Below are 72,089 nucleotides of genomic sequence, written 5' to 3' on the forward strand. Positions count from 1 at the left end.
TGTACACCGATGGAGATCCTAAACCCCCATTGACGGAGCCAACTGAGAAGCTAACATCATTTGCAAGCACAATTGTGTCTTTCCTGTTCCCTCATCACCACGTATCTCAGTGATGTGACCTGAACAAAACCCTCCATTCAACATATTGTCTATTGTAGAGCACCTAGTACAAGTAGTGTTCATTTTCGGGAGATGAAACTACTCACTACCCTCTTATTAAGATTTTTACATATTTTTCATCTTATCACCCCCTTGACACACTTGTATATGATTGTTAGTTTGAATAAATAGGATGTGAACTAGTGACAAATCAACTCACATCCCCATTGCTAACAAGCATGTGAATCTATTATGTCGTATTCATGTATTGTATTTTTCTTTGCAAAATCAATCTTTTTTTAATGAATTCCTACTAAATATACACTAATAATAATAATAATAATAATAATAATAATAATAATAATAATAATAATAATAATAATAATAATAATAATAATAATAATAATAATAATAATAATAATAATAATAATAATAATAATACACTTGCACTACTTTTAAACATTAACAAAATAGTTCAATCTACTTTTTTTTCTAAATCGGGATAAATTCATCAAAAACTTATGCATACTACTATTTTCTTGCAATTTTTAAAACCAAATAATAGCACATACTTTATAGAAAGCAAACAACAAAAGTATGTCGTACTCCAACCTTCTACATCTTACACTAACAACTAAAACAACACTTTTTAAACTACAATACTAATATTCATACTAATAATAATATAATCAACTACTATTATGTTCATCATACATATAATACTCACCTGGCATATCACAGGAACTTATCCATTTCATTAACATGAAAAAGCATTCAACTCACCTGTCAGCTGTCAAGGTTGATATGTCAAAAGCATATGATCGGGTTGATTGGATTTTTTTATTTAAAATCCTTAAAACCTATGGTTTCTCTTCCCGGTGGATTCAGTGGATTTCTCAATGTGTCTCAGCGGTCAGTTTCAAGGCCATTGTGAATGGGAAAACGACAAAGAGCTTCAAATCACATTGCGGTCTACGACAAGGTGATCCTCTATCCCCATAATTATTCCTTTTTTGTATGGATGTTTAGTCTAGAATGCTGCTCTTAGCTGAAGAAATAAAGCTTTTTAGTGGAATTAAAATTGCTAGAAGGGCTCCCAAAATTTCTCATTTATTTTTTGCGGATGATGCCATGTTTTTCTTCAAAATCGATCGCACTTCTTGTGAAAACATCCGGGATATTTTAACAAGGTTTGGGGCAGTATCAAGGCAAAGGATAAATTTCCAAATGTCTTACATAAAATTCAGTCCTTCTGTCCCTCAAAGCCTTGTTACCGATTTTAAAGAGATTCTAGGATCCCTAGTGTTCAGATTATGGGAACACACTTAGGGAATCCGATTGATATTGTGGGGAAAAAAATCAGACAGCTTCAACTTCTTGGTGGAGAAAGTAAAAACAAAAATCCTTGCTTGGTCTACTTGTAGATTATCACAATCTGCAAAATTGGTACTTATTAATTCGGTTTTAATGGGAATCACTTCACATGTCATGAAGTCCCTTAAATTACCGTTATCAATAGCCAACAAATTAGATTCAATTATAACAAGATTCTGGTGGGCCACTAGTGGGGAAAAGGGTATTCATTGGATGAAGCGGGAAAATTATTCAGTTACCGAAAGGTATGGGCGGTTTGGGAATTAGAGCTACTAGTTTGATGAATGATACCCTTCTGTTCAAGAATGTTCTTAGGATGCACAAGAATCCACAACTTTTAGCGGCTAAGGTTTTCAATGCTAAATTAAAATGTGTTATGTGTCATGGTGCTCCAAGGAATCAGGTGCTAGGATCCCTTTCGTATGCCCGAAGAGGATTCCAGCAAGTGGCCAATCATTTCCGACCAGGTTTTGCTTGGAAGATTGGGAATGGTGATAATATTCCTGCTTGTAGTAGCAACTGGGTTCATGGGACAACTATAGTCGTCCGGTCAAATCAGACTTTGGGTGACAGTTTGAGGTGGAAGGTTAGAGATTTTATAAACCAGGATTCGTGCTCATGGAATGCTACTCTTATGAGTGAGAGAGATTTGAATGGCATAGTGCACAAAAAATTCTTGGTATTGAACTTCCTCTGGACAGGGCGGAGGACTTCATGTATTGGCCGAATCATTCCTCGGGAAAATTTACAGTTAAATCTGGGTATGCCTTCTTATCACAAAAGGATACCAACTAGGATCTGGTGCAAAGCACAGGTACGTTAAGCTTTTTCAAGATAATTTGGAGACTAAACATACAACCAAAATGGAGCATGTTCGTGTGGAAACTTTACTATGATGCCATCCCAACAAAAGAAAAATTAGCACAGCGTGGTATGCAAATGAATGTTTTGTGTGATTTTTGTGGAGTGGAGGTTGAAAACATACAACACATCTTTAGGTTATGTGATCTGGCTAAATTTGCATGGCAAAATGCAAACATAGCTGACACTTATACAACTACTAAGTCCAATACCGTCAATCTCCCGGATTGGATTCAAACCTATATCCTGCTTCTTTATAGTCAGGATGGAATTTAGAGCTCCGCAATAACTAGCTTTATTGCAATTTTATGGGGTCTGTGGATTACTAGAAATCAACGTGTTTTCAAAGGATATAGTGGTGGTACTACCACTTTGGAGAGAAACATAGCACAGGCTGTACAATCACTGCATGATTTCAACAAGCCAGATATACTTTTTTCAGGTGTGCAGCAACATCAGGATATGTAACCTAATGAACCGCCGGGATTCTCTCAGGTACATATAGGACGGGAAGGTTTTACATTTGGTCCAAATATAGCACAACCAGATTGTACGATTCAGATAGATGGCTCTTGGGAGAAAGGTAGTGGACGAAGTGGTTTTGATTGGGCTTTCAAGCTAAATGGAGAAGATTTCACGGATGCAGGAGCAGGTTTTGGTTTAGCAACTTTGGCTCTGCATTCGGAGGCGCAAGCTTGTCTTGAAGCTTTAAAATGGGGAACTACTCAGGGTTTCTCAAAAATTCTTCTTTACTCGGACTCAATAAATCTGATCTGTCTCTTACGAAAGACGGATATTAATAATATTAGTATCTTCTGGATCTTACAGGATTTTAAAAATTTGGGACTGAATTTTCGGTGCTGTAACATTTTGAAAGTTGATTGGGACATGGTTCAACGAGCACATTTTCTGGCCAACAACAGCAGGACTAGTTTAATTAGCTTTACTTTAGACTTGTAATTTAATTTGTGTTATGCTAATGTAAAAAAAAATACATATAATACTCTTCTATTATCTTGAAAATAGTCTTCTAATCCATCCTACTCACCCATTCATGAGCCATCTATTCACCCATGTCTAATTGTTGATGATGCCAAGTCTCTAATGATAAGTTGAGACCAATTAATTTGGACACCTCTGTTGTTGATCTTTTGTAATTCGATGTTCCTGGTACATTATCACCTTTCACCAATTTTGACATTGTGCTATCTCGTACCCTCATGGAAGCCATAGAGCCAAATGTGTCACTTATAATTTTCTGCACCATTTAAAATTACATACCATATTACACTCCTTTTATGACAAGAAAATGCAAAATACATGACTAAAATTCACTGACCTCATTTTTCTCGATTTCTTCAGGGGTAAGTTTTTGCTTCTTCTTTTGTTGCGCACCCTTTTAGATGGATTAGATTTCCTTCCTTTGTTTTCCCTCCCCGTATGGCGCTTGTCTATAGGACCTTTTGTACAATCCTCACCTGGTAGTTCCATAGTCCTAATAAGGTGCCTATGGTTTTTTTTCCTTAGGCCTCAACCTACGCCTCCCAAAAACCTTTCTTTCCTTAAAATCCCAACTACCATTATTATCGATGTTCGTCCTGTCAATACCTATAGCATCCTCTAACATACTTTGGATATTGAGTGTTGCTTCCTTATACATGTTGAAAGTGTCTTTATTGTGCATTGCAAGACTAGCTAGATAATTATTCCTTCAAGATAATTCACGAAATTTCTGAACACGAACTGACTCATCTGGATCATGGTATGACACTCGAACATCCTCATACTCTCGTACAACATCCTTCCTCCATCGACTCATGACGTACTTCTCTAGAATGAATTCAATATCCTCAACCTCAAGAACATGGATTATATGCCTGCATAGAATTCCCCTAAACTCAAATAACTTACATGAGCAACAAAAGTCTCCCTTCACTGCATCTATACTTAAGTTGAATGACTTCCATCTTTTCCTCTAGATTGGGATAGGAAATTTCTGATCGGCTTTGTAAAACGCCACCGATCCTAAGCAACCTGTCTTGTTAACATTCACATGTTTTAGACCATTACACTCCTCTTTAACCTCACTAAATTTTGCATTAGTATAGGCTTTGTGAAAGACGTACTCAACTATGATACTTTTGTCCACATCAAGGGGCTTAGTCACACAGTCAAAGTTCATAATCTTTTCCATTTCAACTTTTTCTTTCATTGCTGCCTCGTACTGTTTCACAAATTGAGTCAACCCTACATTCAAACACACGTATGTTTTAAAAACTCTATTCATTCCTTCACTTCGTTGTGCGGACGACATTCCAGCCCAAAATATGCCCCTTCAATGTCCAGGAACCCAATGATCTCTTATTGTATACACTTCATTCATCCAAGCATTTTGTTGCAACCCAAAATTTTGTATGAAAAGTTTCCAGGCCTCATCAAACTCGTCGGGATCAAGAAAGTCATGCACAGCTGCTCGTATGGCCACATCAATCTCCTTCCATTTAGCATGACTTCCAAGGCTTTTTGCAGCATTCTGTAGTAAATTCCATAAACAATGACTATGGGGAACCCTAGGAAATACAATTTGCACCTCCTTTCCAATTTCTCTACATTAATCTGTCAATATTCCAGTAGGTGGCTTGCCCATGCATTCTAGCCATTGCCTAAAAACCCACACAAATGTTTCGGAATCTTCGTATGAAATAAGGGAAGAAGCAAAAACTATTGAATTGCCATGGTGATTAACCCCAACAAACGAAGCAAATGGCATACGATACCTACAATAAATAATTACATATAAACAAGGTTACCATATGCTTTCAATAAGATGCAACAACATTATACAATCAAATCATTATAATTTGCACCACTTAACAGTTCTTATTTGAATCCATATTTATGTTATATAACCTTTAAACATTATAATTTCAACTAAAAAAATTCGAACAAATACCAAAACTTATTTCAAAGTAATAAAAGTAATATTTCACTAGCAAAGGTTATTTTTAAGTATCAAACTTTAAATTTTTAAATCATACCGATTTGTTGAAAATGTAGTATCAAAGGTCATTATATCACCATAATCTTTCCAAGACGCCCTACTTCTAGCATCTTACCAGAATGCATTCATTAATCTCCCCTCTTCATCTCTTTGTATGGCACTATATAATGTACTATCGACTTCCTTTTGCACACGAAAATATTCCTCCAATGCAACTGCATCCCCTTGAAACCTAGATCGAAGTCTTTCAAGGTTGACAATATTCTTAATTTCCCTCATGTTGTAAGATATATTCTTATGTCCACCGCTTTCAACTAGCAAGGCATTAAAAGATTTGCTAATACTTATCCCTGCCTTGTCTAAATTCATGACTCCTTCACAAGTAGTTTCATCTACACTTCTATAATTCACCATTAAACGGCTACATGATGGATCAATTGGATTATTGTGATCCAATTTACAACCACGCAGTACCTGCATCTTCCCATCTACTAAACGAGCATCAAAAGACACTTTGCACCCTATGACGTTTGACCCTTTGCTCTGTTTATACCCCCCATTTTACATTTAAATCTTATTCGTTGCATCATATGATAAATTTTCTCATACTTCCCTACCCCTGTTTGAGTAACACCTTCGTTCTTGTACTCATCCATTAGTTTGCTAGTTTAAGTGAAGAACATGAAACCTTTCTTGAAAGCATAGTCGTGGAAAAATGGGGCATACTCTTCTCCTGATACAAAGGTCTTTCCAAATTTTGGGTCATTTGCTATTCCCCGATCCCCTTCTTCACAGTCCTTAAGCACCTCGTTTAGATCAATGTTTCTTTCTGAATTGCTCTCCACATTTGCCATTACACTATAACCCAACCCTGCACAACACAATTACACTCATAAACAATTCCCCACTATAATTAAATAATATACATTTAATAATACATAACCATACCACTATAATTATATTCATACTAAAAAAATAAAATTTCACTAACATCGCTTAAAATTAATTTTATAAACTAACGAGAAAGGTACATTATACATTATTAACTACAAATCAATAACTTCTATATTTTTTCATAAATTGAACCATGGATTGTAATTAAATCGCAAAACTATAATCATATCTTCTTCAACCCAATTATATTTCCTTGTAAACAACTTTTTCATCAAATATAACATATTACCTTATTACTCGCTATAACTATGTCAAATCAAGAGAAAAACTTTCAATTAATAATATTTACTATCAATGTCGCCCAATAAAGTTTTGAGCTTCTTACTTCAGCTTCAATTCAACAAATGACTTGAACTTCATTCGCCAATACCGTAGAAATTGTTTCTAAAACTATAATAACATACCTTGGTCGACTACGTAATCGTACCCTGAGAAAGGAGAATACCTTCTTCTGGTCAAATAATCGAAATTTTTGAGTATTATTTTTTAGCAAAATGGCGCCATAATTTCGTCCTTACCGCTGCTCTCTTATTAGGCGGGAATCTTACTCCTTTTTACCGCTCAACTCTCATTCTTTTTTTTTTTACAAAATTGGCGTGTCGTCATTTCATTGGTTGTGTATGTGTGGCTTTTGTCTATGTGTATCACCCCCCTCTCTTTCATGATTTAGGCAAAATTGCTTTTGACCTTTCGCTTTAGTTTTTTACTCTTTTCTTCTCTTCTCTGAAGTGTATCTGTATTTTACCCACAAGATGATTGCAAGAACTACCAGCAACTCCATTTCATCCTACCATGCATTACCAACAATGGATATACGGTAAATTTATAAAAAAAAAAAAAAAAAAAAAAAAATCAATTTATGGTTTTACATGGCGATGGGGCAGCTTGTGAGCCTTTTTCTCCTCCGATGAAGCAGCTTCTGCCTTTCTCTCCTCATTGAAGCAGCATATGAGGTAAATATTTTTTTTATCGAAATAATTTGCACAACCCAATTTCTGTTTCAATTTATTTTGGTTTTAGTTTTATATTAGCTCATTGTTGTTATATGATTATTGCTAATTTCTCAATGGAAATCTGGTTCAATTCAAGTGTTTTTTGTTAATTTTGTTATTCACTATTTAAATTGAAAGGTTTGTATATAATTTGCTATTGAAATTTTGGGATTAAGTGTGTAAATTGGGGAATTTTTCATGAAATTCTAGGGTTGATGTCGGTATGGGTTCTATTACCAAATACTATACAATCCTGTTTGATTCAATTTCAAATTTGTGCTGCTCAATTTTGTTGTTCCTCTATTAAAAAAAAAAAAAAAAAACATATAATCAATGTTCAATATCTTTTGATGCTGATGTCGATGATGATGATTATTGAACATTGATTTATTTTGATAGAACTACTCTACTAAATGGCGCCACAGTCGCCGGCAGAGGCCAGCAAAAGAGCGGCTGGGCCGGTCTTCAGTTTCCAATGGGTCGCATTGTGAGATTCTTGAACAAGGGCCGAGATGCTCAGAGGGTCAGTTCTGGTTCTCCTGTCTACTTTTCTGATGTTCTAGAGTATCCGCTGCTAAGGTACCATTTCCTCACTCCTCTTCCAATTTTTTGTTATATTTTCTAAATTTTTATTGAGAATATATGTAGCTTTCTGGTGTTTTTTCTAAATTTATGTTTGAGTATCTAGAGCTTTGAATATTTTGATTTGAATTTGAAGTAAATTTCTGGTTCTAAGTATGATTTTTGGTTTTTAGGTATTTTTTCGTTGCTAATTTTATGGCTTCAACGATTTGGGTGTTCTGAAATAATCGGTCAAAGATTTTTATTTTATTGTTAGTTGTTACCTGTCAATTGCTAATTTTTATTAGGGGTTCGATTGATTGAGGGTTAAATGTTATGTTTGCCAATATGTGCTAAATTTGTTAACTTATTTTGATAGAATTAGTCTACTGAATTACTAATTGTCTAGAATAGAGGATTATATTATGTTATTTATGTATTGTGCTTTTAGATGATTTCAAAAAAAAATACCAGTAGTAGTTGATTTTTTTTTCTTTTCTTTATAACCTTAATTATCAAAGCATAAGCCCTAGTTAGTTTTTGTTTGGGCAGATTCTTGAGAAAGCTGAGTTCTTGAATCCTACAGGAAGTGTCAAGGACAGGATTGCTATTAAAATCATAGAAGAGGTAATTTAAACTGAGTTTTCATGCTGTTATGCTTAATTAATACGGTTCGTGTGGATTTGAGTCCTACATTTTGGTATTTTGAAAGTTCAAACATTGGAAAAATCCATGAGTCTCGTATATTATGTGTGTGTACTCCTATATGCTATTGTTGGTTTCTTAAGTATAATTGCCCCCCTATATCCTGCTTGGAGCAGAGCATTATTAAACATTAAAGTAATGATGTCATTGTTGTTATCATTGGGACGGATACTGGTATTTTGAAGTAATGTTGTGTGATTACATTTTGTTAAAATGAACATAACCAATAAGAATTTGTAGTATCATAAGGTTAGCTCACAAATTAATGAGGTTCATTACATTTGTATATTAAACTGATTTGTAGTATTGCAAATTTTTGATATAATAAGTGACAAAACATGGATTAAGAGAATTTAATCAAATCGTTAGCGGGCCACTATTTTAGAGTGGAGGAAATAGATTACCATTGACTTCATGTGGGAATACACTATACCCCTTGTTTTCATTAGGATATGATCTTTCTCTTTATCCTTATAGTTTTGGGTTGTTTTAAATGAAGCTTCCTACTGTTTCTCATGGCATAATTTGGCCACCATAAACATTGGGATGCTTGTCTTTGTTATTTTATTTATTACATTACATGGCATAAATTAATTTTACTACTTCTCTGGGATTTGTAAATGTATGATAGGCGGACGGTGAAGAAAATCCCAAAGTATGCTTCGGCCCAATTTATATTGATAATGTTCTTCCTCGAGTCAAGGAGAAAATAATAATGGCCTTGAAATCTTTTGTTGATAGACTCTGGTAAGTTGTAGCCGATGTTGATTAGTATCCTCCTTAAAAATGCAGGTTTCATTACTTATACGAGTTATACCCCTCTTTCAAGTACAATAATGTTTCCCCAAAAATCAACAGGCTGAGGTGTAGGGTGAACTATCACGCTATGAAATTTCTTCCTGTGATCAAGCAGATGGCTTATTCTCTGGCATCAAGAACGAGAAACTGCACAGCTAATTCAAACCTATAAATGTATGAATCGTAAGACGTGTGAGTCGTCAATGAAACATTTTATTCACTATTTCCTCTACTCTAATATTGGTGTTTCTTCTGAAAAGGGCTCTTCATCTGGGCAAGTTTATGGGGGGGCAAAATCGAATGGCACCACTCAGAACATGTTTCCTGATATGGTGATATTTTCTTACCTCTTTTTCGCACCCAGCCCCCATTTTAAAAAGGTTTTCATTTTTGTGCATAAATTGATAGCAATGACAAAGTGGAGCTATCAAATAAGTTCCATTGTTATATTAATGTTTTGTTCCTCCCTCAAGATATCACTATACTTGAGTAACTGCGTACTTGTTGTCTTCTTTCTTTCTTTTTTGGGCATTGTGGTCGTGGGATGGAAAATAGGGGAGGCTTAACTTTATTATTCACCTTTGTTATGTCAACCCTTCGTATTATCATATGTGCCTTTGTCAGATTTTAATACTCCTTCCAAAGTCATCAGCCTCAGAAGTTTGCATTTGAACTCTTTTTGTCATTAAGTGAAGCACTTGATCTTGGATTGCATAAAGATTGGTTTTTGAGAGCGAAAGATTTGATCTTGGTTGTTGTGTGACATTAGATTGATTTGTGATTAAATTATGTAAATGATAAAGAAATTAGGTAGATGTCTTGGTTTGGAGATGAAAAGAACAATTTTTTATTTTTTTAATTAGTGTGACATTATGTTTATTGCTTGGCTTCTGTTTATTGATTTGCTTAGAATGTCTAAAATCTATCTTAATTATGTAGCTACTTAGAATGCTTCTTGCAAGATGGTTCTGAAAGGAGAAAAAGAAATTATCTTCATTGGTTTGCTATCAGTTGTTGAAGAGAGTAGATTGTCTGAAATTAGTTGCAATAGGAAATATAACTTTTAAGTGCGAAGATTACTAGGATCACACAAGTTGATAGAAATGTTGGATTGCTGCTTGGATTTAATACTTGGGATTTTTCATTTTGGGGAATGAAGTGTTTGAGAAGTCGGGCAGATGGGACTAAGTTGTGTTCTATACTTCTATTCATTGTCGAATTTCAAAATCCGGCCAGGCCTTCGGCTTAAGGTAGGAATTTGACATAAGGATGATAACTCAAAATCTATATAATCACATCTCCCTCTCCCTATTATCATAAAAGGATATATTATGCATCAATATGACCATGTTATGAATCTTGTGCTTATAGGTCTGTTCTTCTCTTATAGAAACATGTGAGATGTATAAACTTATTGCATAAAATCCCTAAATTGATTTATCTGGTTTGAAAAATGTCATACTCACAAATATATACTCCTGATTCCTTTCTTGTGCTAAATGAAAACAAGTAAATAAATTAAATGTGACAAAATTTTGAGGATCATAAAGCTCCATTAAGGTTTCTGATTTCTTTGCTTTGTGGTTGGAAGTTTCTTTTGAATTTTCTATTCCTAATAATTTTATCCCTCTTTTCCACTAGGCACAAGTAATATAAGCAGGTCGATTATATTCCTTCTTGCTGCCAGGAGACTGGAGATGCTTAATTATTTAACGGCTGCAAGCTAAGTGATGTGATTTCTCTCCTTTATTCCTTAACAGACGAGACTGTCCAGATTATTAATGTTGAATTCTTGCAGCATATCAGGCATGGTAATACTTTTTTATTATTTATATGAACCATTTTCATCCTATTCTCCTTTTTAATGCTGGTAAACATTATATTCATGCTCATATTTGGTGAACACTGGAAGCAGTCAGCTTTTGGATCATTGTGATGTGAAGATGTTATTGATTTATGGAGTCCTTGCTAGCTGTGCACTGGATGGTGTTGAACCACAATGAATGGAAGCATGGGTATGCTCATTTTAAAACAGAAAATACACGCATCATATTCTATTTTATTCTTTTCTATCTTTCATGGTTTTGTGCATGCACACATGATTTAATAATGATTGCCTGTACATTACAATTGTGCTCGCATATGATGTTGTCTTTTACCTTATTCTGTAAAGAGTTTAATCTCTGAATATGGTTATACCTCTTTAGCATAGTTTTGGGATGTATTTTCTTATGTAGATGTTGATTGGGAGGCCTGCTCTGTGCTTCTTTGGATGATGTTGTTGTCCGGCTCAAGCAGAGTGGTATATTTGTTACAACTTCATAAGGACTGTCCAAATTTTAGGTGAGGATTGGCATTAGAAAGCTTTGCACAGCCTGGAGGAAGATTTGTTTAGGCTTGTCCTGCACCACCAAGTTCCGCCTTAAACTTTCAGTCTTAGAGATAATATTATTCATTTCACTGGGACATCATCCCTGAATTATTTGCTCTTAATTTTGTTATCTTCTGCGTGGTTACTTATTGTTGCCATTCTGCAAGTCAAAATAAATTAACTTCCCATTTCCTACAAAAGTCTACGGATGGGTGATAAATCAAATTATTTTTACAGAATAGCACATCAACCTTCTCAGAAAGTTCTTGATCTCTTAAATCTCCTTGAGTAAAATGCATTTGTCAGTGTTAATTCAATAAGAAAAATTTGTCAAAAATAACACCACCTTTGGGCGGTCTTCCCATAATAGCACCACCTTTTGATTATTCCAGAATAACACCACCTTTCACATGTATTTGCCAAAAATAAAACAAAAAACCGGTAACCTATTTTACAGGTAATTCTAGAACAAGTGTCCCAATATGAGTGGTTGGTTTATATTTTTATATTTTTTATTTTAAAAAAAAAACCTAAAAAACCTAAATATTTAAAAAATATTAAAAATAAATAAATAAATCCCCTCTTCCACATTCCCATCCTCCCTGCCCACCCCATTCACCGGCATCCACCAGACCACCACCCCCCCCCCCCCACCAAGACCACCCACCTGAAACCACCTTCTCCCCGACCATCTTCCCAATTTTCGGCACCCCTCCCCTTCTTGACCCCCTTTCCGACACCCTCCTCCCTTTCCCGACCCCCTTTCCGGCACCCTCCTCCCTTTCCCGACCCCTTTCTGGCACCTCCTTCAATCCCCTTTTCTGATTTTCGAATTCCAGAAAAAAGCAAAAAATGCCCTTAATTGTCAAATTGAAGCTTCAATTTGATGACTTGGTTGATGCGCCTACTTCAATGGAGAACATAACGCGAATAAGCTGCTTCAATGGAGAATTTAGAGTACGGCTTCAATCGGGTGAGGAAGGGAAGGGGAGGTTCGTGCGCCTACTTTAACTCTTGAGCGAAAATGGAGGAAATGGGGAGGGTCGTGGGAGGCCGCAGATGGGGGCTAGGTTGGGGGAGGCTGGTGTTTTCTGGTAGAGGGGGGCTGGGTTGGAAGGGTGGTGTTTTTTTAAAAATAAAAAAAAATTTAAGGTTTTTTTAAAATTATTTTTTTATGTTTTTCTTTTATTTTTAAAATCAAAATTAAAAATAAAAAGAATTAATCAATGAGATTGTGACACGTGTCATAGGTAACCTGTAAACCAGGTTATCAACCGGTTTTGTTTTATTTTTGGCAAATGCATGTGAAAGGTGGTGTTATTCTGGAATAATCAAAAGGTTGTGCTATTATGGGAAGACCGCCCAAAGGTGGTGTTATTTTTGACAAATTTTCCATTCAATAAAGTAGTTTAACAATATCAAGTGAAATGGGTGTTGCATTGTTAAGTTGTTTTGAAGTTATGTATGTGTGGCTCTGGTGGTGTTTGTCTGAATACTGAAATAAACAGCAAGTATGCTTATCGTTGGTGGTTGGTTGATTAGAAGACCCGTTATTTTATCCCTTACATCTATTTGTCATTGTTTTGCAGACCCTGAAGCTGCTCGACCTCCTTGAACAACGCGAACGTAATCTGCTTTCTGCAAATTATTTTCTGTAGATTGTGCTAGCATGATGTAGATTTCACGTTGTATATGTAATATGTATGGTGAGCCAATTTTTTTTGTAAAGCGTAAGCTTAGAAGATGTGTTCTGGCTTGGGTTTATTTTATCAAAAAGTAGGGAAGGTGTTTGAGTATAATAAATGTATTTTAAGAGTTAGTGATCATATTTTATGTTATAGCATAGGAGTGATTCTAGCTTGTATGATCTAATGGCATAATTTCAATGAAGATAAAAATGAGACGAGGACATCCATGTATTTATATTAAGGTTCTACCAAACTGTGTAAAGCTACCCTATATATATATATATATATATATATATATATATATATATATATATATATATATATATATATAATGTTAGAGTTTGCTTTGAGAATAATGAACCCTATATCTAGAATGTTCCAGAGAGTACAGGAATATACACATCCACAAATATTATTTCTTGGAACTATTGCTTGGAACAAATATTACTACCTCCGTTTCATAAAATCTGCAACAAAGAAGAAATCTCATTTCCCAAGGCAAAATTTGGTAATAGTGTTTAAGCAAAAGTAGGGTAGGGGTTTAATATATAATGAGAGAGAAAGTAGGGACCAAAAAATTAACCCACATGGTTCCTGCTAGTTTTTTAACAAAAAGTTGAGGGAGAATTTTCGTTGGAAAGTTGAAATTTGGCCTTCAAATTTCAAAATTTTCAACTTTCCCAAAATTCAAATTTGGCTCCACTGTTTTTTTGTTTGAACCTAAGTTATAAATACAGCAGTTCAACAATAAATACACCACCATTCTAGTTCAAAAAATTACATACAGCAATAAATACAGCCTTCAAAATGAGAGCACTAAATTCCTAATTGCTCTAAGTCAGCACTTCAAGCTTCCAAAAGTTAAGGCTTCAAGCTTCATCATGTACATCAGCTATTAGTGGTTGTCCTCTGTTACAGCAGATTCTGAAACAATAGAAGAAAAAAACAAACAAAAAAAAAAGAAAAAAAATGGAAGAAGGTTGGGGTGATTAGTACTTTAGCATAAGATATTAATGGAGGAAGATCTTCTACAACAAAATGAACATGCAAATCATAATGAAGGCAATGGTAACCAACAAGCTGACAGAACACAACTCACTCTTGCTGAGAAAAGAGGTATTGTATATGAAATTCTAACACAACTAAGGGAGGATGACACATTGCAAAGGGGAATGCAAAGCAAAATTGCAGCAAAATTTGGGGTCTACAGATCAACAATTTGTAGATTATTTACTGATGTCATGAAGCAAAAATGGAGTAGGGAGCTGATTGATGTCAAGAATATAAAAAAATTGGGCAAAGTTGGTCCCAAATACAAGCATTATTCTGAAGAATTCCTCCAGTCATGCCCACTTAGGTTGAGAACCACAGAAAGAAGTTATGTGGGATATTTAAAAATTTCTCATGTAACAATACACAGGATGAGAAAAAGGGGGTTGCTCAGAACTCATACAAGCTGTAACCATCCAAAGCTGACAAACAACCACAAGATAGAGAGACTCAGATTGGTGTTGGCACACCTCAGCACTGCCACACAAACAGAGGACCCAACTTATAATGACATGGACAATGTCATTCACATAGATGAAAAGTGGTTCTATTTTAAGCTAGAGACAAGAAATTTTTATCTACTGCCTAATGAAGAAAATCCCTATAGGTGTGAGCAGTCCAGAAGGTTTAAGGTTAAAGCCATGTTCATGGCCATGATAGGAAAGCCGCAGCATAACAGAAATGAGGAAATGATTCATGATGGGAAGTATGGCATATTTAGGTTTGTTTATGAGCAAAGGGCAAAAAAATCCAACAAAAACTGGGCAGCAGGAACAATGGAGTTGAAAGCATTGCAGTCAGTTACTAAAGATGTGATCAGAGACATGTCGGTCAATAAGTTAATTCCAACCATTATACAGAATTGGCCAGCACACTTGTCTAAGGATATTGTCATTCAATGGGATAATGCAACTTCCCATAAAATTCCAGCAGATCTAGAGTTTGTGGCAACTTGTACACAAAATGGATTCAACATCAAGATGGTGTACCAGCCCCCACAATCTCCAAATCTCAATGTCCTAGACTTAGGGTTGTTCACAGTTATGCAATCAATTCATTATAAATCATTCCCCAAAATGTTGAGGAATTAGTTAAAGCTGTGGAAGATGTATACAACACATTTGAACCAATATCAAAAAAATTCACATGGATCACATTACAGTCATGTATGACTAAAATTCTAAAAGGAAGGGAGGCAACAACTTCACTCCACCCCATATGAAAAAGAGAAGACTGGAACAACTAGGAATTCTGCCAGAGAGGCTCACTGTCAGCCCTAATTTGGTGGCACAAGCTGTAAACCACATTAATGACAGGTTTAGACCAGTTAACCAGGCACAAGCAAAAGAAGATCATGAAATGGAAGTAGATGCTGATTGAGAAGATCTTAGCATAAATATTTTGTGCAGGTAGGGACTTAAAAATATATTATGTGGTGTTTTGATTTTTTTTTTTTTTTTTTTTTTGCTTATGGGTGTAAGTTAGTTTTTGGTCAGTCCTTAGGACCTACATATAAGGGTGGACTGCCACACATAACCATATTCTAATGTATGGGACTCAATATCTGTGGTTATGTGTAACTTTTGGGGGACTCTATGCAGTATGTAAACATGCTATGACATGCTTTTGTTAAACATGAAATGGAAGTATGATTATTGTAGTAGTATGTATCCAAAACAAATTCACTTCTTTTAGGTTCTCAAAAGGAAAAAAAAATAAAGGAAAATTCCATCAGAAGTTTGAATTCTAAGCATAACAAAATTGAGTTGTTTGTTACCTCAACACTATTTCAATCTAAAAATGATAGATAAAAAAGTGGGGCAAAGAAAACAACTTTTTGTTTATGATATGAGTCCCTTCATCATATGGAATTTAGGGTGGTTGATGATCTTTCTCATAGGTCATTGAGATTAATTAGGGACTCAATTTAGCACATCTAGCAACAACAACAAATGATCTCTCTACATAGGTCATTAAGATCAAGGGGGACTCAATTAAGGCCATACACCAAAACAAAAACAGTTCAAAGACCCATCATCATCCATCAACCAGCATCCCCAATATCCAAAATATCCAACAACGTAGGAACAACAAAGTACAAAGGAAAAAGATCAACATTAGCTAACAAAGAAACAAGATAAAAGCCAACCTAGCCTCAGTTTTATCTAACAAAAGGACAGTACCAAAGTACCCAACATTAGATTCAACAAATCAATATATCCAAGCAAAATTCCAAAATTATCAACCTATTATCCAAAATAACCAACACCATATCCAAACAATCTAACAAATGGTCAGCATGAACAAAGGGGGACTCAATTTAGATCAGATGAACATGAACATATAGGTAATCAATTTAGTTCAGATGAACATGAACTTATAGGTAATCAATTTAGATCAGATGAACATGAACAAAGGGAGAATCAATTTAGATCAGATGGTCAGCAATGAATAAAGTGGGACTCATTTTAGGTAATCAAACAACAAGAATATAGTATCAACAGCATATAGCCAACATGAATAGGCAACAGCATATATGCAACTTAGATCAAGGGGGACTCACAATAGTATTAACATAGCATCAACATATAGCAAACAGAGCATCAACAACACCCAACAGAGCATCAACACACCATCAACAGTAGCCAATAGAGCATCAACATATAGCCAATAGACCAACAACATATAGGCAACTTAGAACAAGGGGGACTCAATATAGCCAACAGAACATCAATATATAGAAAACAAAGCATCAACAATACCGAACAGAGCATCAATAATACCCAGCAGACCAATAACATATAGCCAACAACATATAGGCAACTTAAACAAGGGGGACTCAATATAGCCTACGGAACATCAACATATAGCAAACAGAGCATTACCAATACCCAACAGAGCATCAACAATACCCAGCAGACCAATAACATATAGCCAACAGAAGAACAACATGATAGGACAGAGCAACAACAACATATAGCCAGAACAACATCAACATGATAACCAACGTATGACCAATAGCCAACAGATAAACAATAGCCAACAGATGATCAACATAATAGGCAAGAGATGAACAATAGCCAATGGATGAACATAAACAATAATCCAGCCAATAGATTAACAACAACTTATACCCAATAGATGAACAACAACATATAACCAACAGAGCAACAACATGATAGGCAATAGTAGTCACTCGGATAATCATAAAAAGTAGGCATAAACAAGAAAATTCGAGCTAATTACAAGGGCCAATGCAACAATAGGGACACATAAAACATCATAAATGCTAATAAAGATAAAGGATAGAGAATGTTACGCATCTGAGTCATTCAAATGGGTGGAATTTACCATCCACAAACTTGAGGAAGTCCAGACACGTTGGGTCAATATGCTCTTCATTAACCTCGATGCCAGATATCACCCTTTTGTTCCCAACCTTTGCATCTTTTGAGGGGAAATACATTTTGGGTGGAGGACATGGTATAACCCCAAAATTCCTCTTCCTTGTCAACTTTGCCTTCCACCTTCTCCTTCCCTTTCCCCCCCTCGTTTTTTTCACCTTCAACCACCTTCGGCTTTTCATCTTCCTCTATTTGGTCACTAATCTTCACCCCCTCCCACCAATCTTCCTCATAGTTTCACATCTACCAATTTTCCGAGGTCTGTATGTAGGGTTTTTTGGTTTGACGGTGCTAGGGTCTACCTCCGGCAAAGCGACGAAGTTTACCCCCCCTTTGCTTCCTCCGGCGAATTCAAGACCTTTCCCAAAGCTAGCAACCCAACGTCGGACAAAACCTTGCGAGCGTCACCGGAATTGAAAAACCGGCAAGGCCACTCATCATCCGTGTCAAGAGAAATGATCAGATCAAACAGAACACTAGCCTCCTTGTCGTCGGTGGTTACATAGAAAACCTTCTCTAAGGGACTCAAATCAACGATTTTTCGCTTATCCATCGACAGATCTTGTAGATCAAGGAATAAATGAAGGGAATTATGGTAGATCTGAAGGAGCAGACAGAGAAAATGAGAAGAAATGGAGGATTTGATGAAGGGGATGGACAGAAGAGAGATAAAGTGAGGCGTGAATTGGGGAAGTACAAGGGTTAGGGTTCTTAAATTTTTTGACTAATGTTGAATGTGGGCGTTGATTTAAGTTAGGGTGGAAGAAATAAATGAGAGTAGTTGGGAGTTGATTTAATTTTGGTGGGAGAGATTAACAAAAATCAATTTACTTAGGGCTTGTTTGGCATCAGTTTTGGTTTTCCGTTTCCTGTTTTTTTGAAAACCAAAAACAGGAAACAAGAAAAAGGTGTTTCCACTTTTTAGTTGTTACTTTTCAAAATTATCATGATTTTAATAAGTTCAAATAATTTTTGATTCATTATGGGACATATATCATATACTTTAAAAAACCAAAAAAAACAGAAAACCACAGTAATGCCAAACGAACCCTTAGTAATTTAAGCAGAACAGATTACCAATTGTAAGTATAGATTAAAAAAATAAGTAAGGGCATAACTGTAATTTCACACAAAACAAGTTAGTAAAATAGGAAAGTTTGAACTTTGTTGCACATAATGTGCAGTTTCCGTATAAGGAAATTGTTGCAGATTTTATGAAACGGAGGTAGTATTTCATAACAAGGAAAAATAAAAAGAAATAAAATAAAGGGAAAAGAAATAAAGATTGACCTTTTGTGTTTATAGGAGAGAGTTGTAGGGTAAGTAGGAAGATTGAGCCTCATAAATATAATGGACCAATTAGGGAATAAAAATGGAATAGGCTTTGTTTTACGATCATGAGTTGTAGGATGAAGGTTCATAAAATAGTTTATGCTATAATAATTTTTTAATCCAAATTAATAATTTAAAAATTTTTGAATTAAATTCCAGAAAAATTCAAATAAATATTATAAATAAAAAAAAAATTCATTTATAAAATATTTAAAAATACGGGGGATTACTTCATCATTCTGACCACTTTCCCTTCTTGATTCAGCATGAGCATGTGAACCACAAAATCTAGAACATGAAGCATTGATCATTCTCCAGAGTAAGTATTACCCACTACCTGGTATTGGATATGTCAAGTCCATACCAGAATAAAAAATAATATTTACAATTTTTTTAAAGTTAAAAAAAATAAGAGTAGGTAAAAGTGATGGAAGGGGGGTAAAAAATCATAACCTGTGAAAAAACACAAAAATCACGAGAATGGTTTTGTTTTGGTCGGAAAACCACTAAACCGTAAAGCTCCATAGAAGAGATCCATAGCTCCGACTACCTCTGAACTTTGAAAAGATGAAGCTCCGTGAAGATCTGTAGCTCTTCGTAGAGCTAAATTCCTCTTTATCTGGTAAATTGTTGTTTTGTTTTAGAGTTTAATTTTTAATTGGAACAACTTTGAGAGAATTGGAAGGTTTTTGGAAGGTCGTATCAGTGGGTCTTGCATCAAAGTCATAAGAATCTGCTTGCTTAATTTTCCCTTTGAATATGGTGTTGGTTTAATCTACTCAGTAATTTTATCTTGTTCGACCACCTTAATTTGGGAAAAAAGTTTCATCCGGGAAGAATGTGATAGAGCCAATGATGTGGATCAACCCAATTCTTGCAGGGGAGGTACTGCTCCACTTGCAATACTACTATAATTTTTGTGTTCTATTTCTACTATGGGTTTTTTAAATCATTTTTTTTTTCTTGTCTTCTGAAGTAAAGAATTGAACTAAAGTGAATGTTCTGTTTTGCAGAAATGGAAGAAGCTTATACAAAAATGGTTGCATTGGATTTTTTTTATTTTTTAATATCTGATGCTGTAATTTTGTTTGCATATACTGTTATATGCAGCTTAATTAACTGTTATATATTGTTGCATACTATTGTGTGATGATATTGAATTATGATTTCTGATGAATTTAAATTTACTCTACATTATATTTAGAAACTTTTATAGGAACTAAAGTATAATTATAAGGTTAACATAGGGAGTGATAGTAAGATTACTAGATTACAGTAGTAACTAACATAATCATAGTTATCATACCATTACACGAGTACTTAATATGAAGTTATATCATTATCCTAGAAATTTGACTATATTGTTTACATTAAACATACATTGGACACATGTACCAAACATAGTGACACGTGTCCCTCAAAACCATAGTTCAGACTTAGGGCCTGTTCTCATTGACTGAATTAAACTGAAATGAATATTTTATAAGAGAAGGAAATTATGAGCTAAACTGAACTAAACTAAAAATAAACGTATGAGAACAAGCCCTTAAGCAGGTTATGACACGTGTCACATGCTCATAGTAGGGTGAAAAAGGCCTAAGGCACAATTCCCGAGAGCCGTAAAAACCCCAAAAACAACTAAAATAAGTCTTGTATAAGGCAATAAAGTCATGCCTAGTTGTTAATTTATTTTCTAATCACTAAAGTTGTTATAATGTAGTAATGTGTTGATAAACGATAAATTACTTATTATCAATGTAGTAATGTTTTGTTAATTTCACATTACTAAAGTTGAAAATTTGTAATAATTAAAGTTGTTAATTTCAAATTTAATTGTAAGTTTGTAACCGATAAACAGTTATGAACTATTAAGAAAACTGTTATTTATAAAGACAAACTATTATATTTGTTTAGATACTGTTATTTGTAAATAAATAATGTTATGTATAAATATATGCGACCTATTGACTAGATTGGTAAAAAAAAAATTAAAAAAATAAATAAAAAAAAAACTAGCGAATGGTAAAAATTTTTAAAAAAAAAAACAGTAATTCCAAACGACATTTTAGTAAAAAAAAATAATCTCAAGCGACCAAAATATCTAATATTTTATGACAAAGTCTTCAAAATTCCTAAATGAATTCAAAATTGTGTTTTTAATATCACAATTTCTTATATGTGGCTAGCCACATGGTATGACCAATTGACATAATCACATATAAATCAATTAATAAGGGTCACAGTAATGAGCATATAGAGTTACTTTAAAGTATGTAGATTGCTTAAATGAGGAAAAAAAAAAGGTTATTCAGTTAAATAAGTGGAATCATACTTAAATTTTAAAACAAAATAATAGAAGTTAATAAGTTATCATTTATAAATAGATCAGCTTTCTCAATTTTTATTAATTTTGCATAACATTGTTTCTTATAATAGAAACTGGTGTATAGAAAGATATACCGTCATTTACAAAACGATACAGTTATATAGAAATATATACTGCCATTTTTAACATTAACTCTTAAATACATCGGGTTCACATTTCTTCTAAAAAAAATAGGAAAATTTAACGGGAATAATCCAACCTTTTGTCCGTTCTCCCATATTAATCCCACCTTTTGTTTATTCCTAATTGATGTGTCCATTTTATATAGTATTTTACCCCCGTCCCTTGGTCATAATTAGTAGTGTTTTTGGCTCTTTAGAGCCACTTTTATTACTAACTGGTGCTTTCTAGTGTTTTCGTAGTTTTGGTTGACTTTTGCAGGGATTTATGCTTTTGGAGTATTTTCCCGAGATATTTGGGAGCAATCACGAGCATTGGAAAAGCATGACCAGAGTTTATAGCCCAGGGCCGGTTAGAGACATCGAACCGGTGATTAAGGGCTCGGTAGAGGTGATACCGGGGCATTTGGACCGAGTATTCAAGACCCAAAGAGGAAACCCAGATTGGCCCGAAGAATTGGAGCCCAATCGTAGTCCAAATAGTGGCCCAAGAGAGCCGCCCGGCCAAAAAGGCTGGCGCCCGGAGGCGCGCCCGGCCGGGCGGGAGAAGCGCCCGGTGACGCGCCCGGCCGGGCGCGAGATTGCTATTAGAGGTGAAAAAAGGCGCGCCCGATCGGGCGCGTGTATATTTAGGAGACGATTAGCGTCGTTTTAATTTGTTTTAGCTTAGGATTTTTGTACGGAGTATAAATACTCCTCCGTAATACGTTTTTAGGATCTTTTTCTTTTTCTCTTCCTCTTCTCTTTACTCTTTCTCTACTCTCTTAATTATTCTCTTAGATTTCTTTCTCCTAAACTTTTGTCCTTAATTCTTCCATTAATTCCAGATTACTTTTTGGTAACAATTTCTTCCCCTTTTATTTCAGTTATTTTATTTACTCCCTTGATTATGCTTTTATTTATTTATTTGATTAGTTTAGTCATGATGATTTGTGAGTAGTTTAATTTCTAGGGTTTATGGGGATCTAATAAATAATATGAAGGGGTAAATTATTGTTGTTGATTATCAATGCTAGATTAATTTCCTATTGATTGATTTAATGCTCTGTGACTAGATTAGGCCTATCTTTTATGCATGAGTTTGACAATATTGATTCAAGAATCGAGAGATGAGAATTAATGTTTAGGTCTAGTTTCAATAGGCAAGTTAATTTATAAAAGGTTAAGTCAAGATTCGAGAGATGAGATTTAATACCGGTAAATTAATTGTGTGATTGTAATAAGTAGCGAGAGCCCTTTACAATCTGGTTAATTGATGCATTGATGATTGACTATTATTGATTGTTGGTATTGCATGATAATTTCTTATTGGATTGTTTTAATGTTTTACAATTGCGGCTTGTAAAAGTATAGCAATATTAAATTGATGAATCGAGCAGATGTTAATTTGATATTAAAGGCTATTTTCAATAAGAACTTAGATCTAGTAAATTGCGAGAGCATGTTAGATCTATGTTGGTTAATAAATTGCGGGAGCCTGTTAATCATGTTATTTATGCAATGTCAATGATTGATTACCCTATTTTACCCCGGAGTATTATTTATTGGTGAACCTATGCCCTAGATCCTTTTATATATTATTTTCTCCCTATTCCTACTCTTTTTAGTTTAGTTTCTTATTCATTCATAAATATTGGTTACTTAAATAATTTAGATTATAATATTTAATTAGGAGTAAAAAGACTTGTTTCCCTGTGGAGATCGACCCTACTTCCCTATCTACTTTAGTTAGTGATTTAGGTAATTATTTTTTATTAGGGGATACGACTTTACCCTGTCACTAATTAATCCAACCTTTTACCCCCTTTTTCTCACATCAACCCTTGCTAACTGGCAACCGGCTACACAAGTGAGGGTGATTATTATGGACTTATTGACTTTTGGTTTTCTTCCCAAATGAATGAAACTCCATTACTACTCCAACCACAACTGTCACTATCACCATCACCATAAAAAATCGAGCACCACCTCCATTTACTCCTCTCTATCCGTACTCCAGTCACTATTGTCTTTCACTCCCGATTTACCTGGTGAAATCATCGAAGACTTTCGCGCAAAAGATTGTTGTGGGTTCTCGAATCGAAGCGCGTCAAATGGAGGTATGTGATCAATGAACCCTAAATTCCTTTCCTTTTTTGGGTAATTGTATGTGTGTTGTGGAAATTTCGAATTTTTTGGTTGGTGACGCTTTGTTCCTGTGACAGTTGTTTGGTTGTTTAGGGTAGTGTATTAAAAGTGCCCTGTTGTTGATAATTGATTGTTGAATTGCGAATTATATGATCTGTTTTGCTATATTAATTCTTAATTTGCGGTTTTGAACTTAGAATTGGTTTTAAATGCTGGATATTGTTGTGTATGTTGTGGTTTTTTGGTAGATGGATGATTCCTTCTCTACTGTCACACTAAAGTATTGGTATGGTGGTGTTTTTAAAACTATTTCAAATGGAGAGTTAGTATATAAAGGTGGAAAAGGGAATACTTTTACCATTGATATTGACAAGTTGTGTTGGTGGTGGCTGGAAGATTTTGCCAAAAATTGTGGGGATTATGAAAAAATAGACAACCTGTTTTATTTAGTTCCTGGTATGACCTTAGCTAATGGTTTGAGGAAGGTGTACTCAGACCATGAAGTGATGGAGTTGAGGAGTATAATTGAGAAAAGCAGATGTATTGAATTTTATGTGTTTGATGGAATTGTTTCCCCAAAGCTAAACCCCAGTGAGCCCCCACCTGTTGTAACAAATTTTCAACATTTACTAAAGCAAGATTCACAACACAAGATGCCAATAAGGAGAGCCCCACCCAAACATTTAATGTTAAAAGATGAGTCCAACAAGAAAGATGCTTGTACCTCAGATCTTATCTCACAGAAATCTAACCCACCCATCACTCAACCACTAATAATAAAAAAATGCAGACACACACCCACAACTCTCCCTTTATCAATCTTTAACCTTGAACACAGTCAAACAACATTTTCTTCTCCTCCCATAGATTCAAACCCAAAGGCACCAAAAATTTTCCTTGAGGATGATCCTTGGCTAGATAACAGACCAGAAAGCCCATTGACATGGACTCAGCTTTTAAACTATTCTGACCAGAGTGAGGATTCGGATCCACTCTATGATCCTATCAGTGATAAGGGCAAAGGGGTTGTTGTGGTAGAGGATGAGGAGGAATCAGATGCAAGTTTAGATCTAGGTGATGATTATGAAGAGTTTGATGAGCAGGAAGAGGGGTTCAATGAAAGCTTGCTTTGTGATGATGGAGGATATGAAACAGAAGTAGATGATGAAGAGTTCAAGACTGCAAAAGAGAGGGTGAGGACTTGTTCTGCTAAGCTTGTTGAAATAGCAGATAAACTTCAGAGGGAAGCTGCTCAAGGGAGGTTAGGCAGCCATGGTGAACAGACTGAAGTAGGAGGAGTGAAAGTAGGGACTGCTAATAAGGAAGGGTATGAGAGTGAATATGATAATAGTGATGATGATTTACTAACTCCAGGAAATAGTGATGAGGATGAAACTAAGGAAGAAAAAAAGAAGAGGTCAGGTACTCTGGTAAAAGCAGACACAGATTTTGCTGTCTTCATTTGGAAAGTTGGTCAACAGTTTGCATCAAGGGATGCTTTTAAAGATGCAGTTGCTAAGTATGTTATACTACAGGGAAGGGATCTAGTATTTAAGATAAGTGACAAAAAAAGACAGCAAAGACTTGGAGTTAGGTGTGTGGAAGGGTGTGGTTTTTACTTGTATAGTGCTTGGGATTCTAGAAGAGCAACATTTGTAGTTAAAAGGATTGATTCAAACCATATCTGTCATAGAAACATGAAAAGAAATAGATGGTTGGAGTTCACTTGGGTAGCTAGGCAGTTCTTAGAGGTGTTTAAAAGTAGACCCCATTGGCCAGCCAAAGAAATCATTGAGACAATTAGAAGGGCTTTTAAGGTGGTAGTTAGGAGGGGGTTTGCATATAAGGTGAAATATGCTTCTCACAAATTGCTTCATGGGTCAATGCATGAGCATTATCTAAAGGTTGGAGGGTATCTAGATGCTTTGAAGAGTAGTAGTCCATGAAGTTCATTTGAGGTGGTGACTGCAACAACACTTAAGAAACAGCCACAGACACCTGTGTTCCAGAGATTGTTTACTTGTTTTGAGGGTTTGCAAAATGGTTGGAAAGAGGGGTGTAGAAGGGTGATATGCGTTGATGGGTGTGTTTTGAAAACCTTTTTGGGAGGGCAGCTATTGACAGCAGTTGGTAGGGATGAAATGAGCAAATGTATCCCATTGCGTGGGCAGTTGCATAGGGGGAAAATAATCTCTCTTGGGAGTGGTTCTTTGAGCAAATTCGGAAGTGCCTAGATCTTGGAGATGGAGAAGGGATTTGCATCATTTCAGATGAACACATGGTATGTTTTATGTCTCTTAAATTTTAAACCACTTTTATGCATTTTGTGTCGTATTTGTGATATATGCTTATGTTGTATGTTTGAAGGCTATATTGAATGGTGTTAAGGGTGTTCTCCCTAAGGCAGAGCATAGACACTATGCTAGGCATGTGTTTGCATTGTGGCATAAGACTTATAAAGGGGATGATTTGAAGCTTCTGTTTTGGTCAATAGCTAAATCATACAACTTAGCAGATTATGAAGAAAATTTAGAGAAGCTGGAGACCTTAAACTCGGATGCTGCCACTGCATTTAAAAGCTACAACCATAAGTTATTTTGTAGAGCCTTTTTGGATACATATGTTAAAACACATGCAATCACTAGTAACATGGCCGAGACCTTTAACGGGTATATCATCAACGCGAGAACAAAGCATCTCATCTATATGCTTGAGGAGATTAGGGTTGCCTTGATGCAGAGACTTGTTTTAAAGAGGCTTGAAATGAAAAAATATACTTCGGTTCTTTGCCCTAAGATTCACATGAAGCTTGAGAAAGAGAAAGACAGAGCTGCACATTGTGATATCATGCCTTCATCTGAATCCTTGTTTAATGTAAGCTACCGTCTTGATCAAGTAATTGTGAATTTGGAGGCAAGAACTTGTACTTGCAGGAAGTGGGACATGGTTGGAATTCCATGCTGCCATGCAGTTGCATGCATCTTTTTTTTGCATCAAAATGCTGAAGACTATGTTGATAAATGGTACAGAAAGGATGTGTACTTGAAAGCATATGCAGGTATGGTTTATTTATTTATTTATTTATTTATTTATTTTTAAGTAAGGCTATGTTGTTAACCATTGACTTGTGTTGTTTGTTGGTTGTTGATAATATATGCTTATACTCTCAATTTCAGGGTCGATTCCACCATGTGAGGGGGAAAGACATTGGCCAAGAGTGAATTCTAGCCTAGAACCCCCCTCCCATTAAAATAGGACCAGGCAGGCCTAGGAAAAATAGGATCAAAGATCCTTCCGAGAATCCTAAAAAAACCAAGGACATTAACTCGGGTTGGAATGGAAATGACCTGTAGTGTGTGTAAAGAGAAGGGTCATAACAAAAGAAGGTGTCCAAACAAGGACATAGCTACTGTGAGTGAACCACCAGCAAAAAGAAAAAGGGGCAGACCAAGGAATGATCAATTAGAACCTAGACCAACTTCGACTGTACATCAAACACAAGCCTCTACTATGATGCAATCTGCTGGTCCCACTCAACAACAGCATCATCTTGCTACTGCACAACCTACCCAGCTCGGGAGAGGATGGAGGATGATTAGAGGAGGAACTGGTTCAAGAGGTGATAGGGGTTCAACTGGTGGGAGGGGATCAAGAGGTGGCAGATCCTCTTCCACTTCATCTGTAGCTGGTAGCAGCACAGGCGCTGGGGATTATCATTTCAGCTGATGGCAGTGCTATCCAACCAGTGAGTTAGCTCATTTCACTCTATTTTGTTTCATGTTTTTATGTTCTTCTTTGTTCACTTATTAGCTTTCATTTGTACACAGAGACCTTCTCAAGTTAGGAAAAATGTCCCTGGAACTCAAGGCAGCCAAGTTTGACAAGGTGTGATGATGTATTCAACACATCAACAACAAGTATTTTGAAGAAAACTAACATGGTGGCATGTAATCTTAGCCTATATTTTCAGTTAGGGAATATTTTGTGAACAATTTATGATGTGCATAAAACTTGTTAGTTTTTGCGAACAATTTGGTTACTTTAACCTATGTGATATTAGTAAATTTTGATTAAGGAATTTCCTTTGTTTTAGGTTCATTTTTGGCCAAATTATTGTCTAAGTATTTATGGTTAATGCTTTGCTCTATCCATATTGACAAGAATAATATGTAGAAATTATTCCTTGATTTATTCGCAACTTTAAACAATTATGAACGAAAAATCAGAATGGTTGGGAAGATTATGAACAAAAACTCAGTAATGGTTGGGAAGAATTTAGGGGAAAATACGAAACAGGGAAGAACAAGGGAGCAGGGGTGGTTAAATAAAGGGGATTTTTTTCTTTTTTGTAAAGCTAGAAGTGCCACGTCAGCATTCTAACCTGTTGTAATAGGTATATGACCTGCAAGGGTTGATGTGAGAAAAAGGGGGTAAAAGGTTGGATTAATTAGGAATAAACAAAAGGTGGGATTAATATGGGAGAACGGACAAAAGGTTGGATTATTCCCGTTAAATTTTCCAAAAAAAATATGGTCCACATTAATTTATTATAGACCACTATTAGAGATACTATGGTCGTTTAATCTTATACAAAAAATGTCATTATGTTAAAATAAAGGTTCTTATTATTGTGCTACTATAAAAGTCATAAGTGGTTAAATTTTTTTTTTTTAATGAGTTTTTTTAACATCAAGGTCACTATATTCAATTTAACATCAATGCGAGCGTATGAACCATGGGTTTGCATTAATATTATTGTAAATCAGGTCGGACAAGGTTTACTCAAGGGGTTCACTCGGTCAAGGGTTAATCGAGTGAACCACGACACGTGTCATATGCACATAGCAGGGTGAAAAAGGCCTAAGGCACAATTCCCAAGAGCCGTAAAAACCCCAAAACAACTACAATAAGTCTTGTATAAGGCAATATAGTCATGCCTAGTTGTTAATTTATTTTCTAATCACTAAAGTTGTTATAATGTAGTGACGTGTTGATAAACAATATATTACTTATTATCAATGTAGTAATGTTTTGTTAATTTCATATTACTAAAGTTGAAAATTTTAATTACTAAAGTTGTTAATTTCAAATTTAATTGTAATCGATAAACCATTATGAACTATTTAGAAAATGGATAAAATTGTTATTTATAAAGACGAACTGTTTTATTTGTTTAGATATACTGTTATTTGTAAATAAATAATGTTATGTATAAAAATATACAATCTATTGACCAGATTGGTAAATAAAAAAGACCTCTAGAGGAGGCAACAATTATAGTAAAAATAAATAATAATAAAAAAAAAAAAAAACTAATTTCAAGCGACATTTTTGTGTTTTTTGACATAGACTTCAAAATTCCTAAATGAATTCATTATTGTGTTTTTAATATTATAGTTTCTTATATGTGGCTAGTTATATGGTGTGACCACTTCACATAATCACATATAAGTCGGTTAATAAGGGTCACGGTAATGAACAAATAGAGTTACTTTAACGTATGTAGATTACTTAAATGAGAAAAGGGTTATTCACTTAAATAAGTGGAATTATACTTAAATTTTAAAATAAAATAATAGAGGTTATCATTTATAAATAGATCTCTTTCTCATTTTTTATTAATTTTGCATAACATTGTTTCTTATAAATAGAAACTGTTATATAGAAAGATATACTTTCATTTACAAAACAATACAGTTATATAGAAATATGTACCGTCATCAACTCTTAAATACATCGGGTTCACATTTTTCTAAAAAAAAATATGGTCCACATTATTTTTATTGTGGACCACTATTAGAGACACTATGATCATTTTACCTTATATAAAAAATGTCATTATGTTAAAATAAAGGTTATTATATCATTGTGCTATTATAAAATTCAGAAGAGGTTATTTTTTTAATGAGTTTTTTTAACATTAGGGTCACTATATTCAATTTAACATCAATTGCGAGCATATGAACCACAGGTTTAAATTAATTTTATTGTAAATCAGGTCAGACATGGGTTAGTCGAGGGGTTCACTCGGTCAAGGGTTACTTGAAGGGTTACTCGATTATGGGTTACTTGAGTTACTCGAGGGGTTACTCAGTCATGGGTGACTCGAGTTACTCGGTCAGAGGTTATTTAATTAGTTCGATCAGGGGTTACTTGAGGAGTTGAGGGTTCAGTCAGGGGTTACTTGGTTAGAGTAATTTGAGGGTTTCAGTCATGGATTACTCGAGGGGGTGTAAAGTGACTCCTGACCGAGTAACTTGAGTAAGCCCGTCAACTCGACTAACCTCTTATCGAGAAAAATTGAGTAACTTCGGCAACTCGAGTAACTCCTGACCGAGTAACTTGAGTAACGCATACAAAAAATTGTCAAGAGATATTGTCACATAGAAAGATATACTGTCATTTATAAAGAGATACGGTTATTTAGAAATAGATGCTATCATTTATAGATAGATATCGTTATATATTGGTTTAGTCATAACATTAGCTATGTTACGATAGTAAACGTGGCCATAAGTCCCATAACTGTACCAACAAGTAGAGGTGTCAAAACCAAATCAACCCGAAAAAATTAAAACCTATCTTTTTCGAATTGTAATCGATCCGATTTGATTCGATTTACTCAAACATACTAAGTTACTAAGTTAGGGGTGTTCAAATTCGCGTTTTCGGGTATCCGGATCTTCGGGTACTTTGGAATCCGACCCATAACCTGACTTGTGTTTTGGGTACCTGAAGTTTCCGGGTCGGGTCACAACATACCCGAACTTCTAAATTCTGCATACTAATCAAGTGCCATAATTTACAAAATCGAATTTATAACCCAAGTTAAATCTCCTTCTAGTTTTTGTATTATCTTTATGCTTGTCTATTGTAGATTTTTAGTCAATAGTTTGTATATTAAAAAAATAATACAGAGTAGAATAAATGAGAAAAAAAAACCCGTAAATTACATCTAGAAAATCTGGTTGAAATTCATCAACTAATTTAATAATATAAGTGTACAAAGTATGCACATAAAATTAAAATTTACAAATAATAATTAAATATCAATTAAATCTCAAACTATGAAACAAGACCACCAAGCTTATGTTGTATACTTGTATCAGGTCTGCCACGACGAGGGACGAACCAACCAAACCCAAACCAAAAAAAAAAATCAACCTAATCCTAATAATAATATGAGTACAAATTTTACAAGTATTACAACCTCGTTAGTATTAATTTAATCAACAAATCCCAATTCAATGAAAAACAAAACATTTACACAAATTCACCAACCGTTTTCCAATGACTCGATGAGCACTGCAATTGAGAAAGAGGAAAAGAGGAGAAAAGTCAGAGAACAGGAGGTGAGGGAAGCGGTTTTTCAGATAAAGTAGTAAAGAGGAGAGAGAAGATTTTTTTTACTGCTTAGTAACTTCTGTGACTTACTGTGAAAAGAAATGCGTGAAATTACGTTTTTGTCCTAGGTATGGGCCCAACGAGCCCATACCTAGTAGTGGTCTATCACTACTCTCCTTCTCCAACGGTTTCTATGTTGCTCCATACCCCTCATTTTCAACAAATATTCTCGTGCAACCCCATTAACACTTATTCAAAACACCTTTGTTTGTATAACATTATTATACATTTTCTCAATTTCCTCCAAACAAAATCCCCTTTTGTTTTTTTTATTTTTTTATTTTTATTTATTTTTTTTTTTTTTTTATGTGACTAACATGAAGCCAAGCCTTCACAAGAACCACTTCTTCAGCTTTGGACCAAAACTTTGTTCTTCCATCCTGATTTCCTCCTTCATGAGCTCTTTCGCTTTCTTCGACTTCTTCAACTTCGGGTACATTGTCTTCATTTGATACGTTTGATGTGTATGAGCAATCGAAACTCGGAAATGCACCTTCACCTTGTGACATAGTAAAATGTTGAGACATGGGAAGTGTTGAATCACCTTGAGAGATTTGAATATTCTCTAAAAGATGGGATAACATTTTTATAATATGATAATCAGGCTTTTGTGGTGGTTGAAAAGGAAATTGAGTGAAAGTACTTGGATTTGATAAATTGAGATTTTGTGAACCATAATTTGAAAGTTCTTGAAAACTTGTATCTAAATCTGAGTTGAGATCAATTGGAAGTGTAGAATATTAAGGTTGAAGATTTGGATTATTTTTGGATTGTGATGAGTTTTGAGATTTTATTGGGGTTTTTTTTTTCCTATAGGATTTTGAAATATTCATCTCAACATAATTTGTTTTTAAGAGAGTAATATTCATTTTCATAGAAGTTGTTTCAAAATATTGGCCTCATTTTATAGAGAAAAATAAAATAGAGCCTTATGTGATAGGAAAAATGGAAAAGAAAAATCCAACCTTTGCACTTTTTCCTCCTAAAAATCCAACCTTCATTTTATTCCTCAAAAATCCAACCTTTATACCCCACCTTCTCCTATAGATCCATTTGACCTCTAACTTGTTAAACTGGTTAAATTTATTTATTTATTTATTTATTTTAAATTCTTTCACTCCTCTTTCTCTCTCCTATCTCCTAAAAACTGAAACAACAGAACCACCACGCACCTCCGTCGCCACCACCACCGTTTCCCCCACTTACCCCACCCTACCAAAATCCAGAACCGAAACCCTTCTCCCACTCCTACCTATGCTCGAAACCACAAGCCCAGACTCAATTAAACCTTCGATTTGCTTTGATTGTGGGGCTGCCACCACCGATTTGCTTCGATTAAACCACAACATCAGTTAATTGTTGTTGTTGTTGGCGAGTTGATGTTGTTGGTGAAGGGAAATTGGTGGGCTGAACTTCTGAAGTGTGTGGTTGTGTTGCTGGTGTCGTGTGGTGGCGAGTAAGGTGGATGTGGATTGGTGATTGGTGGGAACTTTGTAGCGTGAGGTTGGAGTTGGAGGGTGGTGCGGTTGTGATTGCGGTTGTTGCGGGCTGCTGAAACGGAGATTGGAAATGGAGGTAGGGGCGGCTTGGTGGTGGGAGGAGTGTAGTGGGTTTTCCGGTGGAGAGGAGATTGGGGTTGCCGGATTCTGGTGGCTGGTGGGCGATGGGGATGTGGTGGTCAAGGAAGGAGGGTGGGCGGGTTTCTGATTTTTTTTTTGTTTTTGTTTTTTTTTTTAATTTTTAAATTCTTTTGTTTAATTATTTTTGTTTTTTAATAATTAAAAAATGTTTTGCCCTATTAATAGATGACACGTGGCATATAACTTATAAGAACAGGTCATCAACAGGTAATGGATCTATATGAGAAAGTGGGGTATAAAGGTTGGATTTTTGAGGAATAAAATGAAGGTTGGATTTTTAGGAGGAAAAAGTGCAAATGTTGGATTTTTATTTTCCATTTTTCCTATGTGATATTAGTCGAGTCTTCAAATTTACATGATAAAACTAAACGAGCACAAGTTGAATAGTAGTTTAACAAATTTAGTGAATAACAAGTACAAGTCGAGCACGAGCCATGTTTTTCGAGCATGAGTCGAGAACATATTATCTCATGATCGACTCGCTTGATTAGCATCAATTGCGGTCAAGCAATCAAGCATTAGGTTCACTCTAAACCCAAACCATCAATTCCTAGTTATAGAAATTACCCAAAAAAAAAAAAAAGAGTCAATGATCAAATAAAACCTCCATCCACCGAAAAGAAGTAAAGAATTGGAAAATTTGTCAAAAACAACCTTTTAAAGTGTCCACTTTATTTAAAACAACCTTTTAATTTTTTTTTTGCAATTTAAGACCACATTATAAATTTTTTTTATCAAAGACAACCAAATGTTACTTTCCGGCGTTGACTCAATTTTCGCCGATGTTGACCACGAGTGTGCGAGTCACGTGACCTCCTACATTGCTTAATACACCCCTTTTTCCTCCAATTAACTCCTATTAAAACCTCTGCTTCTCATTCATCTCTCTTTTAGAGTGAATTGGAGTGAAAATTGGTGTATTAAGCAATATACGAGTTCATGTGCGTTGCACACTAGTGGTTAACATCGGGACAAATAGAGTCAAACGCCGAAAAGTAGCATTTGGTTGTCTTTGATAAAAAAAATTTATAATGTGGTGTGAAATTGCAAAAAAAATTTAAAAGATTGTTTTAAATAAAGTGGACACTTTAAAATGTTGTTTCTCACAAATTTTCCTAAAGAATTCCCCTCTTGACTCATCCAGCAATGGCCGGGAAATGGTTACCAGTGGCGAATCTAACATCAAGCAAAAGACCAATCCTCACCGGCGACGAAGTAGAATGCTTCTACCTTTCGAGCATCGATATCGAACCCGACTTCACAACCCGCCCAACTCTCTCCCCTTACACTTCCGGCATCCTCACTCTCACCACTCACCGCCTCATCTGGATTTCTCCATCCTCCGACACCGCTTCAATCTCCCTTTCTCATATCACTCACATTCACCCCCCTAAAAAATCCCTAAAATCTATGCTATCTATTTCCAGTCCAAGGGTTAAATTTGACTATTCACACCCTTCAATGGGGTCAATTGCGGTGACGCTGGTGATGAGGGGGAAATCGGATAACCATGAGTTGTTTAATGAGAAGTTTTGGGCAGCGTGGAAGGGTAGAGCGTGGGAGAGTTCTGGTGCTGTGGCGGCAGCCGAGGCGGGGGCAGGGGCGGGGGAGGGGAGTAGTGTGGCGATTCGGGTGCCGGTTGTGGGTGTTGCGGGGATATTGAGGAAAGAGCAGGAGATGTGGGAGAGTACTGATAAGACTTTGCAGGATGCTTTTCAGGATTTGAATGCTCTAATGGTATACTTAATTTCATGTTTTAATTCCCTTTTGTCTAATTTTTATTCTTTTATTGGTGTTTAATTGTTATTGATGAAATAAATTAAAATTGTTTTAGAAATACATTGATCAATGTACATGTACCCATCTGAAAAACAATTGATGGGTAGTTTTTTTTTTATAAGGTTTTGTTTTGTATGTGAATTTATGAGTAAACAATAGGGAAGAATAATGAGCAAATATGCATAGGAAATACATTGATCAAAATACCCAACTAAAAGTAATTGATGGGTAGTTTTTTTTTTAAGAATTTGTAGTATTATGATTTATGAGTTGATTATAGGGAAGAATATTGAACAATAATGAATAAGAAATACATTGATCCTTGATCAAAGTACCCATCTGAAAAGTGATTGATGGTTAGTTTCCTAAGAATTTGTAGTCGTATGAGTTAATTATAGGGAAGAATAACAGAATAATGAACAAGAATGCATAGGAATCTTATGATTTAAAAGCTTGGTTGTACCCTTTGTTATTCAATTTGAGTGCCCATTATGGGTATGTACCCAAGTGTTGAATTTGGCTTATTAAGAAGATTTTCCATGTATATGGTTTAAAATGAAGTGGGAAATACCTTTGTTATAGCATTTGACAATATTACTTCTGAGTAACTTAGTGTGTCACTCAGAAGGGGTTAAGATTGGGTAAGAGTGCACAGAATTGATTTTTTGATGTAGTTTGACTTGTTGGCTTAACTCTTGAGTTTTGCAGAGTAAAGCGAGAGAGATGGTAAAGTTAGCCGAGAGAATGAGGCAAAAGCTTTTGGCAGGGCCAACTAGTCAATCTAGTAATGCAAGTGATGAGGAGATGAGCTCCAAAGAAGATGTGCAAGAATTGTTGCTCAGTGTTGGTATCATATCGCCAGTGACAAAGGAATCTGCTGGGGCATTGTATCATCAGCAGTTGTCTCGCCAGGTTGTCATCTTTTGAATTATATGATGATGTCACTTTGATCTTAATTATATAGACTGTCTGTCTTTGTGTGCCTGCAGTATTCATTTTATGTTGGTTGATAAGAGTTTGGATCCTTGCATCAGTTGCATGCATGTTTAGTTATCATAACTTTGATGGAAAAAATCGAAACTGTAAAGTGGCGTGGGAAATTAATCATTTTATTTTCACTCTAATGAATTTGGAAACTTTGCAATATGTCAAGATTGCTTTAATGTAGTTTATCAAAACAGAAAAAAGATTTTGCTTAATTGTAGCCGAGAATAACTCTGTGCATGAATCCAGCATGTTTCAACGATATGAAAGAGTCCTGTAGATTATTATATCACGCTTAGCAGATTCATATTGACGAATATTTGCCAATTATTTTCTCAATTTTTAGTGGTCTTTGTTATGTAAGTGTTTCCATGTGCTGTAAGACTTCTCTTGAAACTAAAACTTGTTAGTTTTACTGCTGACTTGGTGAATCTAACAATATGATATGAGGGCAAGCTTGATAATATTGATGACTCTTTTTAGTTGCTATGAAGCTTCAAAACTTGTAGAAAAGGCAAACTCAAACTAATCACGGTTCACATCCACGTAGGTAATTGTTCTCATGTACACTTAGAGCTAGGTGTATCCACTGGTATTATTGTTGCTCATTTTGAAATACTTTTTGCTCATTTGGTGCCATTCAAATGAGCAATGAGTAAAAAGTAGCCTTGAGCACACCTAGCTCTATGTATATGGGGATTCCTGAATATTTTAGGGTAAACCAGTGCCCCTCAGCTCTTGTAGTATGATGATTTTCCCAATAAAGTGCTATCTTAGAAATGATCTACAGTCTCAAGAATTTGTCCTAAATTTGGGGTCTTCTCATTTGATTTCCCTTGATTGTTTTTGTCCTCCCTTTTTTACACAGTTTTCATTCCTATTGCACCCAATGACCCAAATGTCTGACTTTCAGTAGGTTATCTCAGTCATTTGCCTCTTACAAGAATAAAAGAAAGCATGACTTTTGATGGAGATTAGGAAAGGCCACAAAGCAGAGATGCAACTTAGAATGGTGGTAAACATAAAAAACTAAAAGAAAGGAGAAGACAAACAGAAGTGACATTGAGAGTTTATGCACAAAAGAGACGGTTATGAGGATTAAGAAGAGGAGGAGCATATCAGTGGCAGGGAATTTCCTACGCAATGTGCCCAAAAAAAAAAAAAAAACCCTGAAACAACCTACATTTCTATGCTCATCTATGTATAATCATATAAGACTAAGAAATGCAAGGAAGAAAACTTTTTGGGACACCTTATTGCCTCAACAATTTGTAGAGATTGTACAATATTCTTGAGGCTTCCATTTTGTCTGGCTGCTTAACATGGTATCTTTAGGTTTTTATGGCCAAGCTGTATCAGTGTTTGGTTCCATTATCTGATTATCTTTGCCAATTCTTGATTTTGGAAATGGAAGTCTTAGATCATGCATTGAGACTCTCCTTTTTTGTTACTTTCTGATTCATCTCCCTCTTAGGTATCAAGCACTGCACAATTTTAATCATTGAAGTACTTGTTCAGAGTATAGGTTTGTATTGATTGATATCCTTTGATGGAGTCCTAGCAGCTGTCGGAAACTTTATTACATAATACTTTTGTAGCTGTGTAAAATTTGACTGGCTTTTGATTCTGGTCTCATTCTTGCCTGAGGCTTTAGGAGCTATCTAGATTGCTGTTATTGAGCGGGATAGCTGACTTTAAATCATGATTAATGCTTTCTGGAACTTGTGCAATGTGGAGAAACCATTGCTGTTTTCTTGTGCATGACAAAAATTGACCAGTGAGAGATATACTGCCTTTTGAGCAGACAAAGAACTAGAACTTATTTCAACGGATCAAACTTGTAATTGTTCTAGCGTCATCTGAAAGAAGTTGGCTTTTCAGCTGAATCCAGCCTTACACATACACCTGAATTGAACATAAGGTTCTTTTTATTGTATCATCCTTCCTTGGGAAGTAGAGTGAATCCAAGTGTGCAAGAAGAAAACAAGAATATACTAGGGATAATGCAAATGTGCAGTACTTTATGTTTCTGTAAATACAATTATCAGGAAATTATGAAGATTTCTCCCTATCATGTTGAAATACAATTATCAGGAAATTACATCTTTCCGCAATTGATTTGTGATCAAGAGAGTGTATAACTGTATATAATGGATATTAAGGTTTTTATTTCGTTATATTTCCTTAATCTAGAGGCATTTGGAGCGACAATTCTTAAAGGAATGTTATTATTAATAATTTTTTGTAAGGAACGTTATATTGCCTTTTTTTTTTTTTCCTTATGTTTGTTTTCTTGTAGTTAGCAGACTTTGCCAGGGTTCCATTGGAGAGAGCTGGAGGAATGATTAATCTTATTGATGTATATTGCCTTTTCAATCGTGCTCGTGGCACAGGTCAGATTTCAAATAATTGTTTGTTTGTTTATTTTATTTTGGAATTTCTTTATCCTCTACATTCTGGAAGATTGTTATAACAAGTATTTTTTAACATTGTGTAACTTTGGTGATAAGAAACATTTTGTTTTTGCAGAGTTGATTTCACCTGATGATTTATTGCAAGCATGTACTCTTTGGGAGAAGCTTGATGTGTAAGGACAATATAATGCTAACATCAGAATTCTTGACTCGTAGATGTTCAGATTTTCAAATTGAATAATATTTTGTTATGACAGTCCTATAATGCTGCGGAAGTTTGATAGTGGTGTTATGGTCATTCAAAGCAAGTCCCAAAGTGATGAAGAGGTAATTTCCTCTCTTGTTTTCTCACGTGTTTATTAAATTTGGAAAATAAACTACCTTATAAAAACACGTTTTTTTGAAAAAATACTTTAATAAAAAAAAAATTAAAAAAATTAAGCAAAAACGTTGTAAGGAGCTACATTTAGCTAGATCCCAAATGTTGACCAGCTTTTTCAGCTTTGACCATTTCTCCCCTCCATTTTTACCCAAAAATTTAATTCTCCTTAGAAAATTGGTGTCAAATCTTGGTTGTTTAATTTGGCAAATTTGGGTGTAAAATAAGAAGGAAAAAAAAAAAAGGAAAGGGATAAAACATAAAAAATTATAAAAAAGCAGTGCCACAAATGGTGGTCAACGGCCGGAATCCAACCAAAGGTAGCTTCTTACGACATATTTTTTTCTTTGAAAGGTCCTTAAATAATTTTTTTTATTAGGTAGATTTTCATGTAAGCATATCTTAATAAGATAGTTCTTGACAAATTTTTCTATAAGTTATTTATGGATATATACTTGGATACATCTCTCGATAGAATTTTGTTGCATACTTCATATTACTTTTCCTGTCCATATTAGCTTTGATGGATATTCCTAGGTGATTGCAGTATTTTTTCCTTGATCAAGTACAATTTTTTACTACATTTATTTATAAATGCCTTGGATCAAGAAGTTCCAGTCGCTCATAGAACACATTTTCTGGATACAGGTTTTTGGTAGAATCAGAACACTTGTACTGAAAACTGAAGCCCTCCGAGTTGGTATAAGTGCAAGCGATGCTGCAATGACTCTCGAGATAGCCCCAGCTATGGCCAAGGAGCATCTTCTTGCTGCTGAAAGTAAAGGTATGCTCTTGCAGTCTTGCCAAAAATTCAGGCATTGTGTTTGATCTATTTTGGTATTAACCTTTCAATACCATTGTCAGGTCTACTTTGCAGGGATACTAGTCCAGATGGCTTCAGATTTTTTGTTAATCTTTTTCCAGAGATCAATTTGGATGACATGTACCTGTAAGACAACTCTTTAAATTTCCCATTTGGATGTTTAATTTTTAGTCTTCATACACCTTATGATGCTGATTTTGTGGCTCTTGTGTAATATTTTGAAATTAATATTCTTAGTCTTATTGAGGGTGAATTTATGAATGTTAAACTTAATTATGAACTCCATAAATATTTGTAGAGTTTAGACCACTAATTTATTGAACTCTATAAATATTTGTAGGGTTTAGACCACTAATTATTGAACTCTATCTTGGGAGGATTGTTTTCAAGATGACCCTCACTTCAGTGTTTCAGAGTTGCCTTTATGGCTCAGATCCTCCCTTTTTCATCTAGAAATAACTATCATTTTCACTTCTAGGGTCAGGACTATGCAGTATATTTCTTGTGAAACTTTGAAGTTTAGAGTTCAAAATCTCTGATTACAGGTTCTTTCCCCTAAAGAAACTCTGGGTTAATTCCTGTAAAGTTGTTACTGCTCGACCAAAAATGATACTGCAGCTTTTTTCCCTCTTCTGAATGACTTTATGGGAAAGAAATGAGGACTTTTATAGTAGGGACTAGGGAGTAGTGACCAATTAGGATAGGAAAACTCCTCTTTTGCATGTGACCCTTGAGTACTAAGATGTTAATTTTTTAGTCATGGCCTCTTCTTCTTTGCAAAGGATTTTTTTTGTTGATGATTAAGTTTGCAGGGGCAAATGATTTTCTTTTATATCGTTAAAAATTGCCACGTTTTAATAGGACATATGACGGAGACAGTTACATGTGGATTTATATTAAGTGACTTTAATATAAGGTGATCCATGGGCGTGGTATGATTATTTCTGATATGCATCACGTCTCTTATCTGCAGGGTGAATGAAAGTGGGATTTATGCTTCCTGGGTTGCTGCTGTCGGAGCATCATAGTAAGATGGCTTAAACATTCAAATGTATGCTTTAGTGCTGTAGATTCCTGTATGTTGTTGGTATCTTTTTTTTTCTTTGCTCTGTGATGAATACTCAATCATTCTTACTCTGAGATTGCAAATCTGCGTGATATAACAGGTCAATAATCCGTGTGATGCATAACATCTTTACACGGAGTTGTTGATAACCTGAGAACGGCAAGAAGTGTACCAAGGATACGTCTTATGTAACATAAATTCATTGATGTAACCTTGTTCTAAGTTGCAGAATTCTTGGGGTTCTGTAATATTTCCATTGTAAGAAATTCAAATTAGGTTTTTGTTTTGTTGGCCTCCTCCTTTAATATCTTCCAAGTGGTCAAGATTTGTCGACAACAGCAATAGTTGTGCAGTAGAAATAGAAAAGAGAAAAGAAGCAAGTTTAACAAGTACTCGCTTGTATAAACAACAATTATATCCTTGTGCATGGATTTCATTTTACTTCATCCGTTATTTTAGATGCATCACTTTTTATTGATAAAAGTTTCAATTTAGATGCATTTTATTTCTTTCATATCACATGCCACATGGTCCTCTTTATTTGTACTCTCTGTCTCTTTATACTCCAAAAATTGACTAGGAGTTCATAATATCAAAAATGATTTATTAAGAAAAATGGGGAAGTACAAATGAAATCAAGACACTGTTAGGTATTCATTTATGTGATCAAGATAATGTGAAAAAGAAAAACAGTACCATTACTATTTTTATTGTGAAAAAAAATATACGAAGTACATAATTTTACTCTTTGTTAGCTCAATCATCAATTGCATTCAAATTTATTTCATACTTTGTATATAAATTTGATATGCATTAATTTGTCAAAATCACTATTTCCTTAGTTTGATGGTTTGCTATAGATAAATATGATTATAAGTGCTTTTGGCAATTTTTAGTTTTTTCCAAGGTTTTGTGTAATCTGTCATTGTTTTGCATATATTTAGCCATGGAAACAATTAAAATGATTTGTATGAAGTTAATAAAATTTTTTCAAAAAAAATTAAACGTATTTTAATATGAATACCACTTCCTTGTCTCTTCTCTCACACAATTAAGATGGAAACATAAAAATATATGAAGTATTATAGTGGTCTGCAAAATAAAATTAAACCATGTTTAGATTGTTCACTTCACCTTAAGAAAATAATTCTACAAAAATAAGGTGAAGTGAACTCGGTCTTAGGGCCTGTTCATATTTACTTAATTTCATTTCAGTCAGTTCAGTTCAGCTCCAATTAGTTCAGTTCAGTTTAGCTCAGTTCAACTCCTAATATCCTTCTTTCATAAAATACTCATTTAAGTTCATTTCTGTTCTAACCAGTTTAGTTCAGTAAATGTGAATAGGGCCTTAGGGCCTATTCTCATTGACTGAACTGAACTGAATTGAGCTGAACTGAACTGAACTGAACTGAAATGAATATTTTATAAGAGAAAGAAATTAGGAGTTGAAATGAACTGAGCTGAACTGAACTGAATTTCAACGTAAGATAACAGACCCTTAGTCATGGAAATTTTAAAAAGATCGCAATTATCGAGAAAATATAGAAAATTCAATAATATTGATATGAACTCTTTAATATTTAAGCACACATTGTATGCGCTCTTAACTTATTTGTTTGGAGTAAACCATGAATTTGTGATTTTTTTGTTAAACATGGCTAACATTTTTTTGCGCAAATTGTGGGTTTATTCATTTTTGTTTGTTTGTTTTTTTTTTTTAATTGTCAAATTTTTAAAATTAAAAACTAAATAAAAAGGGGTTGTTAAATATCGCCCTCAAATATCTAACTAACGCCCGCAAAATAAAATAAAATTACGTATTTATCCTTATAATAATTATAAAAAATAATTAATTTTACCTCAATTTCACACTTTTACTGTACACAAATTTTTTTACCGTTCTCTCTAGTGGTCAACGGCCACCAACGCTCATCGAACAACCACCCAAACCACCGTGAGTTTCAAAATCAAACAAATTTTTAAAATTTTGCAAAATCAATTTCGTTAGATCTTATGGACAACGACGAATACAAGAAACACAACCTTAGATGCTTGTAGAAGGCTCGTCAAACCGTATGAAATCGGTACGTCGCGATAAATTTAAAAAAAAAATTCAAAACCCAGGAAACGCCTAGTTTTTTTAGAATACCCTAGGCTGAAACGCCTAGTTTTTTCGAAACATCCTAGGCTATTCGAAAAAACTAGGCGTTTCAGCCTAGGGTATTCTAAAAAACTAGGCGTTTCACCTCAAACGCCCAAATTTTTCATACAACCACACGGTTGTTCACAAGAACTAGGCGTTTGAGCATAGGACGTGCGAAAAATCTAGGTGTTTGCCGCAAATTAAAAAAAAAAATAAAAAACATTTTCTCCGTTGGCGATTGACTTTCCTTTGTCCTTACTTGTCATTACCGCGGCTGTGTAGATCGTGAAACCGGAGGTAAGGAGTTGGTGGTTAAAAGAGGAGGAGGTGGTGGTGCTGGTGGGTATAGTAGTATGATGTAGAGGGGGTAAATTGAGGGGGTAATTTTTTTTGATAAAAAGGGTAAATTTGTAATTTTAGTTTATTTTGCGGGCGTTAGTTAGAGATTCGAGGGCGACGTTTAGCTTTCCATAATAAAAAACATGCAGTGCAATTTCAATTTTTGTTGTCGGCTTCCAAATTGACATGACTAATTAATGTAAATAGGATTATTTTTAAATTCTAAAAACAATGAAGCACAAGGGTCTGTTCTCTTCAGATTATTTTAAGTTCATTTCTTAATTTTCTTCTCTAAAAAATATTTAGTTCAGTTCTGTACAACTCTAATAAGTTCAGTTTAGTTTAGTTCAGCTCAATTCGGTCAATCAGAACAGACCCTAAGGGCATGTTCTCATACGTTTATTTTCAGTTCACTTCAGTTCATCTGAGTTCTGTTCAGTTCAGCTGAGTTCAGTCTATGAGAATTGGCGCTAAGTATATGTTAGGATGTTGAAACAAAAAAGTAACCGATGTAATCATATCATATAACTAATATATAAAGTTAAACTTCTAGCCAGATGACGAGACAGCGACACTTGGCGTTCCTACTTTTTGCCAAGTGTTGTGTCATGTAGGATAGAGTTATATAGAATTCAATTTATAGGATAAAAAAAGTTAGTTTAGAATTTTATTTTCAATCAAATTTGGATAGAATTTTAGGATAAAATTGTTAATTTAGAGCTTTATTTTTGATAAAGTACCAATATTTCATATGTAAAAATTGAATTATAATTTTATTCAAAAAATAATTAGATTATAACTCTCATAAATTATTATATAAATTTATTTTTTGTATCATAGTATTTTTTTGGAGCGAAGGAATTAGTTCAAAATGTACCACATCCATGGTTTATAATATATTCAAATCAATTAAAATAATATACTTCATGGCCTCAAAAAAAAAAAAAAAATTAATATACTTCACAATCTAATATAATTTTGATTAATGTGTGTAGACCTGTTAATCAGGTCGGATCACGAGTCATTTCAGAAAGGGTCAAAAAATGTTTTTTTACCAATATTATTATTATTAGTCATTACATGTCTATAAGTTTAAATCGTCACAAAAACACATCAATTCCTAACTAATTTTGTATCAATGATATGTTTTTGATAAATAGATTAAAATATATCTTACAATTTAATAAACAACTCGGATATCGTACGGGCACAAAACTAATATTTATAGTAGTAAACTAATAATAAATACTACCTCCGTTAATAGTTTTGTGCAACTTTGGGGCTTGACACGATCGCCAATGCAAAATTTGATAATGATGATTAATGTATTCTAAGGGTATGTAATTAAGGTAGGGAGAAATAATAATCAAACACCCACTGCCACCACCAAGACCAGCCAACACCACCCATACCACCTTCATCAACACCACTGCCGCCTTCAACGGCGGCGTCACCACCACCACTACCACCCCCACGAAACCACCACCACTCCCCACGAAACCCACCACCAACACTCCCACGAAACCACAACCACTACCCACGAAACCCACCACCACCAACCCCACGAAACCACCACCACTTCCCACGAAACCCAACCACCACCAACCCCACGAAACCACCACTTCCCACGAAACCCACCACCACCAACCCCACGAAATCCCATCACGAAACCCAACGAAATCCCACCCGAAACCACCACCATTTCTCACGAAACCCACCACCACCAACCCCACGAAATTCCACCACGAAATCCCGATGAAATCCCACCGCAAAAGCCCGACGAAATTATAAACAAAAACCACCCCAAAATCCAAGAAATGTTCAGAAATTATTGATGTTGAAGAGAGAGAAAGAAGATCTGAGATAATTTGATTGAAAGAGGAGAGAGAAAAAATGAAGATGAAGATGGAGATGGGTTTCTTGAATTGAAAGATGAAGAGTTGATTAATTAGATTGGGTTGGCTTAAATGAGGGTAAAAATGACATTTGACTAGTTTTTTTTTACTAAAAGAGAAAGAAATTTTTTTGTTGCACATTATGCTTAGCAGACAAAAATGACAAAAGTTGCACATAACTATTAACGGAGTTACTATAAAAGTTATACAATCTGTCGTTAGAGTGGTGGGCAAGAAGGCTAATTAAACGACATCACATGACTACAGAAGACAATACTAATGAGGCCTCAAAAACAAAATCAGTCATGGAAAATTTTAAGAAGGTGACAATTTCAGAGAAAATGGAAGATTCAAATTCGATTACCCTCAATCTCCTTCGCAAATTTCTCTCTCTTCAGCAACGAAGAGCCGAAGCTTATGCCAAATTACGAGGGTATAAACCCTAAACCCTTTTTATCACTGTCCTACTTTATTCAATTGTCATATTTTTAATTTGAATTTATTGATAATATCGTTTAATAGCAATTTAATTAAATTCATAGAGTTTACATTATTGAAATCGTTGTTCTAGTAATTTAGGCATATTATTAGTTTCTTTGTGCTGTGATTTTTTTTTTTTTTTTTAACTAATTAGGCTCCCATGAGTGTTTGTGGGAGTTAATTTGGTTTATGCCCATTATGTTGTTAAATTGGTGCAAATAATTGAGATGTTTATGACAGTTTTCAGTGATCAGTTGGGAAACAGTTTTTTTTATATTTAGATTTGAGTATGTTAATTTACTATGGTTTGTATTAGCTGATCGCCTGATCAAGTGCCAAATTACTCGCACCCGAGTGAAGAATGATGTAGGAATGATATTGAATGTCAGTCTATTTGATTCGAATAGGTGGTGTGTTTAACCGTGTAATATGGAGAAGTTTACTTCTTTGTTATCGTCAAAGCTCCTTATCGATATCTTGGCTTAGATGGTAACACGTTCAATGAGAGAATTTTGCAAGTCAACATGGGATGTGGATTAGTTGACATTGAATTTTGAACTTAGTGTCCATCTTTGTGTGAAATGATAAACTCCCGGTTTCATCGGTGGCAGGGGAGGTTAATATTTTAAAGGCGGATAAAGATAGGTTACATACAAATTTTTGTATTTAAACTGTCTGCTTGTGATTGTTGATAATCACTCATTTAGGTACTTGCACTAAACATCATCATTAATTGAATATTATGGTAAGAATGATTTATCGTGCTCTTCGTCGAGTGAAATTTCCTAAAATGTTAGTTTATTCAAAGGTCAAACCTTATATCCATGCTTGTACATTTTTTCTAAGTTGAGAAAGCATCATTTTAGCAATGAAAGGCTAAAGGTTTATGGATTTCATGAAACAGGTTCAAGATGAGAATTAAAAATTAAAATTTTTACATGTTATCACGGGTTGATGCTTGAATAGCTATTTCTATGATCAATAATCATCGCTAGTGAATTTTGGAAAATCTAATTGATGTTTTACTGAATTCAAGTCTTTTCTTTTTTTAAAAATGTTGCATATGAAACATACAAGTCAATTCCCTTTTTCAAATGGTAGTGTGCGGCAAAAAGTTGTATTGTTGCAGAATATGATTTCACAATTTGCTCGGTGATGATTTTTCATTGCTTACAAAATATGTTAGCTTTAATGTTAATTTATCGTCAATCTGATTTATTGCAAAACACAACAGTGGTTTTTCTGAGTACATGATCTCAGGGGTGGAGTCAACTTACCAACAGCTTTGCAGTGAGATCACAATAGAGTTCAGTGATTGCTCAAAACAAGTAAGACCTCTCTATATTTTGCGTTTCTGTTTGCCTTTTGTGCTGGTAATTGTTTCATTATTTACCTGAACAATCCTTTTATTCATTTTCTGATGCAGGTTCGTGAGATTGAATCCCAATTTCTGAATCCTGACTGCTTTAGAGATGATTTAGCTAGATTATTGAGGTCTGTTCAAGAGCTGGAGAAGCAAAAACTGCACTTGGTAAGATTGTTAATTTACAGCTTTTACACAATTTATTGCAAGGACTTGGAATCCTTCCTAGGATCTGTTTTGGGTTTGTTTATACTGCTCAAGTTTGTCAATGTGTAAACTTGATATACTTAGGTAGTGTTCTCTTCACTGAATTTCACTTATCTTATTCGTTGGTGAAGAGGAGAGATATGGGTGGTGTCTTCCATGGAAAACGTGGAGTAGGGAGAGAGGATGTGGTGGTGATCAGTGAAGAATGATGGGTCTGATTGAGGTGAGAAGATTAGGGAAGGGTAGTAAAGGGTATAATGTTTTTATTAAATTGAAAAGGTGAGGGTAAATAAGGAAAAGTGTAATGTTAAAATTTGTCAATGAAGGAAGCATGTTAAGTAAAAATAAACTTTCTAGGACTTATCAACCTTTATTAGAACTTATTAACCCTTATCTTATTTGAACTTACCAACCATTATCATATATTATCTAATATGAAGTTGTTAACCCTTATCTTACCTTCTTTGTACTTATCTAAACTTATTAAACTTTAAATAAGTGAAAATAAGGGGAGGAGAACATTAACCTTCATTTTGTACTCTGTAAAACAATGGCAATGCAATTTTTTCTTGAGCATGATAATAAGAAGTCTTTAAAAAAGGATTTTTTTTTTTTTTTTTGGCTTGATGATCCTGATATTTATTATCTAATGATGATGTCTGGTTCTTTTCCTCAATGTGCATTTATCTAAGGTCATATCACACTGCCTTCTCTCCCTGCTCATTCTCCTGTTCGATATGATTATCTATAGTGGCCTATTGGGTGTTATAGAATTTCGTTCCATGTTTGACTTGCTCATATGAATGCTTTTCTTGTTTAATTTCCGTAGCAGCAGCAGTAATATGTATTACTATTGCATACATCTATGTAATCATGGTGATTAGTGAAATTTAGGAAGAGGCTGCAGTGCTGCACTTTTCTCGCAGAAATTTTTTTAGTAGTTTGACAATAGGTCTGATTTTTGTGTTAGTCTTAGTCTGTTGAAGAAAAGGGAGGAAGAAAGGGGGGGGGGGGGGGTTGTAGGATGGTAAAGATGAGGGTAAATGTCATATTCTTCTGCCTGCTTGTGATTGGATGCTTCGAAGTCATTGTTGGCTCACGCCGAACTCTTTTCCACTAAAGAGCTACTTGGTGGAGCTATGTCCATCACTTTTTATGCATTCCCATTCCTGCTTAGATTGATAGTTTTGCACCTAAAAATCTGAGTTGAACATGAGTTGGAAATAGGAAACTTAAGCTGTTTAAATATTTTACTCTTTAAGGTAGCAAGAGTCAATATTTGTTCATAAAAACTTAGAAAACTATAAATGGATTATTTGTAAAAACTAAGAAATTATTAAAGGTGGAAAGGCAAGCAAGTTGCTATAAAATTGCAAATGTGTTTCTAAGTACCGATCCTAATGGTGGAAGGGTGAAAAGTACAAGGTGGTGCATAACTATAGCGCTTATTATTGGAACATATTTTGAAACCAGTTGTATCCTAGAGTGCATATATATCAGCATATCAGCTCTTAATGTTAATTTGCAACAAGAAACATAAGTAATATCTTGGTGTAACTCGTTACTTATCCCTTGGGGTGTTTGTGTTGACATCACACTATGGCAACACAAGGCACAGTATGCCCTGTATTCACTAGGATGGAGTTTAAGTAATCAACTGGGTAAGGAGAGGAAGAGATGGAGAATCAGCAGATTTTTAAAAATTGGAAGATATCTAGGGTTTCTGTTTGTTACTGAATTTGTAATGTGGGTCTTACTTTAGCATACGTAGAGGGTGGAAATTTGGCATGAACTTTTCCAATCAGCATACGCATCCTTAGTGTTTTCAAAATTGTGTTCTGGTGGTGCCATACTAATTTCTTGAAAGACGTTGCAGTTGATGAATCATGTAATTTTAGTGTGTGAAATGGATATCCTATATATTTTCATTGAAAGACGTCACAGTTGATGAATCATGTTGTTGTTGTTGGGAAAGTGTAATCAGTCAGCAGGTAATTTCTGGCTGATACACTTTGTGCTGTAGATTTTTTAGATATATACTTAGCTCTAAGAATATATGTTTGCCCTTGTGTCCTCCTTAGGTGTTAAATCCTTTGTCTAACACTTTTGTACTGTGAAGTTGGTTCATACAAAGTATATTTTTTGGTTAAAATCTGTACTAAGTTACCAATCATATGCTGTACAAATAATCTGATAGGATTTTGGTTCTAGATTTGTTCATGCCAAGAACGCATATTATTAATCTGAGGTACCCCAGTGTTCTAATATCCCTTTATTTATATTGAATCATGCATACCATATCTGTGAACTGAGCATACTGCAAATTACATAACATTGATCCTACAGGGGTTGTAATAATATGGACTTGTTCCTATTGAATTCAGTAGACATAGACGTGTCCAATTTTTATTATTTTAATCTGACACTTTCTGTTGGTCAAAAGACTGCAACAATTCAGGTGTTGAAGAAGGCTGGGCGACCGTCTGAACGGCTTGTAACTCATGAAAATTGTAGGTTTAAAAAGCCAATGCATCATGAATGTGTGCATGTCCACGAGTTAACCGATGCAGCTGGGACTGAAGAAGCAGAGGCAGATGCAGAGTATGATAATGCTGTTAAGGAAGCCGTTCAAGGTGTGCAAGAGGCAGTGACCTCTATAAATGAACACTTAGAAGAAATTAGATATGAAATAGCTGCCCTAGAGTGAGTAAACTGTTTAGCTTGTGAAAAAAAAAATCAGAGAATATTGTTGGGATAGGGAGTTTAATGGCTTTAATCTGTGCAGAAGTAACTTTTTTATCCTTCGTTGTAACAGCTCAATTTATCAGCCAATAACATATAATACTAGTCGAATTTTCCTAAGAAAAAGAGTGAAGCTTTATTCCCTTTTTTCTTTCATAAAAATTCAGTTTTGAAAAATTCATTAACTGAGGAAAAAATTAATGAACTTGCACCTGAAATAGAACTGCATAAGAATGAGTCTTGGACTTTCAAAAAGGTACAAAAATTATGCCTTCTAGATCTTAAACAACTTTTTTTGAGATTAGATCTTATACAACTTTTGTCAAATAGTAGTACTTTTTTTAACAATGGTAAATGTTATCTAAAATAGCTTTGTAAGGTGTGCGTTCATGAGCCCATGCTAAAGTTTCAATCAACCCCTATATTCGAAACAAGATGTTGCCTAATTAGACCACGAATTACAAATGTCTGGAAGTTGTAAAGGAAAAAAAAATAAAAAAGGAAGAGTCTAGGAAGAGATTTATGATACTGATGTATATCCCATGTAAACTATACAAGGCCCTAAATTTTATATTACTTTTGTTAACTTTTCATTTCTTATGATTTTGTTTTTGTTAACTTTATTTTTTTCTTTGTTTCTTTCTATAAATATTTAATATTCACTTGTTCACCACATTGCGGATTTAAGGTGCTCATTTGTCCCAAGGGTTGAATTGTGCACTACATCGCCTATCCAAGGGGCTCATTATCCCCCAATGTTGAACCGTGCACCAATCACTTATATAAAAGGCAATCAATACATACCATCATAAATCAAGGGGCTAGCAAGCTCCAACGAGTGAGTTGTAAACTCCGTTGCCTAACAAGGTGAGGGCGCCACACTAAGGCACCTTGTCACACAGTAAATGGAGGTGCCCCCAATGGCACCTCGTTACCCAACAAGATGAGGGCACCCTTTGGGCACCTCATCACCCTGTCTTGGGCAATTCGTCGCCCAACTAGGCCAATGGCTCTCTTGTTGCTCAGGCCAAAAGCTCCCCTCTTGGCCTAGCTTTCCTTGTCACCTAGCCAGATTTAGGCTACCATCGTTGCTTAGTGAGTCATTATCCTCTACCGCCACCTAGCCAAATATTATCCCGTCGCTCATTCGTACATGGCAGTCATCGCTCACAAGTATCATTTTCCGACAAACTCACGAGTCGCTAAAGACTCCTTTCGAATTTGCTGTGGGGCTAATATTTGGACCTCCTAAGTAGGCTAATGAACTTACCAAAATACCCCTGATGCAAACCCTCTGATGGTGGGCTGCCATGAGTTGACCACATATCAAATCCTAAGAAACCCTAATTTATACAGCTCATTAGTGCCAAATACCCTAATCAAGTTCATTCATCTTTCCCCATAAAATGTTGGTCCATCACATCATCAAAGGATTATTTATTCACTCTAAATGTCATTCACTGAGTAGATTCCCTCGCATTCCCTCATTGGAATTCTCATATTGAAAAACATTCTTTTTTAGAGAATTGCACCATTTAAATTAATACTCTATTTTCACGGGATTATTTGGCTTATACATTGAGTTTATGTGTAAGGGCAAAATAACCGAGCACAACTGAAATGAACGATTAGTTTTAGATTGTGTAGCTAACCCAACTCAGCTTGAGATATAGATACTCTAAAAACTCAAATTATTTTTTACATATTTTTTTTACTTACTTTAAAAAGATTTAAGTGTTAATATAATAAAGTCTAGCCTTGTATCTAACTATCTCAATTTCCTCATTACATTTTCTCACAAATACCCATTTGTGTTCTACGGGTTTTACACCTGCTGGTGTAAAAGTTATTTTTTCGAAAGCTTCTCGTTTTTCAAGTGACTTTAACTCAGCCAACATTGCCTCCTTCCACTTTGGCCAATCACTCCTGTGTCGACATTCTTCCATTGTTCTTGGTTTAACATCAATTTCATCAAACAAAATGTCGATTGCGATGAAATTTGCAAATATTTCATCCACGATGACATCTTTCCTACTCCACTGAGACTTGGTAAAGACATGATTCGTTGAAATTTCATTGTTATCGATGTCTTGAACATCTTGTTCATTTCCCGTAGGGTTGTTCTCTTGTTCGTCCCTTTTTAGACTATCATTATTTATTTTACTTTCATCCACATTTGGTCTTTCTTTACCTTCTGACGGGAGAACATCATTAGTCTCATTTTCTATTCCATCTAATCTTTTCAACTTCCTTGGTCGATCTAGAATCTTTTGAACCAAGTGGTCTCCCATGCTTTCTACGTGCTTGAGATTCATTTCAATGGTCTTATTGCCAGTTGTAATTTCAATAGTGCAAGGCATTTTCTGCTGGTATATGTGATTTTGTCACTTTCTTTGTGTCTACAAATACATCAGGCAATTGATTTGCAACACTTTGTAAATGAACAATTTTCTTGACTTCTTGTTCAATTCACACATATTCGTTCGTGGATCTAACATCAACAGTTGTGTTGCATTCCAAATAAGTGCTATTTCTTTCTTGCGTGGGTCCATTTTCTCTTCCCCTAAGGCTGGGAATACTGTTTCCATTAAAGTGACAATCAACAAATTTAGCCGTAAATAAGTCACCAGTCAATGGTTCAAGATATTTGATAATAGAGGGGGATTCAAACCCGACATAATTCACAACCTTCTTCGTGGAATCATTTTTACTTGTTGGGGTGGAGCAATGGGAACATATACATCACAACCAAAGATTTTTAGATGTGAGATACTTGGTTCTCGATCACAAACAAGTTGTAGTGGTGAAAATTTATATTATGATAAGCTGTAGGTCTCAAGCTAATTAGTGATGTTGCATGTATTATAGCATGTCCCTAAGCAGATGATGTCAATTTTGACCTCATTAATAATGGTCTTGCAATTAATAGTAATATCTTAATTAGTGATCCAGCTAGACTATTTTGTGTATGAACATGATCTATTGGGTGTTCAACATCAATTCCAATTGACATACAATAATCATTAAATGTTTGAAATGTAAATTCCCCAACATTATTATCAAGTCTTATTTTCTTTATTACATGATATGGGAATTGTGCTCTTAATTTGATAATTTGGGCAAGCAATTTTGCAAAGGCAACAATTCTACTTGAAAGTTGACTGACATGTGACCATCGTGTAGAAGCATTAATTAAAACCACGAAATATCAAAACGGTCCACATGTCGGATTAATTGACCCACATATATCTCCCCGAATTCTTTCTAAGAATTTTGGAGATTCAGTAGTAATTTTGTTCATAGATGGCCTTATTATTAATTTGCCAAGTGAATATGGAAAGCATGTTATTCATCTGATCGAGGAATTTTGACATTTCTTATTGAATGTCAACCTGAATTTGCTATTATTCTTTGCATCATCCCAGTTGCTGGATGCCCCAAATGATCATGCCATAAAATAATAAAATGTTTATCATCTAACTTCAGGTTAGATATCATATAATTTCCACGGGTCTTATGTTTATACGATATAACCCCGAAGAAAATGGTGGCAATTTCTTATAAATATGTTTCTTGCTATGTTTTTCAGCCATGAGGCATATATATACTCCTTTTGATATGTTGTCATTGTTTCTAAATGATTGCCATTTTGGCGTACTATATAGCTTATGAGATTTCTTCGAGAATTACTCGAATATAAAGCATTATTGATTATCAATCTTGTCCCATTTGGAAGCATTATACAAGCCTTTCCAGATCCTTCAATTAATTTTGTTGACCCGGAAATAGTGTTTACATTTGCTTGAAACAACTTTAGTTGTGAAAAATATTTTCTATTCTTCAAGATAGTATGTGTTGTTCCACTGTCCAAAAGGCATTGATACTTGGAACTAACTTCACATAGATCCATATCTTCATAGAATAAATACGAGATTAGTTTAGCATAATATCATACAAACTTTTATTGATGATAAAAATTAAAAATACATGATTAGACATTAAAAAAACAGTACATGACTAGACATTTAAAATACAGTACATAAAAAAAATACATTAAAACATAGTATTACATTTGTAAATGGGTTATCTAAGCAAAGTTATTTTCTCCAAAGATGAAATCATTTTTAATTTCAACATTGTCCATGAAATAATCAGACACATCAAGGGTAAGACATGGAGCAATTTCTTCATTAACATAATTTGTTTTCGCGTTTTTCTCTTTGCCTTTTATAGAAGCCTGGTAAAGGTCTTTAAATGTTTGGTCGTACGACAAGTACGTCCCCAATGGCCTGTCATGCCACATCTGTAACATGTGTCTTTTCCTTTTGAAGGAGTTTGTTTGTGGCTTACAGATGACTGTCCCTTCTGTTTTTCAGAATTTTTGAAAGGAAATTTTGACTTTTACCACCAAAAAAATAAAAAAATTGTTTTTTACCACCAAAACTTCTAAAACTTTTATTTTACCACCAAAAAAAGTTCTAAAAATTGTTTTGTACCACCTAACATCAAAAAAACCGTTAAATCTAACGGTTTTAAAAAAATTTCTTCGAATTTTGTGCGCAAAACATGCTTTTCATAGGTTTAGGGGGCCATTTTGGCCCTATGGACCCAATTTGAGGTCAGAATTGACAAAAAATGATCGGAAATGTCTCATTTTGCGTGTTCACGCAAAGCGAGGTACGCAAAACGAGACATTTCCGATCATTTTTGGTCAATTCTGACTTCAAATTGGACCCAAAGAGCCAAAATGCCCCACAAAACCTCTAAAGAACATGTGTTTGATAAGAAAATCGAAGAATTATAAAAATTCCGTTAGGTTTTTGACGACCAGGTGGTAAAAAACAATTTTTAATTTTTTATTTGGTAGTAAAATAAAAGTTTTAGAAGTTTTGGTGGTAAAAAACAATTTTGTGATTATTTTTGGTGGTAAAAGTCAAAATTTCCTTTTTGAAATTATTGTTTCTTTGAAAATTATATCTACCACGTCTGTGATAATTTCCACGGCCATTGTAATTTCCACGTCTACCTCTTCGTGTATCATTTGCCTCGGGTGGATAAAAATTTGTTGCATTTGCCTTATGATGAGTGGTTAAAGACCCAGTTGGTATAAGATTATGATTTTTCAACAAAAGATCACTATTTTGATATGCAACAAGCAATACACTCATTAATTCATTAAACTTTTTAAAACCTTTTTCACTATACTGTTCTTACAATAGTATGTTGCTTGCATGAAAGGTAGTGAGTGTTTTTTCAATCATATATTCATCGGTAACTAGATGATCACAATATCTCAATATAGATACTATCTCATGTATGGTTGAATTGTAATCAATTACAGATTTGAAATCTTGGAATCGTAAATTTGTCCATTCAAATAATGCCTTAGGAAGGAACACCCTTTTGTGGTGTCCAAATCCTTCATTAAGGCAATCCCATAATTCTTTGGGATATTCAACCACCATGTACTCAGTTTTAAGGACTTCATGTAAATGACGTCTTAACAACACTAAGGCTTTTTCCTTATCTTGTTCAATTACAAGTTTTACAATCGTCATTCTAGAAGTGGTAGTATAAGTTGTTTGACAAGAGGGATTTTTATTTTCTTTAACAGTGTGCTCCAATCCTTGAGCTTTCAAATTTATCATTGCATTTATTTTCTATTCCAGAATTTCTTTCTAGATAAATCTAAGATGTTGAACTGTTTTTTCATAAACTCTCCCATTTTAGCTACAACAAATTACGTGATAATTAGTTTATAATAAGGGGACGTTTGGTTCGCGGATTATAGGTATTAGGTATGGGTTTAGAATGACCAAAACCCATACCATATGCTTGGTTGTCAAAAATATGATTTTTAAACCCATACCTCAAACCCATGAGGTATGGGGTTTAGAAACCTTGGGGGGAGGGTGGGTTTGGCTCATTCCATTCCTTTAGGTATTAAATATATGAAATTAAGGGGATGATATTTCATTTCAGAATTGAACCAAACACATGGTATTAAGTATCAGGTTCCAACCCGATACCACCTTAACCCTATACCTGATTCCAAACCTATACCACTCTGCGAACCAAACGCCCCCTAATAATCATATGTACAACATACCACCTCCGTTTTTATTTAGTTGACACGTTTTGACTTTAACACTATTCACACTCCTCCCTTTGACCATGTTTTGTGCTTTATACGTAATGAAAAATATAGTCATGTGGGATCTTGTAAGATTCGGCACGTTCGATACTTTCAAAATATCAACTTTTTATAATTTTTGCTTATCGATAATTAAATATATTAATGATTGAATAAGTGCATTGGCAAACGTGATTAAAGAAACGTGTCAACTAAAAAGAAACGGAGGAAGTATATATTTAATTTTTTCCATATTTATAATTAGGTTAATAAAACACGTGATAATTAAATTTAACAATAATATATAAACCATAAATAATATAGTTCTTTTCACCCCCTTGGTTTATTATTGTGATTACGTAATTATATGATTAGGTAAAAATAAATCATATTAGTCGCAAAAACAACAAAACGACAACAATAACAATAGTAACAATAGTTATAGTAATGACGACAATTTTATACATGATGATTCATAACAACAAAACAACATAATACAACAAAAACAAACTTTTAATCTACTAAAACGACAAAATAAGTGAGTTTTACTTGTACATAATGACACAAATTAATATTGCTACTAATAAAACTATGAGCGCCGTAATTAGAAGGAAATATTGTTTTATCTTCTTTAAAATCTTCCTCAAAAGTGAAAGTGTGGGTAATCTGGGTGTTTTGGTTGCCGTCTTCGGCGAACATATTGGAGAAGAAGGGGGTGAAAATATTTTTGGGTGATTTTTGGATAAAAAGTGGAAAGAGATAAGGGATATGTGGTGAAATCGGAGGAAAAATTTGCATTTTATAGAGGTAGGTTTACCATTACTATTTTGTACAATTGTAAAAGTATCATATAATAGTCTATATATAAGCAAAATAATGGTCCAAATATAATTGTAAAAGGTTATCACACTGGTAATGCAAGCCATAGTGGTCCGAGAGCCCTAAAATATATAAAAGATCATGGGTTCGAAAACAGAATGAATGAAATACAAAAAGTACGTAAAAGAAAGAAAAATAATAAGTATGAAAAAGGCTGCATCTTTTTGTCAATTTCGTTAATAATCTCCTTATTTTCAGGTGAAGAGAACAAGCAATCACCATTAGAACCAAATGGTGGTGGGCAACTACTTCAGAACTCCGACCATTTGATTGGTGCAATTACTAGAGAACTCGAACCTTGGAGGTGGAGAAGTTGAACCTTAGTAATCGACCATTGGAGCTAATTGAATCGAAACACTCAACCATTGAAGGTGGTCAATTACGTACCATTCAAGTTTTTGGGTAGCAAGATGCAACCCTAGCCTTTCTACTTAGGGTTGACCATACCATTCTTTTCACCCTTTTTAATTAGGGTTGGTGAAAGTGGTGTTCATGAGCTACTTCAATGAAGGAGCAGTAAAGCAAGAAGAAGGTGGAGGAGGAAGAAGTTAGAGGATTAAAAAGATGGAATAGGAAAAAGAAAAGGACCAAAAAAAAAAAAAAAAAAAACGAAGTTGAAGGTGGTGGAGCAATCGCCGGCTGCTGGACTGTTGCTACATCCATGAAGAAGATGGAGTATTAGTTTTTGTCAGGCCTCTTTTTTTTTTTACACTCTATCTCTTTTGAAAAAGTAACCCAATTAAATTATAGACGATAAATTGGCATTAAACAGGGGTCACCCATTGCCTGTGACAACAGAGTAAAAAAATACGGAGTATTTTTTAAAGCCATTGTGCAGAAAACGAAGTAAAATTTTTACTGAACTGCCATTTAGGTTTATGATATGTCCAATTTATATAGTGTTTTACCCCCATCCCATGGTCATAATTAGTAGTGTTTTTGGCTCTTTAGGGCCACTTTTATTACTAATTTGTGTTTTCTAGTGTTTTCGTAGTTTTAGTTGTGTTTTACAGGAAATTGCACTTTTGGAGCATTTTCCCGGGTTTTCATGGATCAACTACGGAAGCTAGAAGGACACGACCACTCTTGAAGCCCAGGATCGGTGAGAGCCGGTGATTAAGGGCTTGGTATGAGATACCGGGGCTATTGGATTGATTAATCAAGACCCGATGAGGAAATCCAGATTGGGCCGAGGAATTGAGCCCAATCGAAATCCAAGCCTCGAAGAAGAAGACCGGGCCCGATCGGGCAAGCATACGCTCGATCGGGCGGATGCGCGCAGAAGAACCCTCAAGGAAGAGGCGCGCCCGATCGGGTGAGCGTAAGCTCGATCGGGCGCGGCATACAAGCATGGGCGTTGTAAAAAGGCGGGCCCGATCGGGCGGTCCTTCGCCCGATCAGGCGCGTGTTTTTCTTAGAGTTGATTATATTTGTTTAAATTTTTTTTTTTGAGGAATGTTTAAGTACGAATTATGTACGTAAATTCTAATTACCTTCTCTTTAAGATTTTCACTCTCTACTTATGATATTTTCTCTCTCTTAAATTATCTCTCAACTTTTGTTCTTAATAACTTTCATTAATCCAGATTTCTTTTGGTAACAATTTCTTCTCTTTTAATTTCAGTTATTTTATTTACTTCTTTGATTATGTTTTGCTTTATTTATTTGATTAGTTTAGTTATGATCATGCTTGACTAGTTTTATTTCTGGGGTTTATGGGGATCTAATAAATAATATGAAGGGGGTAGTTTTGTGATTGTTGATTATCAATGCTTGGTTAATTTCCTATTGATTGATTTAATGCTATGCAATTAGGTTTGACCAGATTTAATTGTATGAGTTTAGCAATATTAATTCGAGATTCGACAGATGAGAATTGATGTTTAGGCTTAGTTTCAATAGGCGGATTAATTTATAAATGGTTAAGTCTAGATTCGACAGATGAGATTTAATACCGGTAAATTAACTCTGTGATTATAATACGTAGTGAAAGCCCTTTATAATCTGATTAATCAATGCTTGATGATTGCTTGTTATGTTTTACCCTGAAATATTATTTATTAGTGAACCTATGCCCTAGGTCTTTTAATATTTAATTTCTCCCTACTTTATTTCCCTCGATCTTATTCTTCGTAGTATAGAATTTATTTACAACAATATTGGTTACTTTGATAATTTAGATTATAATAATTAATTAGGAGTAGAAAGACTTGTTTCCCTATGGAGTTTTACCCTACTTCCCTATCTACTTTAGTTAGAGGACTTAGGTAATTACTTTTGATTAGGGGATACGACTTTACCCTGTCAAAATTTGGCGTCGTTGTCGGGAAAACGGTTTTATTTTTATTTTTTGATTATTTTTTTATAGTCTAGATTATCCCCTTTTGTCTCAGAGAACGTTAGTTCTTTGAGGCAATTCTCATATTTGTCTTTTAGTTCCTTGTTTATGCCCAGGTGTTCCAGATCAGGTTACATCCCATTCGATCCTGAGATCGAGCGCTCTTTTCATAGGCAAAGGAAAATATATAGACAAATTCTGGCGGGTTCTGAGGAGGACAACAGTCGAAGAGATCCTCCCTCTGATTCTAGTGACACAGAAATTCCTTCAGATTCAGAATCAGAGATGACGGCCCAGAAGAAACTCAGTGACTACTCGCAGCCGAAGCTCACAGATTTCCCGCACCTTACTCCCACTCCGGCACTAGATGGATTTCAGTTCGAAATCAAGCCCCAATTTATCACTATGATAGAGAGGAAGCAATTCAGTGGAGCTAAGGGTGAAGATCCTAATCTTCACATCGCAGATTTCTGCCAGTATTGTAACACCATTAGACAAGCCGGGGTCACGCAAGACCAAATCAGGGAGATTCTTTTCCTTTTTCATTATGTGGCAAAGCTAAATTATGGTTTAATGGTTTGAATAGAACTGCACTTGGTATTACTGACAGGGAAACTCTTGCTTTGAATTTCTATAATAAATACTATCCTGCAGAGAGAACAGCGGTACTAAGGAATGCTATTCAGAACTTCGCTCAAGGCCGACGAAACGCTATATGAGGCTTGGGAGAGTTTCAAGGATCTACAGAGAGAGTGCCCCCACCACAATCTAGCACAATGGCAATTGATCCAAGCATTCTACAATGGACTTGGAAATTCTTCTAGATCAGTGCTAGATTCTGCAGCCAGTGGGAGGTTCATGAATTTAAATGTGGACGATGCAGGACAGGTTATCGAAGACATGACAATACACAATTCCCAATATGGGAATCCGAGAGGGTTTGCAAATAAAGGAAAACATAATGTCGATTTCGTATCCTTTTTGCAAGCTCAATTAACGTCTATTTGTCAAAAATTAGATAATCTTACTGCTGCTCCTAACTCTGTAGCTAATGTTTCTGTTGTTGCTAGCAATGAAGCTTTTTGTGAAAATTGTGGAATTATAGGGCATTGGGAGCAAGATTGTAGGAGCTCTATGGAACAAGTTAATGCCTTTTGAACCTATAGGCAGAATAACCCATATTCCAATTCTTACAATGCCGGTTATAGGAACCATCCATATCTTTCATACCGGAGCACCAATGTACAAAACCCTCCAACTTCACAACAACCACAATAGCAAACCCCACCACAACAAAAATATTATCACCCTAATTCCGGCCAGAAAAGCCAAGCATCACCCTCATCATCTTCCGACCCTGCCATGACAGAAATTAGAGCAATGCTTGCTAATATTCAAAAGCATATGGAGAGTAAGGATGCGCAAATTGATTCTATTCTAACCCATAATAAAATCATGGACAATCAAATTGCACAACTTTCATCTACCCTAAAATCCCGTCAGCAGGGAGCTCTACCATCACAACCTATCCATCCTACAGATCATGCCAATGCAATCACTCTAAGGAGTGGTTCACATTATGATGGACCTCCTATGCCAAAGGAAGATAGACCAGTTCCTGGTCTAGATTCCTCTATACCAAACGCTCATCCTACTAGCCCTGCAGCGCTACAAATAGATACTAACTCTACTAATGTTTCTGTGCAGGGTAAATCTCAGGATAAGGGAGGAGATGTGCAGAGCCCAGTTATCAAACTTCCATTCCCTAATAGACAATTGAAGAGTAAGTTTGATAAACAATTTGGTAAGTTCTTAGAGGTTGTGAAAAACCTGCAGGTAATAGTTCCTTTCATTGACTTAATCACTCAAGTTCCTGCTTATGCTAAATTTATGAAAGACATTCTGACTACGAAAAGGGCCTTTAATGAAGTAGAAACTGTAGCTTTCACAGAGGAGTGTAGCGCTTTATTGCAAAACAAATCCCCTCCTAAATTAAAGGATCCCGGTAGTTTTTCTATCCCTTGTCATATAGGGAATGTTTTTATTGATAAAGCTTTGTGTGATTTGGGTGCTAGTGTCAGTGTCATGTCATCGTCTGTCTGTGCTAAACTTAATATGGGAGAATTAAAAGTTATTAATATAACTTTGCAAATGGCAAATCGTTCCGTAAAATACCCCTTAGGTATTTTAGAGGACGTACATGTCAGAGTTGGTAAATTTTTTATTCCTGTTGAGTTTGTTGTGTTAGACATGGCAGAGGATACGCAAATACCCATTATATTAGGTAGGCCTTTTCTCCATACTGCAGGAGCAATTATTGATGTTAAAAATGGTAAACTAACCCTTTCTGTAGGTGACGACAATATTACTTTTAATTTAGGGAAAGTTTTGAAAGGGCCTATGCTAGAGGAAAGTTGTTGTTATATTGATGTAATTGATATAATGGATGATAGCTTGCCACAGGTTCTTGCGAGGGATCCCCTAGAGGAAGTTCTCTGCGGGAATTTATCTAAAGACAATGCAAGCGTTTGGGGTAATGAGGTACAAGATATTGAAAAGGCTCTTTCCTTAAAAGAGTTAAGCCCCAAGGAAACAATGAAGGTAGTAAATTTAGTTCAGGAATCAAAACCTGCAGAGGTCAAGAAACCTGAGCTAAAACCTCTCCCTTCTCATTTAAAATATATTTTTCTTGATGAACAGGAACTATACCCGTGATCATCAGTACTGCACTTACTGACCTACAAACTTCCCAACTTCTAGGGGTTCTCAAAACCCATAAGAAAGCTATTGGGTACAGTATTGATGATCTCAAGGGTATTAGCCCTGATTTTTGTATGCACAGGATACATCTAGAGGACAACTATAAGCCCTGCATTCAACCCAACGAAGATTAAATCCCAACATGCAGGAGGTAGTCAAGAAGGAGGTTATGAAACTACTTGATGCAGGTATTATCTATCCTAAATCTGACTCCAAATGGGTAAGTCCTGTGCAGGTAGTGCCTAAAAAGGGTGGGATGACTGTGATAACCAATGAAAAAAATGAATTAATTCCCATTAGAACTGTAACAGGGTGGCGTATGTGCATTGATTATCATAGATTAAATATCGCCACTAAAAAGGACCACTTCCCTCTTCCCTTTATAGATCAAATGCTTGAGAGGTTAGATGACCATAAATTCTTTTGCTATTTGGATGGGTATTCTGGATTTTTCCAAATTCCGATTCACCCTAAAGATCAGGAAAAGACAACTTTTACATGCCCTTATGGCACTTTTGCATATCGTAGAATGCCTTTTGGTTTATGTAATGCACCCGCTACCTTTCAACGTTGTATGATGAGCATTTTTTTTTATTTCATAGAGTCTATTATGGAAGTCTTTATGGATGATTTTAGCGTGTATGGTTCTTCATTTGATTCATGTTTAATTAATCTCGCTAAAATTTTGAAACGATGTGAAGAGTGAAATTTAGTTCTAAATTGGGAAAAATGTCACTTTATGGTGACAGAGCGAGTAGTTCTAGGTCACATTGTATCTGATAAGGGCATACAAGTAGACAAAGCTAAGATATCAGTGATTGAGCAATTACCTCCCCCAGTTAATGTTAAGGGAGTTAGAAGTTTCTTGGGTCATGCGGGGTTTTATCGCCGCTTTATCAAAGTTTTTTCTAAAATTGCTAAACCACTGACTCAGCTTTTGCTCAAGGATGCTCCTTTTATTTTTACTGACGAGTGTCTTGAGGCTTTCAACAGGATTAAGCAGGCTTTGATATCGACACCCATCATATGTGCTCCCAATTGGAACCTTCCTTTCGAGATCAAGTCTGATGCAAGTGACTTTGCGCTAGGAGCCGTGCTCGGACAGAGAAAGAACAAGGTTTTGCATGCTATTTATTATGCAAGCAAAACTTTGGATGAAGCCCAAGTCAACTATGCCACTACGGAAAAGAAGTTTCTTGCTGTTATTTATGCTTTAGAAAAATTTAGATCATATCTTGTTGGTTCTAAAGTCATTGTTTTTACTGACCATGCAGCATTAAAGTACTTGATAGATAAGGCGGAATCAAAGCCTAGGCTACTCCGATGGGTTCTCTTTCTCCAAGACTTCAACATCGAAATAAAAGATAAAAAGGGAGCAGAGAACGTAGTGGCAGACCACTTGTCACGTATCAGGTATGATGAGGGTAAGGATTCTCTACCTATAGATGATTCTTTCCCTGATGACAACCTTTATGCAGTTGTAGAGCAGCACCCATGGTATGCGGATTTTGCTAATTATTTAGTGGGTGGTACTCTACCTCCTGACTTGTCCTACCAATAAAAAAAGAAATTCCTTTATGATGTTAAACATTATTTTTGGGATGATCCTTTTTTGTTTCGTGAGTGTGCAGATGGATTGTTTCGCAGGTGTGTTCCCGAATGGGAAGTCCACGGTGTGCTTACTAGTTGCCACACCTCACCATATGGAGGACATCATGGCCCCACTAAAACGGTGGCCAAGATTAATGAGTCGGGATTCTATTGGCCTACAATGTTTAAGGATGCTAACATTTTTGTGCAGGCTTGTGACTCTTTCCAGAGGACTGGCAACATCTCGCGGAGGCATGAGATGCCCCAAACAGGAATTTTAGAAGTTGAAATTTTTGACGTTTGGGGTGTTGATTACATGGGACCGTTCCCTTCTTCAAAAGGGAACCGTTATATTCTTGTCGCCGTCGACTATGTATCCAAGTGGGTTGAGGCCATCGCCGCTCCTACCAATGATGCCAAGGTGGTCCACAGACTTTTCAAGAAGACCATATTTCCAAGATTTGGCGTACCTAGAGCAATAATAAGTGACGGAGGATCTCACTTTCATGAACGGAAGTTAGACACCCTCCTCAAAAAGTATGGTGTCTACCGTAGGACAGGTCTAGCCTACCACCTCCAAACTAGTGGCCAACTTGAAGTTTCTAACCGTGAGATCAAGTCCATTCTAGAGAAGGTGGTAGCAAAGTCAAGGAAAGATTGGAGCGACAAGTTGGATGACACCCTTTGGGCGTACAGAACTACATTCAAGACCCCTATAGGTACTACTCCATATAGACTCGTGTACGGTAAAGCATGTTATCTCCCGGTCGAATTGGAATATAAGGCATATTGGGCTATTAAGGAGCTCAATTTAGATGCCAAACTAGCGGGAGAAAAGAGGTTACTTCAAATTAATCAACTCGATGAGTTTAGGTTGACGGCCTATGATAGTGCTCGAGTCTTCAAAGAGAAGACGAAAAGGTGGCACGACAAGATGATCCTTCCGAGGGAATTCAAGGAGGGTGATAAAGTGTTACTATTCAACTCTCGACTTAAACTTTTCCCAGGAAAGTTAAGGTCAAGGTGGTCGGGTCCTTTTATTGTAAAAAGGGCCAATAAATTCGGTTCTGTAAAGGTTTTCGACGAACATGGTAACGAGTTTAAGGTTAATGGCCAAAGACTCAAGCTATATCATGAGGGGGCTACGATTGGTGCAGTTGAATTACTTCACCTAAGCGGTTCCGATTCACTTTGAGTTTCACTGTGGTAAGAGGGTCGTGCGGGACCTAGATAAACCAGCGCTTTGCAGGAGGCAACCCGTATTTCTTGCTTTCTAGACTAATATTTTTATTTTTATTTATTTTTACTTTTTCTTAGAGAGGTGAAGAGAGTGAATTTTACCTTTCATGAGTGTTTTGTACAGGTTTTAGATCACAAAGTACGGAGGTTCCAAGAGAAAAAGGCGAAGAAAGAGAAGCTCCAAGATTGGGTACGGGCCCGATCGGGCGAGGCTCGCCCGATCGGGCGCGAATCTAAGGTTCGGAATTGCAGTTTATTCCGCCCGCGCACCTACAGTTCAGATTTGAGGAATATTTCGCCCGATCGGGCAAGGAGTCCCAATCGGGCGCAAAATATTGATTTTGTCGGAGCTAAATTTCGCCCGATCGGGCAAGGAGTCCCGATCAGGCGCGCAAGTGAAGAAAGAAATTGAGGGAAACTTCGCCCGATCGGGCGAGGCCGCCCGATCGGGCGGATTTTTGGAGAAATCGAGTGCCAAAAAAGAAATATCGGGCGAAGCTCGCCCGATCGGGCGGGCAAATTGGCGAATTCCAAGTTCGAGTTCGCGCCCGATCGGGCGGAGGTCGCCCGATTGGGCGCGCCTTTTTTTATCCGGGGTTTAAATCCCCCTTCTCCCTTTCTCTTTTCTTTTTCTTTCTTCTTCTTTCTCCTTCACACTTTCTCTCTCTAAAACCTCCATTTTCAAACCTTCAACTCCACTTTCAATCCAAGATCTCCTCAAATTCACCAATCAAAACCTCAAAATTTTTACATATTCTTAATCCTCACACCTTCCTCTACATTTTCCACCCACTTTCTCCCACTTTCTCTCATACTTTCTTCTAACCCTTAGAGAGAGAAAGCTCCAAATACCCAATTTTCCACATTCACATGGCTTCAAAGCGTTCTAGGACACAAAGGGGTGAAAGTTCGAGACCACAACAACCAACGGTCAACCCGGAGCTTCAAGTACCGCGATGGGAGGAGGTTGTTATCACCTCGGAGGAGCAACGGGCTAAGATGATAAACCTCATCGATAGACAGGTAATCTCAACCCGCTTTGTTCATCATCCCACATTAGCTAGATTAGGTCTTGATAAATATGTGGAAAAATTGTTTAATGGCATAGGCATGAGTGGTTTCTTTCAAATGTGCCATGATACATATGATTATTTAACATTAGAATTTATCTCTAGTTTTAATGTTATTAAAATGAATGCAATAATCACTCATGTGCAATTCCGATTATTAAACAACGATGTGCGATTAAGTCTTAAAGAATTTGGAAAGTTGTTTGAATTGAAATCGGATAAACCTATCGAGCCCTCCCACGACCACATTGCCGTGGTCTACAAGAGGATCACTGGGGAGGGTTTGGCTAACCTCCAACACGCCAAAGGGACGTGGATTCAACATCCCATCCCAAAGTTTTGGCAAAGATTTGCCGACCTCACTATTTTTTGGAGGCATGAACCGGCAAATGTGAGAAGGGATGAATTAGAATTATTGGCTTCCTATGTAATCCCTAGTGCTGAAAAATTAAACATACCCCATAGGATTGCCAATCACTTTCAAAGGGCGGCCAATACGGCCGAAGCGGGTAGGTCTAGGGCACCTATTTATTTTGGGGGGTTAGTGACCCATATTTCCATAAAACACCTAGGTTGGAACCAGGATGGGCATAGGAAAGTAGCGGGATCAAACCTCATGGACCTAGCCTATTTAGGGAGCCTAAATTGGGTGCAACTCGTGGGAGGTGACACTTGGTGGATAGTCCACCGACAATCGGGTAGGAGGGACCAAGCCTTTACCTTACCTTACCCAACCCCGCCTTGACCAAATTTGAGAAGGGGAAGCCTTCTTATACATTTGAGATTAACGGTCAAGGTGAGGTTCAAGCACCTCACCCTTCACCTCAACCCCACCAATCTCCCCATGACCATTCCCCCCAACACCATTCACCACACTACCCACCACCTCCACCCTTCACCTATGGCGTACCCACTTCCTCGGTCGACTATAACGTCGACCCTAATGCCCCTTATGACTTTTCGGCTTTTAGGAGCCAATTGGACCGTATAGAGATGGGGAAAGGGAGAGTAGAGGGCATGGTGCAAAACTTAGATTCTAGGTTAAGCACCTTGGATAGCCGGGTAGGACACATAGAGAGGAACCTTGGGAGGGGTCTATACCCCATGTACGATGACTATGCACGCCAAGGAGATATCCCCCCCAAGGCATTAGTTCCCGACTGGTTCTAATACCCCCAAGGAGGGTATTCTCACCCCGGAGCATTTGGTACTTATGTGGACTACTCTTCGGTCCATGGATATGGGGGTGACGCTTCTTTTGAGGGTATGGGGGGAAATGTGAACCCTAACTACTTTGCAGATGGTTCGGGTTATGGTGGTGCTGGAACGAGCCAGGGTGGTGCCGGCTCGAGCTATGGAGGAGGGTACGGGAGGATGGATGATGATGAGGAGTAGCTTCTCCTAGCTACCCTCCCAAGTCAATGAGGGCATTGCTTGATTTGGCTTGGGGGGAGATTTCTTGTATATATGGTAACTTTCTTTCTCTCTTATCTATTTATTGCTTTCCTAGTGTAGTTTTTATTGCTTTCCCTTATGAAAAAAATACAAAAAATTTTGAAAAACAAAAAAAAAATTCAAAAATACGTTCCAATGAATTGTAATTCATGCTTCCCTGTGTCCCGTACTTAGAAAATATTGTTTTGATTCTTGGTATATGATAATTAGCTTTGTGAATTTGTTGATCATGATTTGAAGTTTAATTGTTTGGATTCCTAAACATGCGTCAATTTTGCCAACTATTTGTGAATATAGTGCTTCACTAGTTGATTTGGTTAGGAATGTGTGATAGTTCCTGGTATGTCAATGAATTTGAGTATTGGTTTGAAACTATTAGTAATGTTTGTATAGCTCAATATTATGCACATTGAGGAGGACGAAGGCATTTGTTCTCTTAGGAAGCCTTCAGACGATATTAGGTACATTTGTTCCCTTCTTGTTACCCATGTTGTTGCTTGTGCCCTTTTATTGTTTATTTAGCCACATTACAAGCCTATATGAGCCCCATTGGTTACTAGCCCCAAGCTAGTCCCAAGCTTGGCTTGGGGGAGCTATTAGTTGGTGAGGTGAGGGAGTTGTGATGTGCACATTATTTGCACAATGTGGGAATAAAAGAGGAGGGATTGTTCTTTGATTTTATGATTGGAAAATATTGATATGTTGTGTTACAAAGTTGAAATTTCCAATATGAGTTAAAAAGAAAAAAAAAAGAAGAGCAAAGAAAAAAAGTTGTTTCATATGTTCAAATGTACTATTTGAAGGTTGTTCAAGAAGAAAAAAAGGGAAAAAAAATTCAAAAGAAAAAAAAAAGAGTTCAAGTTTGAAAAAAAAAAGAAAGAAGAAAAAGAATAAGTGGTTCAAAGTTTGTTTTAATTCACTCTATTCTATATTATCATATTTTATGAGTGAATATGTAAGTGTTGGAATTGTGTCGTATATATGATTGTTTGGTGAGCTTTTGTGGAGTTGAGTTGTGATTGGAGATGATTTGGTCATCACTTGTTGTGACCTTGGGTTTTATTAGGATATGGCTCCCTTAAGCATGGCTTTACTCTCACATTTTCCCAAATTTATCCTACCCTTTACCCTAGCCTTACATTACAAGCTTTAAAGACCTTCCGACCTTTGTGCATAGAGTTGTATGAGTGTGAAAGTGTTGTTTATCAATGCAAGTTATGACTTGACATATTTCGAGTCGACTAGTAGGTTGAGCGTTCATTGTTTTAAACACACGAGAGTGTGAGATGGGAGGGCATTGTTCACAAATAAAGGGGTTGGTTGGAGAGCGATCGAGTACATCTTTTACTCGCCACATAAATGAGAGTTGAGTGTGTGAGCACTAGTCTTGAATTCTATATGCTCATGTGGTTTGCTTTACTTGACAATTGTTGGGGATGAAGGATAATTAGATGTATGAGATTGATTGACATTGAAGCATGTTCATTAGATTTATCTTGAATCGTTTGTGCTTGATTTTGTTTATTGGGATGAGGCATGTTTATATGTTCATTGATGAGCTCGCTGCTTAGGGACAAACAAAGGTTTGGCTTGGGGGAGTTTGATATGTCCAATTTATATAGTGTTTTACCCCCGTCCCATGGTCATAATTAGTAGTGTTTTTGGCTCTTTAGGGCCACTTTTATTACTAATTTGTGTTTTCTAGTGTTTTCGTAGTTTTAGTTGTGTTTTACAGGAAATTGCACTTTTGGAGCATTTTTCCGGTTTTTCATGGATCAACTACGGAAGCTAGAAGGACACGACCACTCTTGAAGCCCAGGATCGGTGAGAGCCGGTGATTAAGGGCTTGGTATGAGATACCAGGGCTATTGGATCGATTAATCAAGACCCGATGAGGAAATCCAGATTGCGCCGAGGAATTGAGCCCAATCGAAATCCAAGCCTCGAAGAAGAAGACCGGGCCCGATCGGGCAAGCATACGCCCGATCGGGCGGATGCGCGCAGAAGAACCCTCAAGGAAGAGGCGCGCCCGATCGGGTGAGCGTAAGCTTGATCGGGCGCGGCATACAAGCATGGGCGTTGTAAAAAGGCGGGCCCGATCGGGCGGCCCTTCGCCCGATCAGGAGTGTGTTTTTCTTAGAGCTAATTAGATTTGTTTTAATTTTTGTTTTGAGGAATGTTTAAGTACGAATTATGTACGTAAATTCTAATTACCTTCTCTTTTAGATTTTCTCTCTCTACTTAGGATATTTTCTCTCTCTTAAATTCTCTCTCAACTTTTGTTCTTAATTACTTTCATTAATCCAGATTTCTTTTGGTAACAATTTCTTCTCTTTTAATTTCAGTTTTTTTATTTACTTCTTTGATTATGTTTTGCTTTATTTATTTGATTAGTTTAGTTATGATGATGCTTGAGTAGTTTTATTTCTAGAGTTTATGGGGATCTAATAAATAATATGAAGGGGTAATTTTGTGATTGTTGATTATCAATGCTTGATTAATTTTCTATTGATTGATTTAATGCTATGCAATTAGGTTTGGCAAGATTTAATTGTATGAGTTTAGTAATATTAATTCGAGATTCGACAGATGAGAATTGATGTTTAGGCTTAGTTTCAATAGGCGGATTAATTTATAAATGGTTAAGTCGAGATTCGACAGATGAGATTTAATACCGGTAAATTAACTCTGTGATTATAATACGTAGCGAAAGCCCTTTATAATCTGATTAATCAATGCTTGATGATTGCTTGTTATGTTTTACCCTGAAATATTATTTATTAGTGAACCTATGCCCTAGGTCTTTTAATATTTAATTTCTCCCTACTTTATTTCCCTCGACCTTATTCTTCGTAGTATAGAATTTATTTACAACAATATTGGTTACTTTGATAATTTAGATTATAATAATTAATTAGGAGTAGAAAGACTTGTTTCCCTGTGTAGTTCGACCCTACTTCCCTATCTACTTTAGTTAGAGGACTTAGGTAATTACTTTTGATTAGGGGATACGACTTTACCCTGTCAGTTTATCAAAGTGTATGTGTAACCTCGGCTTCCTCAAACACATGTGAGGCTAAGAATTAAAAAGGGTGAATAAATTAAAATCTAAGAGTGTGTGAATAAGTATAATGATTGTGAGGGTAAATGGAAAAAGAGCCAAAGATGGTAAAGGGGCAATCAAGCCAAGAAAAAAAAAAAGTAAAGTGAGTATGGAAGAAAGAAAAATCAAAATAAAATGAGATGAAAAGAACGGATGGAGCATAATTTGCTTTGGCGTAATATATATTGAGAGTCACATATAATAGGATATAGGATTGGGAGTCATTACGTGGTGTATGGTGCATTCGATATATGATTGTCTAGTTTCAATTTTGAAATCTATCTATACTAATCTATTAAAAGGCGTTACTAAGAACATCTCTGTGCCATGTAGACCACGTCACGTCACCTACTCCATCTCTCATTATGCCACATCATCACTACTCAATCAACTAGAATGTTGCTTCATATAAAAAAACGATGATAAAGGGATTCGAACACCCAACCTTTTATAAGAAAGATAGTTACTTAACTATCTAAGCCAATCATAAGCTATATTATAAACATGAAAATAAATCACTAGTAGAAAAAACGCATTAGGCAGCGGTTCAAACCCGGTCTAAGGCACCGGTTTGAACCGCTGCCTATTTGAGGGGTGCCAAAAACCTACTTTTTGGCACCGGTTCAAAGCCGGTGCCATAGGGTTTAATAGGCACCGGTTAACCTGTGCCATAGGGTTTAATAGGCACCGGTTAACCGGTGCCAAAATAGCCCACTGAAAATTATTTGAAAGTCTTTGGCACCGGTTAACCGGTGCCAAAAAGCCCCAAAATATATATATATATATATATATTTTTTTTTGTTTGTCATTTTTCACTTAAAAATAAAAGTGACTAAAATAAATGAGAACAACAACATATTAATCAAATATCATTGAATATAACCGAAAATTTACAGTATATAATTAAGAAAAAAATTACAATATACGAATTATAAAATTAAACAATTACCACATATTAATAAATAAAAAAGAGCTACAATATAACCAAAAAAAAAATATTACAACATCACAATAAAAAAAATCCCCAAACATCACAATTCTTGATTCTTGATTCTTCGATTATTGCACGGGCTTGCAAAGCAAATAGTATACCTGCGAAAAAAACCGAAAAACTTATAATTGAAAATTTAAAACCCAGAAAATCGAAAATTTAAAACCTAGAAAATCGAAAAAATGAAAATCGAAAATTAAAAAAAAAAAACGAAAAAATTATAATTGAAAATTTAAAACCCAGAAAATCGAAAATTTAAAACCCAGAAAATCGAAAAAATGAAAATCGAAAATTAGTTGAAAATCCAGAAAATGAAGAAAAAATTAAATTAAAACCCAGAAAATCGAAAAAAATTAAAATTGAAAAAAATTAAAACCCAGAAAATTAAAAAAAAAATAAAATTGAAAATTAGTTTAAAACCCAGAAAATTTAAAAAAAAAACCGAAAAAATTAAAATCGAAAACTTAAAACCCAGAAAATCGAAAAAATGAAAATCGAAAATGAGTCGAAAATCCAGAAAATGAAGAAAAAATTAAATCAAAGCCCAGAAAATCGAAAAAGATTGAAACCCAGAAAATTAAAAAAAAATGAAATCGAAAATTAGTAAAAAACCCAGAAAATTATAAAAAAAAAAAAAAAACGAAAAAATACCCAGAAATCGAAAAACAAATAATAATCGAAAAATGAATCAAAATCGAAAAACATTAATCATACCCAGAAATGAAATCAAAAAACAAATACCAAGAATTCGAACAAAAATATAATATATCAAAATCGAAAAAAAAAACCTTTTAAATTTGAATAAGGAGATGAGGGAGGAGGAAACCAAGGAGAAGGAGATGAGGGAAGATAAATAGAAGGAGGAGAAGGAGATCGAGAAAGAGGAGGAGAAGGAGATCGAGAAAGAGGATGAGAGGAGGAGAGAGAAGAGGATGAGAGGAGGAGAGAGAAAGAGAAACGACTGAGTGGAGTGAAAATGTTAGGGTTGGGGGGGTTTTAATGGGCCGTTTTTTTTTTTTTTTTTTTTTAATTTTTTAATGGATCCGGTTCA

The 72,089-nt window shown here is 35.5% G+C and overlaps 3 protein-coding genes and 1 long non-coding RNA gene across 7 annotated transcripts; all 4 read left to right on the forward strand.

Annotated features, from left to right (window-relative positions):
* Window positions 1-6,969: 6,969 nt before the first annotated feature.
* Window positions 6,970-13,617, forward strand: LOC145626830 (uncharacterized). Of its 4 annotated transcripts, XR_014111093.1 has the most exons (10): window positions 6,970-7,242; window positions 7,681-7,860; window positions 8,395-8,469; window positions 9,179-9,294; window positions 9,406-9,519; window positions 9,606-9,677; window positions 10,987-11,156; window positions 11,261-11,360; window positions 11,583-11,688; window positions 13,306-13,617. It is a non-coding gene; the product is annotated as an uncharacterized LOC145626830 (long non-coding RNA). The 4 variants fall into 4 exon arrangements; XR_014111094.1 differs by lacking the exon at window positions 13,306-13,617 and having other exon boundaries at window positions 11,258-11,360; window positions 11,583-11,923; XR_014111092.1 differs by lacking the exon at window positions 13,306-13,617 and having other exon boundaries at window positions 11,583-11,923.
* Window positions 13,618-14,417: 800 nt separating this feature from the next.
* Window positions 14,418-15,834, forward strand: LOC145627779 (uncharacterized). Its single transcript, XM_081680127.1, has 2 exons — window positions 14,418-15,484; window positions 15,642-15,834. The coding sequence occupies exons 1-2, from the start codon at window positions 14,418-14,420 to the stop codon at window positions 15,832-15,834; spliced, it is 1,260 nt and encodes a 419-aa protein (XP_081536253.1).
* An 18,154-nt stretch (window positions 15,835-33,988) lies between these two features.
* Window positions 33,989-40,757, forward strand: LOC145626831 (vacuolar protein sorting-associated protein 36-like). The gene is made up of 9 exons (XM_081679296.1): window positions 33,989-34,603; window positions 35,354-35,557; window positions 37,929-38,022; window positions 38,159-38,216; window positions 38,301-38,370; window positions 39,071-39,206; window positions 39,287-39,371; window positions 40,219-40,296; window positions 40,412-40,757. Exons 1-8 carry the CDS (start codon window positions 34,013-34,015, stop codon window positions 40,271-40,273), a joined length of 1,293 nt encoding a protein of 430 aa, XP_081535422.1. The 5' UTR covers window positions 33,989-34,012; the 3' UTR covers window positions 40,274-40,296; window positions 40,412-40,757.
* A 4,158-nt stretch (window positions 40,758-44,915) lies between these two features.
* Window positions 44,916-49,623, forward strand: LOC145626832 (uncharacterized). Its single transcript, XM_081679297.1, has 4 exons — window positions 44,916-45,121; window positions 46,403-46,496; window positions 46,595-46,699; window positions 49,182-49,623. Exons 1-4 carry the CDS (start codon window positions 44,946-44,948, stop codon window positions 49,443-49,445), a joined length of 639 nt encoding a protein of 212 aa, XP_081535423.1. The 5' UTR covers window positions 44,916-44,945; the 3' UTR covers window positions 49,446-49,623.
* The last annotated feature ends 22,466 nt before the right edge of the window (window positions 49,624-72,089 follow it).

This window comes from Chenopodium album, chromosome 4, assembly GCF_948465745.1.
Source record: "Chenopodium album chromosome 4, dcCheAlbu1.1, whole genome shotgun sequence".
Taxonomy (NCBI): Eukaryota; Viridiplantae; Streptophyta; class Magnoliopsida; order Caryophyllales; family Amaranthaceae; genus Chenopodium; species Chenopodium album.

Bases quoted from the DNA above. Each gene is read 5' to 3' on its own strand.
- LOC145626831 (XM_081679296.1), top strand. From the start codon at position 34,013: ATGGCCGGGAAATGGTTACCAGTGGCGAATCTAACATCAAGCAAAAGA. The intron at 35,558-37,928 runs GTTGTCATCTTT...GTTTTCTTGTAG, and splicing joins ATCAGCAGTTGTCTCGCCAG to TTAGCAGACTTTGCCAGGGT. The intron at 39,372-40,218 runs GTAAGACAACTC...TCTTATCTGCAG, and splicing joins AATTTGGATGACATGTACCT to GGTGAATGAAAGTGGGATTT.
- LOC145626832 (XM_081679297.1), top strand. From the start codon at position 44,946: ATGACTACAGAAGACAATACTAATGAGGCCTCAAAAACAAAATCAGTC. The intron at 46,497-46,594 runs GTAAGACCTCTC...TTTCTGATGCAG, and splicing joins TCAGTGATTGCTCAAAACAA to GTTCGTGAGATTGAATCCCA. The intron at 46,700-49,181 runs GTAAGATTGTTA...GTTGGTCAAAAG, and splicing joins AGAAGCAAAAACTGCACTTG to ACTGCAACAATTCAGGTGTT.
- LOC145627779 (XM_081680127.1), top strand. From the start codon at position 14,418: ATGGAGGAAGATCTTCTACAACAAAATGAACATGCAAATCATAATGAA. The intron at 15,485-15,641 runs GTTGTTCACAGT...AAATTCTAAAAG, and splicing joins CTCAATGTCCTAGACTTAGG to GAAGGGAGGCAACAACTTCA.